At 35.4% G+C, this 60,948-nt stretch overlaps 1 protein-coding gene across 1 annotated transcript; it reads right to left on the reverse strand.

Moving 5' to 3' along the window:
* Nucleotides 1–40,113: 40,113 nt before the first annotated feature.
* smyd5 (SMYD family member 5) lies at nt 40,114–60,370 on the reverse strand. Its single transcript, XM_059345865.1, has 13 exons — nt 60,246–60,370; nt 57,920–58,028; nt 56,296–56,435; nt 53,585–53,706; nt 52,923–52,992; nt 51,814–51,918; nt 51,533–51,595; nt 50,515–50,585; nt 48,354–48,460; nt 48,106–48,162; nt 46,591–46,685; nt 43,013–43,083; nt 40,114–41,181 (listed from the first exon to the last, which is right to left on the reverse strand). The coding sequence occupies exons 1-13, from the start codon at nt 60,336–60,338 to the stop codon at nt 41,031–41,033; spliced, it is 1,254 nt and encodes a 417-aa protein (XP_059201848.1). The 5' UTR covers nt 60,339–60,370; the 3' UTR covers nt 40,114–41,030.
* Nucleotides 60,371–60,948: the final 578 nt, after the last annotated feature.

Raw genomic sequence — 60,948 nt, forward strand, 5'->3', positions numbered from 1 at the left:
TAAATTCAATTCAATTCAATTCAACTTTATTTATAGAGCGCATTTCATGCACAAGGCAGACTCAATGTGCTTCACAATGTATACTCATAATTACAGTTAAAAAAAAACCCAACAAAAAACACAGAAAAACAAACAAAAATCAATTACAAATTAATTGAAGGGTGCAGGTAGACAAGCTATTCCATATTCACCACATATACACTTACTTACTCACACATGCGCACCCATTCCCACAAAAAAGTTAAAGTTGCTGTGTTGCATTCAGAATATTAGTATAGCAGTAAACAACGATTTATTATGTAAAGATATAGTGGAGTAATGGAGTCCTGAGCAGATGTAATCAGAGTTTCTCTGTTCTTTGTTTTTGTTGGTCTGAGTTGTCGTCCATTAATTTTAGTGGCTCCATTTAAAACTGTTGGTCCTCCTCGCCCTTCTGTCTCTGTCTTATTGGATAGTTCTGAACTGTGCGCTACCTGGAGCGGGCCTGTGCAGGTAATACTGCTAATGCTACTGCTAATGAGTTCCACAATGAAGCTGTTGTGCGTGGGGCTAGCTGCTGCCTTCAGACGGGGTGGTGTTGACATGAAGAGAGCACATAGACATCTTCCTCTGGTGCTGTTAACCACCACCAGTCACACATTTTCTGAATTCTCCAAGTGTGTGAGTTGTGTCATGTTCGCTAGCATTACAGCAACGGCTGTGGAATCTTTTTTCTCTAACACATAGAAGTGGTGGCGGGAACACATTACTCCGATCCTTGCGTCTTTGCACTGGCTTCCTGTTAATTTTCGGATTGATTTGAAGATTTTATTGTTGGTTTTTAAAGCTTTGAATGGACTGGCCCCACAGTACATCAAGGACCTCATCCAAATGTATACTCCAGCGCGTGAATTGAGGTCCGAGGGCTCCAGCTCCAGCTCGTGGTCCCTAGAGCGAGACTTAAAACCAGGGGGGACAGGGCTTTCTCTGTGGTGGGCCCCAGACTCTGGAAGGCCCTCCCCCTCCAGGTCCCAACAGCCCCCACAGTGGAATGTTTTAAGTCTCGTCTCAAGACCCATTTTTATTCCTTGGCTTTTTAACACTGCGTGAGTTTTGTGGTCCTCTGTGTCTTTTCTTTCTTTTATTTATTTTACTACTTTTAACTACGTCTTTTATTTTATCTTACTATGTTTATCTGTTTGATTGTATTGTTTTATTTATGGCATCATTTTAGATTTATACACTTATTATTTATTGCTGATTGGTATATGGAATTGTTTGTTTTATTGTTGATTTTATGTACAGCACTTTGGAGACGTTTGTGTTGTTTAAATGTGCGAAACAAATAAAGGGGATTGGATTGGATTGGATTGGTGGACGTCATCTGAAAGCTGTGAACCTGGAGATTAATTTGAGAAAGTTTCATGTGGCTGTGATGATCCTGGAGGTAACAGCAGCTCACTGCAATGAGCTGGCTACTACTGATGATTACCATCATCCAGCATGAAGAGAACTGTTCTCATTGGATCCACAAGAGTCTCAGCTTTACACTGATACCCCACTGCAAGAAAGCCAACTTGTATTTTTTGGCCTAAAACAGTGATTTAAGTTGGTAAAACTTGGAAATATAAATTATTGACATTTAGGGCAATAATGTAAGTTAGCACAACAAAGGAAGCCAGTTGTCTGCTCAAAAACAAGTTGGTGAGTTGTTGTTACTTATATCTTTAAGTTGGGGTTCACAACAAGGGACAATAGTTCTGATAACTCTTATTTCTTTGTTGGGAAATGCAGGAAAGTGGTGAAATTCATTAGCGAAAGCTAGCGGCTAACTGATGCTAGCGGCGCTGCTTGTTACAGCTACAAGAGTAGCCATTAGCGTATCAATGCTAACTCAAAATTGTGGTCGCAACATTAGCTGACATTTCATAGCGGCGTTACGCCGCCATACTGGGGACCCCAGTATGCACACATATTCAAATACAATAGGCGGTAAAAGCTCATTTTAATGCATGAGAAAAACGATGTGGTTTTTGCATGATACAGCCCACAGAAGAAAAGATGGACGCCGCCTGGGGGATGATAGGTAATTAACTAATTAACATCATACTTGTGGTGTAAATGACTTCCCATATCCAGAGGCTGGTGTGTTCCTGAAGGAGGCAGCTGGTGTCATTTACAGAAGCAGGTTGCAGAGGTGAGCGTTTAGCACTGTCTTCTATGAAAATAGGAAATTATATTAAGTTGAACTCAAGTATGTTATAACATCTGCATTGAACTTCATGGTAAAATTTATGCTTACATCGTACACTCTTCTATAATCATGTAACTCTTTTTATAATCATGCCTTGTACTACTTAATATATATTATAATCATGTTAATATACATTATAATCATGTTAGGATGAATGACTTCATGTTATTCTCTGTATAAATGCTGTAATGATGTAGTTGTGTAATAATTGTTTGATTTAATGTGCACCCCAGGAAGAATAGTAGAAAAGTATCTTTTAATTATTACTTGAGAATGCACTATTTAAATTTGTGAGTAGTGAATTAACATATTTACTGTATGAAAGTGAGAATTAATGTAATAGATATGAATGTAATAAGTTATTCGGAATGATTTCTGATGACGTATATAATAATGTCTACAATGTTTAATTGTTAAGTGATTTTTGTTTTGTCTTGTGGACCCCAGGAAGACTAGCTCCTCCCACTTTTGGTGACAGATAATGGGGATCTTTTTAACAATAAACAATAAACAATAGTCTTCATCTCTATGAAGACTAATGGGGATCCAAAGAATACAATAAACAATAAACTGTTAGCACCAACATTTAGCCTAGCCTCCTCCACGTTTGCTCCTGAAATCAGTGGTGGTGAGTGAATTTTATTGTACAATACCTTCAAATATAATAAATAGTGTCCTGGGTTAGCACTTGAATAAAAGTGATGGTGTCAGGAAGGAAGTGTAGCAGTCTGTACACACCTACACAAACCTAAAGGGAAGGATAATTACATGAAACTTGTTAAAACATCTCTTTAAATACTTCCTTTACACTTCCTCAAATGAACTATTTGGTTTTTAATTTGTTTTCTTAATTGTTTCTCTGTTTTATTTGTTAGCCTAACTTGAGATATTGGAGCTCTGAAGACGTTAGCTGCCATTCATTCTTCTGCTTCATGGTAAACAAGTTTCACAGACATTTCCCAGGATGGATAATCCATCACAGTAAACAGAAAGCCTCCATTTGAATGCTGTTACTACATTGCCCCAGTTGAGAAACGTTGTGAAACATTATGATCCTCTCCCACTGCTGTCAATCATCTGACATTCAGAGGAAGAGACAGAAAGTCTGCAGCAAGAATCTTTACAAAGTTATACATTTTATTCTTTTATATATACACTACTGGTCAAAAGTTTTAGAACACCCCAATTCTTCCAGTTTTTTTATTGAAATTCAAGCAGTTCAAGTCAAATGAACAGCTTGAAAGGGTCCAAAGGTAAGTGGTGAACTGCCAGAGGTAAATAAAAAAAGGTAAGCTTAACCAAAACTGGAAAATAATGTACATTTCAGAATTATACAAGTAGGCCTTTTTCAGGGAACAAGAAATGGGTTAACAACTTAACTCTATGGAGTCTTGGGCTATTTTGTCCATTTTTGAATTCTTTTCATGTCTTTGTAAGTCATTTTGTGTCTTTTTGTGTCTATTTTGGTAATTTTGTGTCTTTTTTTGGTAATTTTGTGTCTTTTTTTAGTCCTTTAGTCCAGCATAAAATGTGATTTTGAATCTTTTTTTTATTTTCAAAACACTATCATGCTCAATAAAGAATTTTAAATGTTGCAAATGTGCATTAATTTCAGAGTAGACTGAAACATTAAACTGCATCATTTTCAATTCAATTCTGGAAAAGTTGGTGTGTTCTAAAACTTTTGACCGGTAGTGTATATGTTTTAGACAGTTTATACTTTAAAACACAACACAAAGATACTCATTAGCCAAGGCAACATGCTGAGAGTTAAAGCACCCAGCACATTATCTATATCTTTAAGTTTGCATTGTAACAAGTATTTCATGTGCCATAAATTGTTCTGATTTCACAAACTTTTATGGGATCTGTTTACGTGACTCAACAAGACATTTAGCTGGTGAGCATTTCAACAGTGAAACAAAACAAATGATCATGATTTGAGCATTCAGAGTCCCAAGTTCTAAAAGTCTAAAAGTGTTTCAACTCTGAGCAGAATGCACTTCAAACCAGCTTTCAATAACAGCATCACTTCCCACGAACATCTGCTGCTCCGTGCTTCTCGCTTAAAAAGACGTGAACGCTGAGCAGCACAGATTCTCATGGAAGAGTCAGAGAACGAGACCAAGTCGCCATTTATAAACACACTAAAACCTGCACACGCTCTTGCTCTCACCCACACATATTCCGCCGTGTGCACTCGCATTCACAAATCACAGGAGGATGAGTTATGGATCTGAAAACACAGAGCTGTTGATCCAGGTGCCATCTGATTATTTTTGGCCACCAGCACTGTCAGGAAATCAGTGATAGATGTTCCTGGATAACCTTATCACCCCTTAAACCCACCACGAGATAGATCGCCCTGCTGGGGAAAAAAGAAGAGTGTCATGAATTTAACATCTGTCCCAGCCAGTGTAACCCGATCTTTTTGCTCTTCATATAAGTTTCTACTTATCTTTAATTACATGAGTGCTAATAGCTGAACCCTGAGGTGAAAGAAAGAGGAAGGTGTTTTAAAAAAAAGACGACATAGTGAAGCTAGACACTAGCAGAGGCTTGTGTCCTATATTCAGAGAGACAGGAGAAAAAAACCAAACAACCCACACCTTAGTGACTGTGTTGGTGTTGCAGCATGTGCTGCTAATCTTCCTGCACTTAGTAGCAGAAAAATATGACATTTTTTCAACACGTTCTCTTAATTAAATCAGTAGCTTTTCCAGATTGAAACTATTACAATTTAAATGGATTATGCACACATACATCACTCCTGCCCTATTACATCGCTTTGATAACAATAATCCTGATTTCTGTATTACATGCAGCCAAGAAGAAGGAACATTATTACACTGCCTATGGAGTTGCCCCAAAATTAAAAAATTCTGGGAAAAGGTCATACAAACTACATCTGATATTATCTCTATCAAACTGCCTGTCTGCCCTCTTTATTATATTTATCCTAGGACTACTTTCAGCGGAGTTAGGAGTGTCAGGTGCAAATAAAAAGATTGTTATTTTGTGCTCACTTCAGGCTAAACACTGTATAGCAACTTCCTGGAAGAGCAGTGAATCTCCCACAGTTAAACATTAGTTTAACAGTCTTTCCAATGTTCTATGGAGAAGTTAACCTATGCCACCAAGGGAAAAATACAGAGCTTTTTTAAGCTATGGGGACAATTTATTGAATATCCTGAAAGTCACCGATCAAGATGTTGAACACTTGAAAAGGACAATGTGTAGTGTATAAAGAGAATGTAATATTCAACACAGCAGCTACATAGGAAATACAGGGCTGTACATTTTTATTTTTACTATTATTATTATTTTTTGTATCTATTGTTTTTTTTGTTTTACCTTGTTTTGTTTTTTGTTTTAGTGGTAATTTGTCTTGTCTGGTTTTTTTTATTTTTATCTAAGAATGTGGGCATGTAAACCCTCATTAATGTATGTGTCATGTTAATTCTAAAAACCCAATAAATATAATTAAAAAATAAAAAATGATTAGCTTTTCTTCCTCATGTATGTTTCCTGCAGATTTGCATGTATGTGTGTCTGTTTGTGTGGTCCAAATGAGGTTTAAGACACAACGAGGCATCCTCAGAGAAGTAACATAACCTTCCTCACAGTATGCATGAGACGCACCATCTGTTGTAGTGAGAGGTAACGGAGTCACCGTCTGTGCAAATGCCCGCCATGCAGTCTGGCACTGCTTGAGCACTGCTCTATTTGGCGTGGCGCTGGCTGTGAAACACCTCCTCACATCGCCATGACTGCATGCGACCAAACTCCCCTCCATGTCTGACAAACACCGGAGGAGTCCGTCTTTGTCAGACATTGCAGATGAGAAGGTAGATTTCCTCCCGTGACATTCAAAATGGCCAGCAGGAATGAAAGCTTTATTAAATCACATTAAGTGTAACTGTCTCTCACTATAATTCTAATTTTAAGTTATTGGCTGTCCATTTTTTGTTTGTTATATGAAGAAAAACTAATGTTCGCTAATAAGTTCCCACAATAATAGAACACCGCAGCGCTAAAAGAGATTAGATCAAACAGGTGCATGCTAACACATATAAATTTCAAGAATCAAAAAGAAGAAACAGAAAATTGAAGATGATGGAAGATTAAGCCCCTTTAATTACAAGCAGCCTACGAGGTATGTTTTGTATTTCCTTTTCTAGCTTTCTGCTGTGATTTAGACTTCCTCGCTTAAATGAATGAACTGTAATGCAATTTGCACCCTAATTACTATGTGAATGAAACGATGTGTTTTTGCTATGCTGTTTTGTATGCATCCTGTTTTTAATACATATATATATATATAAGTAACATTTACAGTATTTTGTGATGTTTGTGTAGCTTGGAGATTGCATTGTGATGACAGCCATTTTATCAATTATTGTTTATTTATTTCTCCTTTCTTTACTTAGTTCTCACGGGTTGGATAAGAATAAAGTACCCAGTATTCAATTAAGAACTCATGACTCTTGCCGTAATTGAGGGAGCTACATTAAGCCTCTTCAAATATTCAAGAACGAGACAATGACACTTCTGGTGTGAAGAAAGAAAAAGTTGTTTCAAGTCTGTCCTGTATTGGCCGACTGAGCTGGGAAGAAAGAGGAAGAGGAAGAGGAAGAGGAAGAGTCCCAGGGGTTCACACAGAACAGCAACCACTCTGTTCGCAATCAAGTGTAGACATGACGTCACTATCCTGGGACTAGTATGCTTCTTAGTGGACTGTGTGAATGATTGAAGGTGTAGAATGACGTCCTGAAACACATGTCACCAGTTATTTCTCACTGCAACATGAACTCTTGTCTCCAACTCTAACCCACGTACCTTTCTTCCTTAAAAGGAGAGTTTTATTGCATTCATTTTAGGCCAACACAGATGTCTCAAATATTATGACGTAGATAAAATAAAAGTATATATATATACACTACTGGTCAAAAGTTTTAGAACACACCAACTTTTCCAGAATTAAATTGAAAATGATGCAGTTTAATGTCTCAGTGTACTCTGAAATTAATGCACATTTGCAACATTTAAAATTCTTTATTGAGCATGATAGTGTTTTGAAAGTAAAAAAAAAAAGATTCAAAATCACATTTTATGTTGGACTAAAGGACTAAAAAAAGACACAAAATGACCAAAAAAAAGACACAAAATGACAAAAAAGACACCAAAAGACACAAAATGACTTAAAAAAGACACAAAATGACCAAAAAAGACACAAAAAGACACAAAATGACCAAAGAAAATACACAAAATGACAAAAAAAAAAGACACAAAATGACTTACAAAGACATGAAAAGAATTCAAAAATGGACAAAATAGCCCAAGACTCCATAGAGTTAAGTTGTTAACCCATTTCTTGTTCCCTGAAAAAGGCCTACTTGTATAATTCTGAAATGTACATTATTTTTCAGTTTTGGTTAAGCTTACCTTTTTTTATTTACCTCTGGCAGTTCACCACTTACCTTTGGACCCTTTCAAGCTGTTCATTTGACTTGAACTGCTTGAATTTCAATAAAAAACTGGAAAAATTGGGGGTGGTGTGTAGTTCTTCAGACCTGATGTGAACCTCAGTGTGTTTGCTTCGTCTATTGATTGAGTCTGACTCTAACTCTCACTGCTAACACCTCGCTAGCCCAAAAATGTGCAAAAAAGGGAAATGTGTGTGAGCCGAGGTGGGCTGAATGAAGAATGAATGAAGCCTAAATCCCTCAAAGCATCCATACCCTTAATTATGCGTTCCTGTGATTATAGTTTAAACTAGTCACTTATACAAAAATTCTGCCAATAAACATGTTTATTTTTGGAATAGAATAGAATAGAATGCCTTTATTGTCACTATACACATGTACAATGAGATTTAAGAGCTGACTCCAGAAAGCAGTGCGACAATAAATAAAATACATAAAAGATATACAATATAAACATAAACATACACCTACTTAGGCAAGTAAATGTAGATATAATGTAAAACATAGGCAAGAAAGGGAGGTAAGGTGCACAGTCTTCAATTCAATTTGCCATGATGCTATTTAGTGTTCATGAATATATTGCACATTGAAGGACAATTTATTGCACAAATTATTGCACATTACATTTGCTTTGAAGATTTGCATTTTTACATGGAAGTTTATGGGGATTGACTCGCTCTCTGCAGTTCCTTGAGTGGCCACTTGAGGCTGACTAAGTTTGGGGAACTTCAATATTGGCTTCATTTTTTGTGTTTGAGGACCTGCACCTCAAATACAACTTTAAATGGGATACTTTTTTTAAATGGAACACAAAATCGTCTTTTACAAATGAGACAATGTAAAGAAAACAATGAGACTAAACACAAGAACGGTTTCGACCCATATCAGCCAAGATAATTCTTCAGAATGAATAAAAAAGTCTGTAATCACATAAACATCTAAGCATATTAACCCTTTATCAGGCGAAGAACTATATTTGGTAACTTCAGTGGATATCAAAATAGGGTTTCCATGTCTCTCTGTGAGGTCGTAGAACCAAATGGATTTGTAATATTTAGAGAAAAGAGTTGCAAATTTACTAGATTAAAGTGGGAAAATCTACAAGAAAAAAAGTCGCAGATTTAAGAGATTTAAAGTGAAAAAAACAACTTTTTTTTCTTGCAGATTCACCACTTTAAATCTCATAAATCTGCACATTTTTTCTCGTAGATTTGCCACTTTAACCTCGTAAACTTTTTTCTCAAAATATTACCCCCCTCCCCAGGGTCCGTATGTTTTTTTTACATATTCTGGCAGTATGTAATATCCTCCAATATTCTCTAGGGTTGAAATTTGGAATTTGCAAGTATTTTAATGCATTCGATCCAGTTGGAGTAACAGATTAATGTGTTTAAAAGTTAATCAGACAGCATGATTTTAGAGCTCTGGAAAGTTACGACCTTTGCAGACTGGTTTCCTTAAATGAATGAGCAGGGTGCTCCTTTTTTTCCGCAGTGACTCCTATGATGTTAGGAGAAAAAAAGAACTGCAAGCCTGTTGTATTGTTGGACTGCATAAAGGCATTTTACAACTGTTAGTGTTGAACCATGCTGCACCCTAATGTCTATTAGGGTTAGTTGTGGGGTTGTATTTTGGACCCAGTGGCAACAAAATGTTAAATGCATATTGGTGAATAAAGGAAATACCAAAAATATGTTGGGTGTACTAAATTCATTTGTGTGGAACCTGTTGACAAACTAGAATTAGCTCACACTAATTAGTATAAAATAAATTGGATGAAAACCTATTTTAATAAATTGAACTCAAATGTATTATTTCACTTCTACTAATAAGATACATGTTTAAAGGACAAATGTAAAGTATGTAGACTTTAAATATATTATTTATGTCCATGTAACATAACTGAATTAGATTGGGAAGATTAGAAATATCTTTTGTTGATCATAAGTTATTTTATCTACACTGTAAAAAAAACCTGTTGTTTTTACGGTAAAAAGCCGGCAGCTGTGGTTGCCAGAACTTTACCATAATAAATACGGTAGAACTTTTTTTTTATATTACGGTAAAATGATATTAGCACTGTTGATTTCACGTTTAAGATTGCCATTTTATTACATTTTTTATTGTATAAATAAAAAAGTTTTTCCTTTAAAAGAAACGCTGTTCTGCCATATAATTGACAAGAAAATACTTTATAAATGCTGCATAAATTAAAGATTTTACCATTAAATATTACAGTATATTTCTGTGGGTGTTTAGTACATTTAACAGTTAGGAAAAGTATTTTTTACAAAAGATAAATGCAAAAATTACAGTGATGACTTATAATATTATTATAAAAATACTGTTTTGGCTGATATATACATTTAAGGTGTTTCATTGTTACTGAAACTGAATTTATCATTTTACGGACTTTTACTGTCATGGTTTAGCAGTTTTTCACCGTAAAATCTACAGACATTTTTTAGAGTGTAGTTGGGTCAATTCACATTGTGTTAATGTAATACAAGTTCATGAAGTTAGATGAACTTAACATTTTCGCTTTTAACTAACATAATACACTTTCGTGGAACCTGTTGACAAAATAATTTTAATTAAAGTCAATGTTTCATTATTACAAATGGTCAAAAAGCTTGAAGAAACCAGGCTGATTCAAAGCCAGAATAAAGTGGTTTTAACGGACAACTCCACCAATATCTCCTCTGACTGTATCTCTCAGGCAGTGTGTATATTTGGATGAACTGACAAATGAAAGAGTGATAATATAAAAGGCTTTTCAGGAGCTGTAGTGCCTACAGAGCCGTGCTGGCAGCAGTGAAAATAAAGTTTCTCTGAGTGATATGTAGACAGCTTCTCTTCCTTCTCCCTTAAGAGCTCCATGTTGTTATGAAAACTCTACAAAAAGCAGTTTGTAGTCAACATGCAGCTTAATAACATAATGCTGGTGTGACAGTGAGAGATGGAGCTCATTGAGGCTCATGTCTCTGTGTTCAGGCTGACCTGAGCTGACTCCAGATCATTGATGTCGTCCATGTCGGTGGTTTGTGTTCGTCCCCCGGGAAACCAGACAATTAGCCAAACTAGAAGGCAAAACCTGGAGAGGTTAGAGGTGAAAAGGGGAACCAGGCTGTTCTCCATGCTGCTTGTAAAGCAAACAGCTCAGCAGCAGAGTTATTTCTAGAAGTGGAAACCTATTACTATGGCTGTTATCTCACAAGCTACCCCGCTTTATTATTTTCACTTTATGTCTCGCTTGTTAACCCATAGGAACCTATGGTGACACGGGTGTCACAAACATTTTAAATGTTCTAGTAATGTTCATGTATGTTTTCTCAAGTACATAAGTGTGTTTTTCAGTGTTCTACAGCTACAGTAGCTTGTTGGGAAGCTGTCAAATGAGGCAGTGTTATTTATATTTATTATTTATTTATTTATTTATTATTATTTTGTTACTTAAAACAAATCTGAAATGGAAATTGTTGTCTAACAGCACTAGTAATGTCACAATTTTTATATATGTTGTGGAGATGCAAAGAAAAAGGCAAATTTGTGATTTTTTAAGCAGAAAGGGTGTCTAGTTTATTCATTCAAGAATAAGAAATATCATAAACATAAATTCCATAAACGCCCAATGTAACGTATATGTCATATCACAGATCTTTGACATTTAGGGGTAGTATTTTTTTTTTTTTTAAACATCATAAATGTGTTCTATGTAGTCAAATTGGTCTGTGGTATATCCGCCATAATTTTCCTTTAAGGATTACTGGGTCTGGGTTCTAATGGGTTAAAGAGCGACACAAAAGTGCAAAAGTGCATGCATCTGGTTTATTGCAGTGTATTTCACATCATTTCCAGAATGAACTCAATCTGAAGCTCTTTGAAGTCATCATCGCTTTCATTAATCCTCAAACAAGCTGATGTTGCAATTTACCTTGTGTCTTTATTTAACAGGCTGCAGAGTGGTCCGAGTCTGTCTGCAGCAGCAAAATGAATTTGCAGTTTGTAATGAGCCCCACTTCCATCCAAGTAGTTATTCATGAAATTAGCTGTTTGGCAGTGCGGATGAATGCAACTGTTGAAATTCACAAGGCTGTTTACAAGCTGCTGTTTCTGTTTCTGTCCTGTTGGTATGATTATGCTACTTGTCGAAAATGATAAACAGAGGATTTAGCAGCTGGGAGCTGAAGGAGGAGCTGTGAAGGTTTTTGTTGCGAGGTGAAAGTACCAAGAGGCTGATTATTTGATGCTCTCCATATGTGATCATTCATTTTCAGTAGTTTGAGCCATGTGTAGGATATATATATATATATATATATATATATATGTTCACCAGCTTCTGCATCAAGTGGAGAGTCAGTCTTTGGGCCCCCGAGGCAGACCTTCACCTCATGCACTATTCAGCTCTGGAGGCTGTTCTCATCGCCTTGTGCTGCTTATACCGGCCGGAGGTTCCCATGAATATTGCACTGTACCATGCTCTATGATGAACTCCATGTTGTGTGCTGTGTATCGCATTACATTATGAATTAGAGATGAAGGTTATGGCAGAGGGATGCCTCGCTCGCTGTGGTTCAGGTTAACCATTCACTCATCACTTCTTTTTTTTTTCGTAACCTCATTTTGGGTAAACTACTGAGCATCAATCAGCTCAGTTACAAAAATAGGTGTAAATATATTCAAATAATTGTACAGTATATAGTAAATACATCATAAAGGTCAGCTATCCAAATTGGTGATCTCAAGCAAACTATAATTAAGACAGACAGCTTTTGGTTTCGTCTCATGGGTCATTGCATTAAAAATTATACATTCTGTTAGGTGTTATGACCTTACATATCATTAATAACTGATCATATTTTGTCCTCATAGTTCACTGACATGGTCTCTGCTGTAAATATGCTCAACTATTAAATCTGGGATATTTCTGAGAGTGCATATCTATGTGAAAAACACACACAGATTAATTATTTTGCGGTTACTTATTGAAAATTTTAAACTGAAATCAAAGCATCGCTTGAAATAAAAATGTCACAAAGTAGAGATCATTTTCTCTAAAACAGTAGAAAAGAAATGAGTCAAATGTAAACTGTAAATGTGCTGCAAGAAACGTGATTTCTTTTTGTTTGGTGTCGTCTTCCCTAAAGACAAACTGTCCAAATGTCGGACGTGGCATTTTTTTTATGTGGGAACAAGCTCAAGTTGCTGAGTCGGCTCAGTGTTTGAGTTCTCCTCCATGTTGTGGATTGCCGAAGGTTCAGAATATAGGTTTTAATTACTTTTGGATTCATTGCCCAGCCCTACATTCTGTATGTTATTATGCATAAATTTGCTGTCTTGTAATCCTGTTTTGACCCCCATATCCTACAGAGAACCTGGTCTCACAGAAATCCGTGGAATAGCCACGGAATCGCTCAAATTTCCGTGAAACTGACACGGATTTGGCTACAATACAAGTTAATGACAGTCATATCCCGTGGCTATTCCATGGATATTTGTTCCTATTGGTTTGTTCCAAGTCACGTGACTTTCAAGGTTCAGAACAAAAAACATGGCGACCAGTTCTCTCATTTTTAGTGAAAAAAATCAATATTTTGACTTAGTTTCTGCATAAAAATGGATTTTGATCACATTTCTAGCGAGAAATATATGTTTTATTTTCTAAATATTCACTCAGTGAATGTACATAATCACTTTGTATGTTGGAATAGCCACGGGATATGACTGGCATTAACTTGCATTGTAGCCAAATCCGTGTCAGTTTCACGGAAATTTGAGTGATTCCGTGGCTATTTCACGGATTTTGAGTTCAGCAAATCCGTGGCTATTTCACAGATTCCTGTGAGACTAGGTTGCCTACAGCTCTTGATTGAGTTTATTGCAGTCTTGGTAACATTTTTAGTGGCTTTATAAATGAAGATGTTTCTGATCACAGGGTTAATTTATTATATTTTACCTCAAAATACATGAATCATGTATCTCTGATAATAAATACATGGACTGCACATACAGATGAACCTGCAGACATTATCCTAAATACTCCAAACGGATACAGAGCCTAAATAAATGCCCCGTCAATGAATGTGTCATGATTTTAACTTGCCTGTCTTCACCGTGGTGCTCTCATAAGCTGTCATTGTAAAACCTCTCACATAATGTGCAGCGAGCATTATAAATAATAAGGCAATCTGCTGTAGGTGTCATCCCTCCTGCTTTAATAAATAACTGACTCACACATCTCACAGTGCTTCACTTCATGGTTGAGCTGGAAATCACTGCAATATAACACGCTTTACTATTTGTCTTTCCACTAAGAGGATGTTTTAAAACTTTTTTCACAACGACTGAGATTTATGCACATTGTTCTCATTCATAGTTTTGCCTATGAAAAGTTTGAGAGAGGAGGCAGAAATTATTGCAACCCATACTGACATTTGTTGCCTGGCGGCAAGCTCTAGTGTCCGTATTATTTATGACGGGACTGAAGGAAAACAAGAAATTAGGTGGCACAATATAAAGGCCTGGCAGTAGAGTTTAACCCTTTATCAGGTAAAAGAACTATAATTGGTAACTTCAGGTAATATTTCGAGAAAAAAGTTGCAAATTTACTAGATTAAAGTGGCAAATCTACAAGAAAAAAAGTCACAGATTTAAGAGATTTAAAGTGGCAAATCTGTGCAAAAAAAGTTGCAGATTTACGAGAAAAAAGTGGGAAAAAAGCAACTTTTTTCTCCCAGATTCACCACTTTAAATCTCATAAATCTGCACATTTTCTTCTAGTAGATTTGCCACTTTAATCTCGTAAACTTTTTTCTCAACGTGTTATTTTCGTATGTTTTTTTTTTCACATTCTGGCAGTATGTAATATCCTCCAATATTCTCTAGGGTTGAAATTTGGAATTTGCAAGTATTTCAATGAGTGTCCTATTAAGGGTTAAAGTGGTGAATCTGGGAGAAAAAAAAAGAAAAAAAGCTTTTTTCCCACTTTTTTCTCGTAAATCTGCGACTTTGTTTGCGTAGATTTGCCACTTTAATCTAGTAAATTTGCAACTTTTTTCTGGAAATATTACCTGAAGTTACCAAATATAGTTCTTTGCCTGATAAAGGGTTAATATCAACTCACATAAAAGCAACTAAGATATTATTTAATGAGTTCTTCCAGTCATTTGAATGAAAATCAGTGAATTGTTTTTAAAGACAAGAATATAATGGTGGAATTTCAAAGTAAAAGCATATCTTAAAGACGACCATATGTATCGGTTTTCACTTTGCATCGATGCTGTTGGATAGTTTAGCTCTGAATCAATACATTCATACAGATCCATATATCGTCACACCCCTATTCACTTCTTCTGTTATTGTGAAGGTTTTTGTTAACCCTTAATTGGACACTCATTAAAATACTTGCAAATTCCAAATTTCAACCCTAGAGAATATTGGAGGATATTACATACAGCCAGAATGTGTAAAAACATACGAAAATAATATTTTGAGAAAGAAGTTTATGAGATTAGAGTGTTGAATCTGTGAGAAAAAGTTGCTTTTTTCCCACTTTTTTCTTGTAAACCTGCAACTTTTTTCCTGCAGATATGCCACTTTAAATCTCTTAAATCTGCAACTTTTTTTCTTGTAGATTTGCCATTTATTGCTCATTTTAGATATCCGCTGAAGTTACCAAATATAGTTATTCGCCTGATAAAGGGTTAAACGCATTAGAGCTGGTGATATGAAGAAAAATATTTTCTAAAACGATTTAAACATCTAAATTTTCTATATAAATTACAACATATTGCAATCTTGAAAACCAGCATTCAGATTTATGCAATTTGTTGCTATTTTGCTAACATAGACTATGGAGTATACAATGGCTTTATAATGTGTTTATTGAATTATCAGAAAGCATGCTTTATGAGAAAATGTTTATTATTGTGGACATATACCTATATCCAGAAGATTCTGCCCTACCATAGTTCAAATTAAGTAATCTACTAAGAATGTACGCCTGCACGTATTTAATTTGCCGATGCAGGAACCTCATTAGATTAAAACATTGGGACCATCCATCCTCCATGAAGGATGACACTTTGTGACTGACACCATTTAGATTTCTTTTGTTTGAAGTATTCTCATTAATCTAAAAGCCGAGTCCTGTCTCTCTGCAGCTGCTTCACATGATATCCAATAATCAAAATGGCAAAAAAAATCATTACGTCATTACATTAAAGAGGCAATGTAATAAAAGCTGATTTTACTTTGGGCTGGTAGACATCACCATGGTTAAACATACATGTACATTAAGCTGATTAGATCTTTCAAAATTGCTGTTTTACGCATCAGGAGTCACATTTCTAAAACTGCGTAAATTCACGATTTCAATTGCACAAAAAAAAAAAAACAGAAATACACATTATTTCTGTCCGTTTATCAGGCAAAGAACTTTATTTGGTAACTTCAGGTAATATTTCCAGAAAAAAGTTGCAAATTTACTAGATTAAAGTGGCAAATCTACACGAAAAAAGTCGCAGATTTACGAGAAAAAGTGGAAAAAAAGCAACTTTTTTCTCCCAGATTCACCACTTTAACCCTTAATAGGACACTCATTGAAATACTTGCAAATTCCAAATTTTAACCCTAGAGAATATTGGAGGATATTACATACAGCCAGAATGTGTAAAAAAACATATGAAAATAATATTTTGAGAAAAAAGTTTACGAGATTAAAGTGGCAAATCTACGAGAAAAAAAATTGGAGATTTATGAGATTTAAAGTGGTGAATCTGGGATAAAAAAGTTGCTTTTTTCCCACTTTTTTCTCATAAATCTGCAACTTTTTTTGCGCAGATTTGCCACTTTAAATCTCTTAAATCTGCAACTTTTTTTCTTGTAGGTTTGCCACTTTAATCGAGTAAATTTGCAACTTTTTTCTCTAAATAATACCTGAAGTTACCAAATATAGTTCTTTGCCTGATAAAGGGTTAATGTAACTGATTTTAAATGGGCATACACTGTAACGGCCCCTGATTCGAACTGAATCATATCTTGGCAAACATTGTTATATCAGCAAATATTGTATTGTTGTCCAAAGAATCATTATAATATAATATCGTGATGCAACGTGTGATTCACTCCTCTAGACACCTTTAAATAAACCCTGCAGCTGCAACTATGGAAGCTGAGTTCTTAATGAAGGATGAGAGTAAATATTGTATGGTGTTTGTTAAAAAAAAGCTCAAGGAGCACCTACGGGGAAATCATAAAGCAATAATAACATCATCCAGCAGATAAATAGACAACAGACGGAGAGTTTTAGTGCCCAGCTGAACCGGAGTTCATTTCACTATTTACTTTATTTGTTTCCTCGGTAGGATTTGACCACTTAGTGGTTCCATAAGTCTTCAGAAGACTGGAGGCTTTTAAAAACCAGCAGCAGAATAAATAAAGATTAGACTTCCACGTTTCTTTCCACCTTTACATCAGAGAGCTGCAGATGCTTGATAGAAGTGTTGATGAAGTGGATGTACAATCAAAGATAATTGATACAATTATGTAATATCCATTAGTTTAGGTGGTAATTGGTCTCATTATGCTGTTGAGGTTTGAAAGAAGGTTGCATGGTAAAAATAAATGTCATGTGAGAAAATCATTGTGATCCTTTCTGTTATATAAGCCAGTTTCATAAGCAAAATCAAAACAGTTTGGTAACACTTTACAATAACCATCTAAGTGATGTTTATAGATGGTTTATAAAGCAATTATTATTAACCATTTGCAAAATTCAATACATATTTAATCTTTAAATGTTTTCAAGCAATTTCTTAAAAGGTATAAGAATCATTTTGAAATAATTTACATACTTAATATGGTGTTAAAAAATGTTATAATGTGTGTAAAGCTATTAATAAACTAATAATTATGCTTGATTATGGTAAAGTAATCTATTTGGCATTTATAAATCAGAGTTCAACATTATTACATTTTCTATTCACCATTCTAAATGGTTTATAAATAATGATTAAACATTAATAAACTATCTGTTTACCATTTATAAATGATGGTTATTGTAAAGTGTTACCAACATTTTTAACATGACCCTTTCACCACATTGTTTTATTCGGTAACACTTTACAATAACCATCATTTATAAATGGTAAACCGATAGTTTGTTAATGTTTAATCATCATTTATAAACCGTATATAGACAATTTAGAATTGTAAATATATAATTTATTAATGTTTAACTAACTAAATCATTTATAAATGACAAACAGATGGGATATTAATGTAAGTTTATAGTTACTTTACTATTAACAAACAATTAAATCACAATTAATAGTTTATTAATAGTTTTAGTTGCACTAATTTTAACATTTTTAACACCATATTAAGTAGGTTAATGATTTTTGAAATTATTCATATACCTTTAAGATATTGGTTGACATTTTTTTAAGATTAAATATGTGTAGCACTTTGTAAATGTTAATAATTGGTTTATAAACCATCTATAAACATTTTTTAGTTGGTTATTGTAAAGTGTTACCTTTTATTCTATGTTACTGTATGTGGTCATTACCTTGCTTGACGTATTAAGTGGATTTATTTAAATGTGCTTTATTAAATCTCACATTGTAATTGGGTTAATTTCCCAGAACACCTCTTTGTTTATTTCTGCGTATGCCGTATGGTTATTCCCTGGTGAGTTGCTCATCTCAGAATTGCATTGACGTAATCAGGGAAATATGAACAAGGGAAATCAATGTGAAATCCCAGTTAAAAGCAGAAAATTGCAGCATTTTGTTTGATCTGAGCTCGGATCTATTTCCCTGCTGTGCGCGACATGTGAAGAGCTGTTAAGAAAAGCTTTCCACTCTAGATTTGTTTGTTTTTTTTCACCAAAGATCATACTTTAACATCTCAAGAAATGTATGCACGCCTAATAATGATGCAAGGTCATCTGAGCCGTGAGCTTTACTTTATGGAACAATCGTCCTGCGATACATTTCGTATATAGCATGCAGAGTTATTCAGCTCCATGGGAAATGTGCCTCCATGTCCTCTGGGGAGCCGGAGTGAATGGGAAGATTCAGGATCCGCTCGGCTGGAGAGGGATTACATCCCACAGAGTCTCGTGGGGAGAAAGACACAGATGCTGCATTGATCCTGCTGATAAACAGTGAATGGCTGGAAGCTGGAGGAGTAAAGTGTCAGGTTCCCCAACGGAAACGCCAAGACGGCCCAGAAAGTTTGGAGCAGAGCGTGGAAGAATTGCAATCCAGCAATATGTGTAATTAGCAGAACTAATGTGTGCTATTTGCCAATAATTTGCATAATTTTTCCATTGCAATGTAATTGATGGAAACATGTACTCATTCAGAGAGTGAAATTATTTCCTGTGCAGAGTTTAGTCTTGTCTCATGGAGGATAATGTTGGTGGACATTTATTGTTCATGCAAAGTTTTGATAAACATTTAAACAACATTATATATTCACAACAATGTATAAAATGACACTTACAAAGAATTATCTGCATATAAGGTTCAATATCCAGAATAATTAATCATAATTAGAGATAAACTGTTGTCTATTGATCAATTGTTTGATTAAATTAATTGGCAATTGATAAAAACTATTTTGATAACCTGAATCTTTATCTTGGTTCAGCTCCTCAAACGTGTTTTTAATATTATAAATTAAATGTGTAGTCTTGTCTCATGGAGGATAATGTTGGTGGACATTTATTGTTCATGCAAAGTTTTAATAAACATTTAGGCAACATCATATATTCATAACAATGTATAAAATGACACTTGTTGTAATGAACCTACAAAGAATTATCTGCATATAATGAGTAAGGTTCAATATCCAGAATAATTAATCATCATCAGAGCTAAACTGTTGGCTATTAATTAATTGATTAAATTAATTGGCAATTGATAAAAACAATTCTGATAACCTGAATCTTTATCTGGGTTTCAGCTCCTCAAACGTGTTTTTTAATATTATAAATTAAATGTGTGGTTTTGACGGTCACGTTACGTAATTATTAGTTTAATTGAGAAAATAAATATTTTCTTCATAATTAAAAGTTTTTAAAAATGCATATCTTATTCCACAATTTCATGGTTGGATAACATGATTTGTCAATTTATTTTCTAATGAATTAATGAAAACATTTTTTTTATTATTGACTCCTTACAGTCTCCAATAAAAGCAGCAAATCTTCTCATGTGATAAGCTTAAACTGGCAAACATAAGCACTTTTCCCTGCTAAATTGCTCAAATGCTTAATTAGTAGTTGATACCTTAAACAAATCGATTAATTGTGTCAGCACATATTGATTTAAAACAACAGAGGTTTTATCTTTAACTCCATTCCGGCTTTAATAATCATCAACATAATATATCCTGGTAATTTCAGCCAAGATAATCACACCATCAGTTGTTTTTATATCTGCCCTCGCCTTGAAGCAGCTCTATAAAAGACTAAACCCGCCCAGAGGACACAGAGGGACCTTCACAGTGGTCACAGAGTGGAACAGGACCACCAGGAGACCAGCTTTAATGTGGACAAGAAGACAGGAAGCTGCACAGCAGAGGAAACAAAACCATCTCACCCCGACCGACCGCTCTCTGATTTGCACAGCGTGAAATGACTGTCCTGTTTGTATGAGCCACCCATCAGGTAGGGGCTGTGGAGAGAGGGGCCAAGAGGCCCTCATGAATTAAGGGAACATTCAGAGAGTCTCCGGGGAGGTCCGCTGATTGCCTGCAGCACTACTAATTGATTTAGTGCAAGGTCGGAGTCTGAGTGACAGAGGGGAGAGGGAGGAATTTCCTGTTTCTGCATCTATAATTCAGTGGCTTCCTGCGAGAGAGAGACAGACTGTGGGCTTGAATGGAAAAAATGGAGTGTACACATTTATTAATTCACTTGTGCTCTTTATAAATATCTGTCTTATGCTGTACAGTACATATGTGATGTGCTACTTCAAACTATTTAATTATATTGATGATGTACCTATTGTTTGAATAGTTTTCACACATTTAAAATATGAATGAAATTTGCATTCCAGCAACAATGACTTATTACTTTCTTCTAACTATCTTAACTCTTTCAATCATGTATCTATTATTCCAGCTAAATATTTCAACCATTTATCCACTACTTTTAGCTAACTCTTTGTTCAACCATTTATCAGCTACTTTTACCTTTTTCACTATGTATTCAATGTGTCAATTGTTTGCCCTACAAAGTCTAACCCATAGACAGTATATAAATAATGGAGCTAGTCACCGTGACGTCACCAGTTGGTTTGTGGCCCGTTGGAAGCCTCGAGTTCAGCGTTACACTTGTCGCCATCTTGCATCTCCATCTTGTTTCCGATACGGGGAGCAGACCATTTCTGGACTGTGCAGGGGCATTAACTGGGATGTTAGTTTTGGCTAGCAAAAAAACAAAAACAAAATGCATGTTAGTGTCTGTTAGTCCAACCAAACACTGAACAAGACATTTAATGAACAAAACGTTCAAATAAACTGTCATTAAGTGGAAATACAGTGAAAGGGTCAAAGTTATGAGACCAAACCGCTAAACGTCCTCTTTTCTATCTATATAACGTTATATATAACTTTATTGACTCGTTGCCGTGGATACGCATTGTTCTGCTTCACTCCTGATGACGGCTCGCCTTGTCAGTGACCTGTCAATCAAAGGTAGCCCCGCCCTAAATCATACGATTCTTTATCTTCTATTTTCTTCTAAATGGGACCATTATTAGAACTATTGACATCAAATTGTCTTGAAGATGATTTTTTACCAGCGATTGAGACCATAGTGTTGTCCTGAAAAAATGTTCTGAGGTAATAAATCAAGTGAGAAGTTTTCAAATTTTACACTGAAATGAATGGGCAGATTTCTTTTGCAGCCAAACTTAGCGCCCCCTGCTGGAATTTTCGGTGGATTGCAGGCTTAAGGCACTTCCTGGTGGCCTCCATGTGCTATGTTTTATTCATAAAACGAAACATAAAAATCTCTGAATCTTTTGTTAACCTCAGACTTTGTTTAAGCCATCTAACCAAAAAACAGCGCCAAAATGTTGACTGTTTCTGAGTTTTGTGACTCTTTCCTGCAAAACTCTATATAACTGCTGTTTTTAGCCTTTTCACTAAAGAAATACTCAGACGAACCAACCCTTTATCAGCTATTTTGAGATGTTTAACCATGTATTGATACATTTAGTTCACAATTTCAACCATTTTTCTATTTTTTCACTTTTTTTCACTATTTATTTAATACTTTTTAGCAAACCAGTTCAAGCATCTCTGTATTTGGCTACTTTTAGACATTTCTTCCTTCTTGCTAACTAGTTTCACACACTTTTAATCACAACCACTCACCAAATGGCGACTGCTAAGGTAACCCCGGGAGTATAAGGACCTTTGGTTGTGAATGAAGGCTGTAAATGTGTGAATATGTGCTCTGCTCCTCCATGATAGTGGGTGATGCTGTGTTCCTGTGCTAGACAGTTAGCTGGGCTGTGTTGTAAGGTATGCAAGCTGTCCAAACCAGCCGGCTGCCAACACGCCCCGCTGCGCCGGCCCTTTGAAGGTCTGGTGGATTTCCCTCTGGTGTCTCAAGACTCTTCAACCAGCCACACAAATAGAGCGCCAGCTCCATGAGAGAGGCCTTTGTTTTTACTTCTCTTCCTCTACAATGTGTGAGCCATCCCCATTACAATTGAACAAACACTGCAGTGTTGCAAAATCTGTGATTCAATTCAGTGCAGCCAGCAGATGAAGATGGAGAATCATCTGAGACCTGGAGCTATTTTCATTTAGGACAGTTTAATAGCATTTTTGCAAGTTTAAGCAGAAATTATTAACCCTCTATGGTACGCATTATGATACCAGTTAGGAAAAAAATGTTTGGAGTGTTTCTTTGTCTTAAAACAGACTAAATAAACCAACCTGGTCTCACAGGAATCCGTGGAATAGCCACGGAATCCCTCAAATTTCCGTGAAACTGACACGGATTTGGCTACAATGCAAGTTAATGCCAGTCATATCCCGTGGCTATTCCAACATACAAAGTGATTATGTACATTCACTGAGTGAATATTTAGAAAATAAAACATATATTTCTCGCTAGAAATGTGATCAAAATCCATTTTTATGCAGAAACTAAGTCAAAATATTGATTTTTTTCACTAAAAATGAGAGAACTGTCCGCCATGTTTTTTGTTCTTGAAAGTCACGTGACTTGGAACAAACCAATAGGAACAAATATCCATGGAATAGCCACGGGATATGACTGTCATTAACTTGCATTGTAGCCAAATCCGTGTCAGTTTCACGGAAATTTGAGTGATTCCGTGGCTATTCCACGGATTCCTGTGAGACCAGGTTCCAAATTTTATATACGAATAAATAATTATCTGACTTTATTGCACCTCCTAGGCCGTGTGCTACAGGCTGGGCCTCTTTTATTGGAGCAGATATTGTCAGTCATCAATATCTCCTCAGGACATCATCTAATTACTAAGCAATGTCAAGGCTGGAACGCACAATAAGCATATTATCTAACACCGCGGCTTCCTATTACAGCTAACGTCTGTTCACCAAATGAACAGATAAAACATTTAAATGGAAGCGTTTTCACAGCACACAACAAGAACACCTGTGTGCCATGAATTTCCCTCATGACTCAGTTTCACACACACAATCCTCCAGAGAAGAAGAAGAAGTGTATCGTGGATGAATCAATGCATCAGGTGCTTCAATGCACTGTAAAAAAAAAACCTGTTGTTTTTACGGTAAAAAACCAGCAGCTGTGGTTGCCAGAATTTTACCGTAATAAATACGCTGCAACTTTTTAAAAATATTATGGTAAAAAGATATTAGCACAGTTGATTTTACATTCAAGATTGCCAGTTTATTACATTTTTTACTGTATGAATAAAGTATTTTACAGTGGAGTAATGTATGTTTCAAAAAACGAAACTATAAAAAATACTGTTTTGGCTGATATATACATTTATGGTGTTTCATTGTTAGTGAAACTGAATTAACCCATTCATCATTTTACGGTCTTTTACTGTCGTGGTTTAGCAGTTTTTCACCGTAAAATCTACAGACATTTTTGACAGTGTGAAGCGGTGAATGTCTCGTTCTCTAGACCAGCAGTTCTCAACCTTGGGGTCGGGACCCCAATTGGGGTCGCGAGATGATTTCTGGGGGTCACCAAATCATTTTGGAAGTCAGCTCTGTCTCCACTGTGTTAAAGTGTTCATGTGTTTTAGTCTTTTTGGTCACTTAATGTCTTTTTTTTTGGTCATTTTGTGGGTTTTTTTAGTCATTTTGTATCTTTTTTTTTTGTCGTTTTGTGTATTTTCTGGTAATTTTGTGGTCAATTTGTGTCTTTTTTGGTCATTTTCTTTCCTTTTTTTGGTCATTTTGTGTCTTTTTTTGGTATTTTGTGTCTTTTTTGGGTTATTTTGTGTCTTTTTTTGGTCATTTTGTGTGTTTTTTTTGGTCATTTTGTGTCTTTTCTGGTCATTTTGTGTCTTTTTTGGTCATTTTGTTTCTTTTTTGGGTGATCTGAACTGTGCGTGTGAGATTCTGTTCAGTGAGCGGGGGTCGCGGACAACATGCATGTTAAATTGGGGGTCGCAACTAAAAAAAAGGTTGAGAATAGCTGCTCTAGACGGATGAGCCTCTGAAGGCCTCCGTTGTCTGAAACTGAGCCGTTCCAAAAAGTTTCATGATTGCGCTTAGAGGTGCAAAATCCGCCAAGACGGCAGGTTGGATGTGAGCACAGGCTGGAAATGTGATTAAGGTCTGAAGCTCTGTGGTGGGATCCTCCCAACAAATCCCAGACCCAACGCCATAATTCTGCTCTGGTTCCTCAGGAGACATTTAGCATTTTGTTTACATAAACCTGTTTAGTGTGACGTTGGATGAAGGCCCCTGAAGTGACAGATGTTTCTCTTTAATGTGATGGGAAATATATTTTTTATTTCTATAACAAGGGAGGGGGTGATACTTTGTGGGGCTGAGAGAGAGAGAGAGAGAGAGAGAGGTGCTCAGGTCGCTTCGGGCTTTTTGAAATCCTGCTGATCCAGTCTCTCTTTTTGACTTTGTGAAAGTTTTGCATGTTGATTTGGACCATCTCTGTTTCAGAAAGGCAATTTCTCCATCTCTTCTTCTTCTTTCCTCTCTTCCTTCAGCACGACAGAGTCCACAAGTCATGGATATGGTGACTTTGGGTTGAGTCCATGTAATACTCAGGAGTTAATGGCCATTGTAGCCTGAAGCAAGGTGCTCTCAAAATGAAGTGTTTTCATACGAAGTAAAAGAGGGAACACTTTCTGTCTTTGCACAAAAGAACTCTAATATCCAGGTTAACCCTCTATGGTACAGTGTTGCCCTCAGGCAACATCCCCATTTTTGGCCTGTCAAATTTCTACAATGCATCTTTTTGAGCAATGCAATACTTTAAAAAAGAGGGAAGAGTCTAGGGAACCAATAGCAATGCTTTAATTTGTCACATGACCTCCAGGAGGCCATATTGAAACCTTGTTTTGCAGACTTTTCCAAAGGAAACAGCTATGCCATAGCTATGCATAATTTCCTGGCCCTTTTCCATCTGGAAAAAATATATTCCTACTGATAGGTGAGTAAACCTTCATTTTCAATAGTTTCATGCAATTTATTTTCTAATTAAATAATGTTAAAATCAATCAATGGGTCGTTGGTTCAATGGTACAATGTTGCCTACAGGCAACATTCAGACAAGAAACTGGTTAAAAACATTTTGAAGCTACTGAATCTTTTACACGTTTATTAAATAAATAATGTTCAAATTATGTATAAATTATGTTTAAAAAAAAAACACTTTTTCAATTATTGTGGACCATTATGGTACAATGTTGCCTTTGGGCAACAAACCCCAAAAACATCCCCCCAAAAAATTGAAAATTTCTTCAAATCATGTTTATTTGAACCTGGTCTCACAGGAATCCGTGAAATAGCCACGGAATCACTCAAATTTCCGTGAAACTGACACGGATTTGGCTACAATGCAAGTTAATGCCAGTCATATCCCGTGGCTATTCCATGGATATTTGTTCCTATTGGTTTGTTCCAAGTCACGTGACTTTCAAGGACCCGGAGAACAAAAAACATGGCGGACAGTTCTCTCATTTTTTGTGAAAAAAATCAATATTTTGACTTAGTTTCTGCATAAAAATGGATTTTGATCACATTTCTAGCAAGAAATATATGTTTTATATGTACATAATCACTTTGTATGTTGGAATAGCCACGGGATATGACTGGCATTAACTTGCATTGTAGCCAAATCCGTGTCAGTTTCACGGAAATTTGAGTGAATTTTGTGTCTTCTGGTCATTCTGTGTCTTTTTTGGTCATTTTGTGTCTTTTTTTGATCATTTTGTGGGATTGTTTAGTCATTTAGTGTCTTTTTTGGTAATTTTGTGTCTTTTTTTGTATTTTTGTGTCTTTTCTGGTCATTCTGTGTCTTTTTTGGTCATTTTGTTTCCTTTTTTTGGTCATTTTGTGTCTTTTTTTAGTCATTTGGTGTCTTTTTTTGGTCATTTTGTGTCTTTTTGGGGGGGAAACTTTAGGAAATATGCTGCTGCGTTGAATTATGGGAATGAAGGATCCAGCACTTTTTTGGAACTTCCTATTGGTTTGTTCCAAGTCACGTGACCTTTAAGGTCCCGGCGGTCAGAACAAAAAAAACATGGCGGACAGTTCTCTCATTTTTTGTGAAAAAAATCAATATTTTGACCTAGTTTCTGCATAAAAATGGATTTTGATCACATTTCTAGCAAGAAATATATGTTTTATTTTCTAAATATTCACTCAGTGAATGTACATAATCACTTTGTATGTTGGAATAGCCACGGGATATGACTGGCATTAACTTGCATTGTAGCCAAATCCGTGTCCGTGTCAATTTTGTGTCTTCTGGTCATTCTGTGTCTTTTTTAGTCATTTTGTGTCTTTTTGGTCATTTTGTGTCTTTTTTTTTTTATTTTTGTGTCTTTTTTGGTCATTTTGTGTCTTTTTTTTATCATTTTGTGGTCAATTTGTGTCTTTTTTGGTCATTTTGTTTCCTTTTTTTGGTCATTTTGTGTCTTTTTTCTGTTCATTTTGTCTTTTTTGGTCATTTTGTGTCTTTTTTGATAATTTTGTGTCTTTTTTAGTCACTTTGTGTATTTTTATGTCTTTTTTTGGGGTCATGTTGTGTCTTTTTTTAGTCATTTTGTCCTTTTTTTGTTATTTTTGTGTCTTTTTTTGGTCTTTTTGTGTCTTTTTTGGTCATTTTGTGTCATTTTTGATCATTTTGTGGTCAATTTGTGTCTTTTTTGGTCATTTGGTTTCCTTTTTCTGGTCATTTTGTGTCTTTTTTTTGGTCATTTTGTGTCAATGTACATAATCACTTTGTATTTTGGAATAGCCATGGGATATGACTGTCATTAACTTGCATTGTAGCCAAATCCGTGTCAGTTTCACGGAAATTTGAGTGATTCGGTGGCTATTCCACGGATTTAGAGTTAAGCAAAATCCGTGGCTATTCCACGGATTTCTGTGAGACCAGGTTGAAAATTTGATAACAAACTACACTGAAAATGATCAAAAGGTCAACCTTTGCATACCAAATGTGGTTTTTGTGTGCATGAAGGTTTTTTTTTTTAGGAGTCAGACATTACAAACTTGGATATAACTCGTCATGTGTGAAGAAAATGCTCGCTGGGTTATCTCACCCTGAAAGCATAATGAAAGGGCCTTGTGGGACCAGGTCCTCCGTGGTCTTTTTATGTGTAATCAATGGAAATTGTGAGGAACTCAAATAACTACACAAAGCATTAGGCATGGGCTTCCTGTCCTCCCCACGCTGGTCAGAGCGTGTCCTGAGGGGACGTGGTGATGAAGGACGGGGGGGAGGGGTTTCACTTTCACACGCAGAGCATTTCATTGCAGTGAAATCTGCAGATGAAGAATCTTTTCTTTTGAATTCAAATGTGGAGACCATAAATATTGAACAGAGGCTTCAGACACCAGCAGGCATTTTCCTTTTGAGATTGATTGGAAGACAAAATTCTCACAGGCGCCACAAACCAGGAGCCAATAGAGTGATCAATAAGTGACAGCTGGAAGGAAAACATGCTCAAGACTTTACAACTGAAACGACTAGACAATTAATCATCACAATTAATTGTCAGCTATTTATTACAACCGCTTATTTGTTTGTTTTTTATTAGACAAGGAAAATTGCTAAACATTTAAAAGTCCAGCTTCCCAAGTGTTGATGATTTAATAATTCAGATACTTATTTCTTGATCTTCCGCCACATGAAATTTCATTTCACTACTTTTTGAGAATAAAAACCTTAGTGCTACTTGTGTCTTAACAGATCAACAGGACAAGGCTGTCCTTCAAAGTAAAAGCCACACAAAGCAACAATATTTTTATAGATTAAGTTTAAATACACAAGAAAACTTTAATCACAGGAAGAGTTGGAATCTGTTTCAGTAGACTGCCAAAACCTGAAAGGTGCTAATAAAAGTCTTCATTCTTATACATTTACATATACATTTTTTATACTTGCCTGTTATAATATTGAGACTGCATTTCAACAGTAAAATAAAGAAAAAGTCCCATAAGAGAGTCCTTATTGGCGGTCAGGTTTTTTTATTTTGCAACTTGCATGCATGCACATAATTGGTCTTTATACTGTAAAACCCAATGTTGCTTGTTTTTATTATAACTATTTTTTCCTTTTCAATACAACAAATATTTGTGCAAAAAGTAATTTTAACTTAAAATTTTAGGTCAAATAGCAAGATTCATTTGAGTTAACTACATTGTCTTTGTTGTCTCGACATAAAATTATTTCGCAGCATGGAAACTCAAATATTTAAGTTGAAACAAAAGTTGGGTTTTACAGTGTAGGAACTTACGGCTGTATTTTGAAACTCGAGCACACTGTCAAAATTTCTGCTAAAATGTTCTAGTTTTATGTTTTAATAGTGCATATATGTTGGTTTTTGATTGTTGATTGAAAAAAAACATTTTAAATATGTCATCTTGGCCTCTGGGAAACTATGATGAGCATTTTTCCAGTTTTCTGATATTTGTAAACTTAATAGACAATCCTCCATTTTACCGTAACACGATCATTGTTTAATATATATCTAATACTATTATATACTATTATATTAGGGACCTGCTTAAGTGATGAGACAAGATTATTGCTCAATACGATATTGATTGGCAACATATTTCACATTCAGTTGAATACGTTTGTTGACACAGATGGCACAAATTTAAACTACAACTTGAGTAGTTATGGGAGGCATACATCCATACATCCGTGAGGCAGCAATTATAGTTTTAATGTACATAATATCCTCATACAATTCTCAGCTCCGTGTCACACTAAGATGTGTTAATTAAAGACAGATTTTTTTATTAAAGAAGAGATAGAGTAGATAGAGTACCCTTTTTTCGATAAATTGTCAATGGAACTTCATATTTTGCCACTTTAATCTTTAAAAGTGGCTTTAAAATATGAATAATTATTTTGTATATTGTAATTTGTCTTCTTGTGAATGCAGCAGCCTTCATCTCATGAAACTAAATGAAAAATAAAAAATCTGTCTGAATATCCGAATTGTCTCATCTCATTTGTGTCTTTTTTTCTTTGAAAAGATTCCTTTTGTAATTGCTTCATGAATGTGACCTTTAGCATGATGAACAGTCCATCAACCAGCTGCCCACAGGGTGTGAGAGCAGCTCTTCATATTGAAAAGTGTCTTATCTAGCAACGCTATCTTGCTAGCATGCTTATGAATCTGACTAGCAAGAATAAGCTTCACATAATTGGATTCAGTCCCGTCCTTCGCATCCCGGACTTTGAAATGCCACAGCCAAAAGAAAGCATTAGCCTCACCCTGTAAGGATGTGTTGAATGTCCTGCAAGAGATGTGAAAGTGAGATAGTGAAAGATAAAGCTGAATAGCCAAAGTGTTTCAAATGCCTCATTTGCACTACATGAGTCACACCATGTTTGGTCTCAGTGGGAATGTCTGGCTTGACCTTAGAGGAAGAATTCATCCAGGCATTCACAGTTGATCACAGTTGACCTCTTTCACATATAGCACAATGCTCTGTTTTAATTGTCCGAGCCTCAAACTGGGAGGTTTTTTTGTGAAAATTAAATGCACACATGTTCTAGGGACCTCCAACCAGGAAGGGAAAGTAAAGGACAGAAATTATACCCTTGCAAGAACACAAAGACCCTTATTAGCTCCTTCACTGTTCTTGGAAAAATGTTCAGAAAAGGAGAATTTGACGGCTTAGTATTTCTAATCAAAAATGATGTTTGCTCCCCAGTCCATCAGTTGTTGGTCAGTTTTCTATTCTACAGCCACAATAGTGTTTGGAGAGATTGATCACAAATCACTTTGCTGATTCAAATGACTCAGTTCAGTTCAGTAGATAGTCCCTGTACATCAGAAAGAACACACCACTGTATGTAATATCCTCCAATATTCTCTAGGGTTGAAATTTGGAATTTGCAAGTATTTCAATGAGTGTCCTATTAAGGGTTAAAGTGGTGAATCTGGGAGAGAAAAGTTGCTTTTTTCCCACTTTTTTCTCCTAAATCTGCAACTTTTTTCGTGCAGATTTGCCACTTTAGATCTCTTAAATCTGCGAAATTTTTTCTTGTAGATTTGACACTTTAATCTAGTCAATTTACAACTTTTTTCTCAAAATATTACCTGAAGTTACCAAATATAGTTCTTTGCCTGATAAAGGGTTAAGGCAGCAGACTGTTTTCTTTCATTATTTATTTATTTATTTATTTTTTAAAGAAAAATGACTTTCCTGTATGACTTTTTTTTTAAAGGTAGTTGACACACCATCTCTTCAGATTATGATTTTTTTCTCTCTTTTTCTCAGTGTTTTATACTGTCACTGACTGCACACTCCCCTCTCTCAAGTCTGCTTCAGTTACTGTACATAGCAAAACCATTTTCAATTTCTGGCAATCAGCTCCATTAAAAACAAGCCCAACATGTCTGTTGCAGGTCACTGTTTAATCATGCATCGCTGTATATTGTTGAACCTTGTGCTTTTCATTTCAGCACCCAGTAAAAATGACCACAGTTTGTGTATATTCATGTTACTGCTGCTGTGCAACATGACTAAACATGTAAAAAACTGCTTCCATGAAGGTAACTTCTGTCAACAACCGATATAACTATTCTTGCTGCTACATACCTGTTTTGTGAGTCCCAGATATGTAACAAACAAAACCAAACACCATCATGCCTAATATCACCTGCAGGTACACAAAGCTCTGAAAAGCAAACAACTTTTAAAATGTTTATTTTCAGAACGAAATTCAGGGTGATCAGGACTAAGCTGCTGATACAGCAGAATGGACCCAAAATAAATGTTGCTCTGATTTCAATGCAATAGTCTGATCAAAACAATGCCGGAATAAATACATCAAGATACAGATGTATTAAACGTCTGATTTCATGCTTTATCCAGCCTGTCAGCAAGACGGCGAGCAAAATACTTGTTTTCTGAGTGGAACTTGGATCAACCAGAGCTAGCTATGAAGGAGATTCTCAAACTGCGGCATTATTAATAATAATGATGACTCCATTGACCTCGATTTGCAATATAAAAATGAAACGTTTTGCAAAAAGTCTTGTAATATCCTCTAATAACACTTCAGGCTTGACATTTTCCAGGAGTGCCCTATAAAGGGTTAAATCTTCCAGTTTTCTTGAATTTCGAAAAAGCTGCCCTTCAATAAATATGCATTTGAGATTTGAGAATCTGCAACAATCTGCAGCTGATTTATCTGGCGAGGTGAGGCTGGACTGTGTTGTGATGTCTGCTGGTGTGAAAGTTGTCTAACTGTTTCACATTCTTGCTGGAAGAGGGCAAACTGTGAAATAGAAGCTGGTTTTTAGACCCAAAAAGTGACTCTGGTTGAAAACAGGCCCCATATGGAAACAATCTGCCACCTACATTAGTGCTGTCCGGATCGGTTACTGCTACGGAGAGCAGCGCTCCGACACAGCTACATGATGAATGACTGCTCCGTATGAAATGAGCCAACCTGGAGAAGGTTACTGCACTTAAGCTCACTGTGCATAAAAATAAACACCAGAGAGAAATACAGTTAGAGAACACAAACATGGCTGCTGAGTGACCTGCTGCTTTTGATCAATGTTTGAGATTTCTGTGGTTCAGTTCTGCTGAAATCATTTCTTCTGGAAAAATCCAAATGGTTCAAATTGTCAACAGAACCGAGCAGAAACACTGAAAGCTGCCCAGCAACGTCACTTTCATCTGCAGGGAGAAATGTTCAAGACCTCAACGCCGTCAAATAAATCCTGCAGCGCGGCCGGAGCCAGTGGGACGGAACATGAAGAACTGAGCTGTGAATCGTTTCAAACGGAGGATTTAGTATCAAAATAAAGAACTATATTTGGTAACTTCAGGTAATATTTCGAGAAAAAAGTTTTAAATTTACTAGATTAAAGTGGCAAACCTACAAGAAAAAAAGTTGCAGATTTAAGAGATTTAAAGTGGCAAATCTGCCTGAAAAAAGTCGCAGATTTACAAGAAAAAAGTGGGAAAAAAGCAACTTTTTTCTCCCAGATTCACCACTTTAAATCTCATAAATCTGCGCATATTTTTCTCGTAGATTTGCCACTTTAATCTTGTAAACTTTTTTCTCAAAATATTATTTTCGTATGTTTTTTTTTTACACATTCTGGCAGTATGTAATATCCTCCAATATTCTCTAGGGTTGAAATTTGGAATTTGCAAGTATTTCAATGAGTGTCCTATTAAGGGTTAAAGTGGTGAATCTGGGAGAAAAAAGTTGCTTTTTTCCCACTTTTTTCTCGTAAATCTGCAACTTTTTTCGTGCAGATTTGCCACTTTAAATCTCTTAAATCTGCAATATTTTTTCTTGTAGATTTGCCACTTTAATCTAGTAAATTTGCAACTTTTTTCTTGAAATATTACCTGAAGTTACCAAATATAGTTCTTTACCTGATAAAGGGTTAAGGCAGCAGACTGTTTTCTTTCATTAGTTTTTTTTTTTTTTTTTTTTTAAAGAAAAATGACTTTCCGCTATGAGTTTTTTTTTTTTAAAAGGTAGTTGACAGAAATGTTATTTTTGCTAATTAACTAAGTCAAGAATGATTTTTGGTTTCAGCTTCTCTAATGTGAACATTTGCCTTTTTTGTCTTATGTGAAAATAAACATAATAATAATAAAAAAAAAGACCTTGAACACACCATCCTCGTCTTTGGGAGATTGTCACAGGTATGTTTTAATATTCTCTGCCATTGTATAGATCAACAATGAATTAAAACAGTTCAAATGAATGTAAGTGAATGAATGTTATCATTTTAGTTATTTCACTGGTTCTCAACCATTATAAAAACATTCTTCTTGTCCAGCTCTGACGAACTTTTGGCAAATTTACTTCAACACCATGTCTCAGGTATTCTCTAGAACTATTCACACTTCGCCACACATTGGCATTTTTGGTCATCCGGAAGATTATACCCTATATTCTACTAAAGAATTGGAAGTGATAGACACCAATGGACCCTGATGTAGGTATGTCCCTCTGGGTTTTTTTTGTATACACATCAATAAAAATATGAAGCACAAAAACATTCCTCAAACCCGTGTTCAAATCCGTGTTATGTCTGTTATGTTGAATCTGTAACATGTAACTGTGAAGGCAGCTATCTAGTTCACAAGGTGATAATGATCATTATCACCTCATGTAACTTCACACTTCATGTGATTTGAGGTCTCTGTGGACATTTACAGATATCATAATCCAAATACTGATGTCAGATATATATATAGAAGGGAGCCCAATGTGTGTAATAGTCATAAGACTGACTTTTCACAGCTGTCAACTATAAAATTCTGATCTTAATCATATCTAACAACCAAAATCCTTTCAGATGGAGGTCCCTCGAGCGAAATCGTATCAAATGGAGGTCCGTGACTTAATCTATATCAATTTAGGGGCCTTGACATAAAAAAAGAACCACTGAGCTATTCCACATCTTACAGACCCTGACTGTAAAATCATATTTTATTGTACTTTATCGATTTACGGAGCAAGACTTCATGAGCATCTCAGGCTTAAAAAAAAAACAAGCTTTTGATAAAGCAATGTGTCGTCCAGCCCGACATATCAAGGGTCACATATCTCCTGCACATAACGTTAACATGGTAGAAAAATATGCCAATCTTTTATCGGTAACGCTTTATAATAAGGTCCTTAATAACCATTAATTAACAAGTAATAAGGCATTGTTCTCGCTTTAGATCCGGTAGTTGCAAAAAGCATAGTTAACTTATAGTTAACTTATAATAGATGAGCAATAAAGTATATTTTAATATCAACTAGAAAATTTCCTCTGGGGAAATTCTGAAAGGGCCACGGGGGCTACTGCCAGTGTGTGTACACTATGATGAGATTCTTCAGAGATTTCAAACTATGGCCTTTAACCTCAAAATGTGTGTGTGTGTGTGTGTGTGTGTGTGTGTGTGTGTGTGTGTGTGTGTGTGTGTGTGTGTGTGTGTGTGTGTGTGTGTGTGTGTGTGTGTGTGCGCGCGCGCGCGCGCGTGTGTTTGAAGCATATGTATGCATGTGTGAGGAGTGTGCACACTTACAGCATAAGCTGTAAAAAATAGCTTTGTTAGAGCGATCTAAAAAAAACTGTTCCATCTCCCTTTTTCAGAAATCTTCCTGCGTTCTTAATATGGGAGCCAATGAGGCTGTTGGTGGTGTTGGTGGATCATCTGTGCGTCCTACGCCCAAACTATAACTCTGACAGCTTTACCAGAGGATTGTGAGTGAGAAGACTAATTTTCCTACGTTTCTATGTATAAATTATTTCTGTAGAGTGGAATTTGCGGCCTGGAGCGCAGTTTTAAAATTTATTTTTTGACAGTTTTTTCTCTCCCTCTACACTCTGGTGATGATGTCACACACTGTGACACGAACATTCCGTGCAATACACACCCATTATAATCTCAGAATTTCTCCAAAAATGATCATGGTCATTGAACAGGGATTGATAAAAAACTATATGACCTATCGAAACGTGGATTAATACACCGATACACAAGACTTGTGTCTACTGTTTAAAGTTTAAATGGAGTCTCTAGGTGAAATTATGCCGGAGAAGTAGACGTTTAAAAATCTCCAATTATTGTTCTTTTTCGGCCGTCCCATTCATTTCAATGCAAAATTTTGGGCAGTTTTTCGCGACTTACATCGAAAAATTCGTATTCTGTAGAGAAAAGTAATAGCACACCGATCCCGATCAAACCGCACGTTTTGATATATAATTTGTCCTGCAACTCTTCAAGTTGTAGGACTAGTAGCGGGACGAAATTGCGTCCACAAGAGGAAGAAGAAGAAATCCACAGTATAACAGTAGTGCAGCACTGGTCCCTACAGATATTGCTGTAGGGACCAGTGCTGGGGAGATTGCCCCGAGGCCCTAATAAGCAAACAAAATAAGATTAATAAAGGCATGGCAAAGACATAATGGGTGGGTCATGGGTGTTTGTAATGCCATTATTAACACTTATATAAGCTTATAAACACACAATAATGTTAATAAGCATCTTGTAAGGACTTACAAGGGCCTTATTACTTGTTAATTAATGGTTATTACAAGGACCTTAATATAAAGCGTTTCCTTTTTATCTCTTTAAATAGAGTCAAGTCTCTCTCCACATCAGCCTGATGTGATGGTGACAGTAATACGCCACTTTTAGATCGCTGTGGTCTTTGAAATGTATATGAAGTGTTTTGCACTGTTAGTGAGAATAAAGGACTCTTTCTCTGCATAGTAATTAAAGCCCTCCCTCCCCTCCACTTCCTTCTTCTTTTCCTCAAACACTTCCCTCATCTCCTCCCCCTCAGTCCTCAGATGAGCCTCTATCTAGCCCCCTCCTCTCAGGGCCGACTGACTCTCTGACCTCTGACCTCTCCTGCTTCTCCTCTACTTGAAACGGGCCGAGCCGTGTGGCGCTGAGGCCCGAACATGAGCCCGGCCCGGCTCCACCCCTGCAGCACCAAAGACCACGCTCCAAAGTTACCCAGAGCTCCTGCAGCGCTGCTGGCAGGGCTTCAGAGGAGGACAGCTTCACCTGGAGGGGACGTCCAGAGGTCCGGCCTCCCGCCATGCAGCGTCCCAGGTGTGCTTCCTTTCATCAACATCATGTGTTCTTTTTTTTTTTACACACTTCTCTTTTGTGCATCCTGGGTGAATTAGCATGTGATTCAAGTGTTTCTACGGCTGGGGACCGGAGTAAACTGAGAAAAAGGTTAATAGAGAAATGTCAAGCGTACAGTAGATGGCTGTTCAGACAGCAGGGCTTAATGCTCAATTCGGATTTTTTTGCAAGGTTTTCTGCACATTTCCAATTACATGCGACTTGTATGTGATCTCCAGTGTGAACTTTAAACGTACCAAAAGTGTCCCGCATGCACATTGGAGGACACGACGACGTCACACGACGTTTAAAGTGGCAAATCTGCGCGAAAAAAGTCGCAGATTTACGAGAAAAAAGTGGAAAAAAGTGGGAAAAAAGCAACTTTTTTCTCCCAGATTAACCACTTTAACCCTTAATAGGACACTCATTTTCAACCCTAGAGAATATTGGAGGATATTACATACTGCTAGAATGTGTAAAAAAAACATGAAATATTTTGAGAAAAAAAGTTTAAAAGCTAAAAGCGGCAAATCTACGAGAAGAAAATGTGCAGATTTATGAGATTTAAAGTGGTGAATCTGGGAGAAAAAAGTTGCTTTTTTCTCACTTTTTTCTCATAAATCTGCGACTTTTTTCGCACAGATTTGCCACTTTAAATCTCTTAAATCTGCTACTTTTTTTCTTGTAGATTTGCCACTTTAATCTAGTAAATTTGCAACTTTTTTCTCTAAATATTCCCTGAAGTTACCAAATATAGTTCTTTGCCTGATAAAGAGTTAAGAGTTGGTAGGAACGTGCTCAGTGTTTACGGAAGTAGTGGAAAACATGGCCGCCAGCAGGAAGCCTATGTATGATGAATGCGACCTGGCCGTTCAGTCTGGAGTCGCATGTCAAAAGATCAGGTATGTATCGGTTTCAGGACCACAGATCCAAGTGGCCTGGATCGCATTTGAAAAAATCGGATCTGTGTCGTTCAGACTGTCATTAAAAGATCAGATGCAGGACGCAGAGGGGAGAAAAAATCTGATTTGGGTCTTCAGGCTGCAGTCTGACCGAAGCCTTTTACTGTAGACTGTAAAAAAAAATGTTTTTACGGTAAAAAACTGGCAGCTGTGGTTGCCAGAACTTTACCGTAATAAATACGGTGCAACTTTTTGTAATATTGTGGAAAAATGATATTAGCACTGTTGATTTCCCATTTAAGATGGCCATTTTATTCCATATTCTACCATAAAAAGAAATGCTGTTCTGCCATATAATTGATAAGAAAATACTTTATAAATGATGCATGAATTAAGGATTTTACCATTAAATATTACATTATATTTCTGTTAGAGATATGGTGTTTAGTACATTTAACAGTGAGAAAAAGTACTTTAAAATATAAATGCAAAAATGATGGCTTGTAAATATGTAATGTATTTTAAAAAAAAAAATATATATATATATATTTACGGTGTTTCATTGTTACTGAAACTGAATTAACCCATTTATCATTTTACAGTCTTTTACTGTCATGGTTTAGCAGTTTTTCACCGTAAAATCTACAGACATTTTTTACAGTGTAGACAGGATCTGCTTGCACCAATTAGACTGCACTTAATGTCAGTGTGAGTAGTGATTGAGTGGTATAATACTTCAATTAATCCATTTGCTAATTAACGATATGAAATGAGATCTGTAGATGTATATGTGTCATGTTTAAAGGCTGTCTGGAGAGAAAGAGCCATAAAAAGCAATGATTAGTGCAGAAACAAACACTCTTTGGCAGACAATTTGACTAAGGATGTGTATTTAATATGCAAAGACTGAACAAATATCTCCCCAGTACAGTGTTCTGTAGCAAAGGCAGGAGGTGTGTAAACCAGATGAATGACTCAACAGACATCCAATTTCAATGGTTTATGTCCAAGTAGTAAAAATGACAACTGCCAGGCTCCTGTTTGCTGCTGTTAGAATATTTAAATCACACTCGTGTGACTTACAAATAAAAGCCTTGTTCTGCCGTGCCACGCTGCTGAATGCCAACTGAGAAAATTGGGATAACTCATTCAATATTTCCAATCTTTGTGGAGTAACTGAAAATATTGGGATTTGTGATTACAGTCGTTGTAATATTGATTCATGTGTGGGCGGCCGCTGCAGTTTCCTTCATGTGGAACGGCAGTTTGAAATACAGTTTCAACAAAGGGCACACACACTTACTGACAAAGCAATTTTCCACTCAAGGTCTCCATAATGCATTAAGTAAGGTTTAACTTAACCCACAGATCACTGCAGGAACATCAAACTATGTTTCTCTGGCTGGATGCCTCCTATATGACAAGACTGTAATTACACCAGAATATAAATAAAAAGCCTCTTCAGTACAGTAATGCATAGTCATGTAAGAAACTTCTAAAGTGGAGAAAAACACCTGAGAACCAGCTGACCTTTGCTTAATCACACTCATTTAACCCTTTAATCGGGCACAGAACTATATTTGGTAACTTCAGGTTATATTTAGAGAAAAAAGGTGCAAATTTACTAGATTAAAGTGGCAAATCTGCACGAAAAAATGTGCAGATTTACGAGAAAAAAGTGGGGAAAAGCAACTTTTTTCTCGCAGATTCACCACTTTAAATCTCATAAATCTGCGCATTTTTTTCTTGTAGATTTGCCACTTTTATCTCGTAAACTTTTCTCAAAATATTATTTTCGTATGTTGCAGATTTATGAGAAAAAAGTGGGAAAAAAGCAACTTTTTTCTCCCAGATTCACCACTTTAACCCTTAATAGGACACTCATTGAAATACTTGCAAATTCCAAATTTCAACCCTAGAGAATATTGGAGGATATTACATACAGCCAGAATGTGTAAAAAAAAAAACATCTGAAAATAATATTTTGAGAAAAAAGTTTACGAGATTAAAGTGGCAAATCCACAAGAAAATTTTTTGCAGATTTATGAGATTTAAAGTGGTGAATCTGTGAGAAAAAAGCTGTTTTTTCCCACTTTTTTCTCATAAATCTGCAACTTTTTTCGCACAGATTTGCCACTTTAAATCTTTTAAATCTGACTTTTTTTCTTGTAGATTTGCCACTTTAACTTAATAAATTTGCAACTTTTTTCTCGAAATATTACCTGAAGTTACCAAATATAGTTATTTACCTGATAAAGAGTTAAGAGTTGGAACAAGAAATGATTTTTATCATAAAGTTTAGTGGAGCTGGAGGTCAGACACAGAGCAGTTTGGTTTTGGCTCTACTTCCACACATTGGTTTTAACTAATCTAATGTTAAGTTTTGCTCTATTTTTCAGGTTTTAAACTGTTGGTGGGACAATAAAAGAAGCTTTAAAACTTCATCTTGGTATATAGATACAGGTATGTTTGACTATTTGTTGTCATTTTATTGACAAATTGATTTAGCAATTACTCAAAAAAGTTGATAGATTAAAATCAAATTAAAAATGACTTTAAGTTGCCGTTCTAAAATGTAAATCTTCCCCCATTGAGTCAGCATTAGGGAGAGTTAAATGATAATATCAGGCAAAATGTGACTTATTCCAGTGGTTGTGAACCAGGGGGCCCTGAGGGGATCCCCAGAAAAATGGGGAGTAAAAGTTTATTTTCACAATTTAATTAATTACAAAAACTTTCTTCAAAACCCAATATTTAAAAAGGTTTTTTTATTTTAAAATGTGTCTCACGTGTGAGGGTAAAGTAGTGACTTTCAGCTTTGATGAAGCTGCAGCTCTGCTGAACTTTTTACAGTTTTTTAAGCCATTGTTTGTTTTCCAGCCTTCAGTTTAACCGTTTAGTTAAAGTTCTCAAGCTGTGGGTCGGGATGTTTAAATGGGCTGTATGAGCTTTAGGATGGGGAGCCAAATCCACAGTAAAAATCTAATTTCCTGATCTTTGCAGTGCAAAAAAACTGACTGTGTTGTCTTATTTCACAGTCTGTGGGCTGGCAGGCTCTTCACATTCCCAAATGTGTGTGCAGAAGCATTGAAAATGGGAAATTTTCACAAAACGTCCCTTTTTAAAAAGGTGTTTACATCCACATTTGATAAGCGGTTTAGAAATTTCAGCATTAAACACCTGGTAGCAGATCCTAAGGGAGTGGAAGTCTGCTTCTCCTCCCTGCTTCAAAAGGTGGCTGAATGATCTGGTTTCCTGTTTACACCTCGAGGAGGTTCGATTTTCTTTGTCTAATTCTCATGATAGGTGAAAAAAGATCTGGGGCCCTTTTATTGAATACATTAGAAAAGATAAACCTCAAACTGGTACCTGAACGCACTGCTTTCTTTTTATTTTATTAAGTAATTATTATTTTTTTTATTATATTATATTGTATATAAATATACGTTATATATATATATATATTGTATATTTTTTCTTGATATGTATCTGGGTTATGAGACTTTGCTGTTCCCCTCTGGCTCGGGCCTTTTCATTTCATGCGAGTGGACAATTGGGGACATTTTGTTGGACCGACATGTTTTTTTATGCACATTTTCTTTTTACGTTAATGATTGAAGTGGTGGCTGGCTGTCTGTTGCTTCTGTTTTGTTTTATCTGTTTGTTTACTTTTATCTTAATTATTTTTTTCTCGGTTGGGTTTTTTCTATGTTTATTGTACTGTATGTGTCTGTATATATATATATATGTGCCAAAACTTTGCATAAATAAAATTTACAAAAAAGAAAACACCTGGTAGCAGTGTAAAAAGGCCTAGCAGAGCTTTGTTGTTGACTCTGTTTTATTTAAACTCAATGTGCTGAAGCAGAGTGAAACCTGTCACCGTTCTGTGGCCGAACTCTAAAACCAGACAAAGAATGAGTGAAATGTGGTGATTTGAGACATTTTTCCACACGTTTGGACAGTTGTGGTGAAATGCAGCAGCTCATAGTCTGAACTGGTGTTTTTTTATTCCTCAGGGCTTCATGATGCTTAGCGTGGTGGCAGGACAGGGAATGGCTGAGAACAATATGGGCTTTAAGTCTTTCATCAGACATCTGTCATTTCATCTTCCATCTCATCCCCTTCTGTTTCCCCTTCTGCCTCGCCTTCCTCCTCCTCTTCCTCCTCTGATGTCACGTCCAGCTCGTCCATCTGGGAGACGCACTTTGGACACGAGCAGACAAACAGGTAGTTCTCCCTGGGAAGAAAACGCTCCATCTGTCACATTGTTGCACCTCTAACAAGGGCTGAAATTAATCACAAGCATTTTACACGTCGCTGTTCTGAGAATGTGTCGCTGCACGCTGGAATGTGTTTAACGCTCAGGGTTCAATTAATGCTTAGAGTGTGTTTATTACACCACCAACCTGGAGTGCAACCACACCTTCTCAGGGCTGAGAGTTAGCACATGGAGCTGCAAAAACTCTGACAGAGACATGCAGAATAGACTTACCTACTCCACCAAACACTGGGGTGGAAGAGAAAGATGGAGTGATATACACTACCGGTCAAAAGTTTTAGAACACCCCAATTTTTCCAGTTTTTTATTGAAATTCAAGCAGTTCAAGTCAAATGAACAGCTTGAAAGGGTCCAAAGGTAAGTGGTGAACTGCCAGAGGTAAATAAAAAAAGGTAAGCTTAACCAAAACTGGAAAATAGTGTACATTTCAGAATTATACAAGTAGGCCTTTTTCAGGGAACAAGAAATGGGTTAACAACTTAACTCTATGGAGTCTTGGGCTATTTTGTCCATTTCTGAATTCTTTTTCATGTCTTTGTAAGTCATTTTGTGTCTTTTTTTGGTCATTTTGTGTCTTTTGGTGTCTTTTTGTCTTTTTGTGTCTTTTTTTGGTCATTTTGTGTCTTTTGGTGTCTTTTTTTGGTCATTTTGTGTCTTTTTTTGGTCATTTTGTGTCTTTTTTTGGTCATTTTGTGTCTTTTGGTGTCTTTTTTTGGTCATTTTGTGTCTTTTTTTTTAGTCATTTTGTGTCTTTTGGTGTCTTTTTTTGGTCATTTTGTGTCTTTTTTTGGTCATTTTGTGTCTTTTTTGGTCATTTTGTGTCTTTTTTTAGTCATTTTGTGTCTTTTGGAGTTTTTTTTGTCATTTTGTGTCTTTTTTTGGTCATTTTGTGTCTTTTAGTCCTTTAGTCCAACATAAAATGTGATTTTGAATCTTTTTTTTAACTTTCAAAACACTATCATGCTCAATAAAGAATTTTAAATGTTGCAAATGTGCATTAATTTCAGAGTACACTGAGACATTAAACTGCATCATTTTCAATTAAATTCTGGAAAAGTTGGTGTGTTCTAAAACTTTTGACCAGTAGTGTAGATCAATGAGGAGTAACCATCAGACCTAAGACCAGGGGTGTCAAACTCTGGCCCGCGGGCCAATACCAAATTATTATCTTATTATTGTACTATAAAAGCTGACCCGCCGGTATTACACGGCGCATTTACCGCTAATACTACAAATCCCACAATGCCCTGCTGTTGTTTTGGCGCGTCAATCAGGACAGGACCCAGAAACGCTCCTCTGTGACAGTCGTCATAGCAACCTCAAGCTAGAGCTGTCTCCCAGCTACCCCTTCCCAAAAATGGAGGAAAGAAAGGCAGAATTTATTAACCTGCTGAAAAAGTTTATTTTGATATTTAAATCAGAAGGATGCAAATAGAAAAGAGGCATACGATTTTTATTTAATAAATTAATGACATTGATGTGTTTTTTATTTGAAATTTGATTTTGCATGTCTGCACTATTTAGTTATATATTGTATGTTTATAAGCGTTGCTGGTTCCATATTTAATGTTAAAGCAAAACATGTTTGGTAAATATTAAAAGGTTTATTTGTTCAATGTTGGCCCGCGATTTTATTCAAGTTTTAAATTTTGGCCCATTATGTATTTGAGTTTGACACCCCTGCTGTAGACCAAGACTCCCTATTATTGGCTGAAAGGCTTTTTATTGATCCAGATAGAATTAGTAGCAGTATGATATGAATCATTGAGGGATTATTACAGATGTTTACCTCAGAGTTTTGTGTCTGCTGTGACGGCTTCGGTCCCTCTGACAACAGTCCAGGTAACTGATGCAGATCTCCTGAAAAAAATGGAGAAAACAAACTAGATGAAGTGTCTGAAGGAGCAGAACTGAGCTTGAAAAGAACACAATTGATTGATTGTCTTTATTTCGAACATGCAAGCAAGTAAAAAAAAAAAACAAGTTTAAATATTAATAGATGAATTACGGAAGCCCTGAACCGCAAGTGAAGAAATTTTTTTTTGAGATGTTATCTTGTTATTTCGAGATCATATCTCGTTATTTCAAGATAATATCTCATTATTTCGAGATAATACACATATGTAAAAAAAGTATTAAAAAAAAAAAAATCTTCCAAATTTTTTTTTCTTCAGATATTATCTCATTATTTCGAGATAATATCTCGTTATTTCGAGATAACACACCTATGTAAAAAAAAAAAAAAAATGTAAAAATTTACATATGTGTATTATCTCGAAATAATGAGATATTATCTTGAAATAACGAGATATGATCTCGAAATAACAAGATAACATCTCAAAAAAAAAATTCTTCACTTGCGGTTCAGGGCTTCCGTAATGAATAAATAAAAAACAAAACAAAAAAAAGCAAAAAAAAAAAAAAATTGAGAAAACAGACACTTTCTGCAAGCTGGAAAGGGAGTAGGAAGAAGTAAAAAAACTTATCAAGTCCTACCCCTTAACAGGTCTCTATATCTATATACATATATGAATTACATATTACTGACCTAATTACAAATAATTACCTAAGTTCTTGACAATATTGAATAAAATAAAAGTATTAAGTTCACATAGGCATATACAAAAATGTGGCTTTTTCATATGTTTGTCACTATTTATTAAATGTCATGTTTTATGTCTTAAAACATAATTTAAAAATGCTGCATCACTTGGTTAGTTTGTGTGTGACTTCAGTGAATCTGGACTAATCCTTGAAGTCACACAATACATACAATATTGATTGTAAATATTGCTTTCTTTTATTGTTATTAGTTTTTCTTTTCTTTTAAAATTAATAATAGACTAGAATATGGTCTAAATGGACTGGGTATGTTGATCATATAGGCCTAAAATCAGGTTTTGTTTGAGTATTTTTTGTTTTTGTCTTGTTGTAATTATCTATGTGTATGCATGTCCCTTTTTCTTTATTTATTTTATTTCAGAGAATTAAAGTGAAACTCCCTCTAATGTTCGAACTGTTCATAATGTTAATACATAAAAATGTTAAAAAATTGGGCCTGGGAAGAAAACGAATGAAAATCCTGATGGTTATCCTTTCTATGATTTAGTTTTCTTTTCCTTTCTTTGCTTTTCCTATGTATCAGGAACCTGTACATAGAAGAGAAATTATGTTTTGTTTTTTTAAGAAGGAAAAATATCCTATGTTGTATGTAACCTGTTGGCCTCAATAAAGATAAAAAAAAAAGAAAAAAGAAAAAAAGAAAGAATAATAGAATTATAATAATTTATTGTAAATATTGCTTTCCTTATCTTGTTATCTTTTTTTCTGATGCTTGCTTTGGCAATATATACATTGTTACGTCATGCCAATAAAGCCAATTGAATTGAATTGAATCAATAACACTAACTGATCGATTGAATCAGCTCCAGTATTCTGTGAGGTAAAATGACTGTTTTCATCAATAGACTCTGCTGGCTATAATTAGCCGCCCCGAGCAACATGCTCCAAGATTCAAAGAAAATAAAGAAATAAAAAAATGGATTCAATTGTCAAATTCTCTCATTTTGACCAAAATCAACATACTATAGTGTGGCTTTTTTTATTTTTTCTGGAGAGTTCTTTTTTGGACATACCATAATATGGTGTTTTTTTCTGTCATTTCTGCCAAATTATTCTGTAATAAGTTTCAACAGACTATCATTGTTTTTTTTGGAGGGTAATTTCTGGACATACCATAATATGGTCAAAAGTTACTAAATTGTCAAAACTCTCAAATATAAATATGACATAACAAAAAGTTATAGTATGTCCAATATTTGAAAAACAAAAAAAACAAATGCTGTATGTCGAAAAAAAGCTTTTTTAAAAATGGCCTTTTAACAGAAGTGCCAAAAAAAACATTATAGAATAGCACGTTGATGGTGGTAATAGGAAAGTATTTTGAAGAGGTAAAATGACTGTTTTCATCAATGGACTGTGGTGGCTTTGAAGAAAACATATACAAAGTGCATGTGTGCTAAAGGTTTCCTACAACTCCATTAGCTATAAACAAGGAACATTTCAGATGACATTTATATTAAAAATGATTCAAGAAGTAGGGCAATATTTAGAGGAAAAACAACCCACATAAAAATCTGAAAACTGTTAGCTGACAGCTCGTTGTTAAGCTGCTAGAATTAGCAACATGCTCCAAGATTCAAAGAAAATAAAGAAATAAAAAAAATGCATTAGTGGTCAACAGTTGCTAAATTGTAAAATTCTCTCATTTTGACCAAAATCAACATACTATAGTATGGCTTTTTTATTTTTTCTGGAGAGTTCTTTTTTGGACATACCATAATATGGTGTTTTTTCTGTAATTTCTGCCAAATTATTCTGTAATACGTTTCAACAGACTATAATTGTTTTTTTGGAGGGTAATTTTTGGACATACCATAATATGGTCAAAAGTTACTAAATTGTCAAAACTCTCAAATATAAATATGACATAACAAAAAGCCATAGTATGTCAAATATTTGAAAAAATAAAAATAAAAAAAATGCTGTATGTCGAAAAAAAGCTTTTTTAAAAATGGCCTTTTCACAGAAGTGCCAAAAAAACATTATAGAATAGAAGTTGATGGTGGTAATAGGAAAGGATTTTGAAGAGGTAAAATGATTTTTCATCAATGGACTCTGGTGGCTTTAAAGAAAGCACATACAACTGCTTCAGAGCTGTTTCAGAGCTGTCTGATGGCGAGGTCAAGCAGTGAAAATATTTTAAAATGGCATAAAACTGATATAATCTTTTCTTAGGTGGCTGCAGTAAGTTTTGCAGGATGTTCTTTACTCCTGCCTGCTTCTCCAAACCACAGCCAGATAAACTGACCGTGGCGGAGGATAAAAGAAAAATTCAAACCATCCCTGCAACTATTACAGTGTGGTCCAGATAGCATGCTACTGGTATTCTTCAAAAGGCAGAAAGAATTCAGGTTTTTGTCATGTTTTTTCTCCTCTCATGCAGGACGTGGCTCTATCCTTCTACTCTTCTATCCTTCTACCCTTCTATCCTTCTACCCTTCTATCCTTCTACCCTTCTACCCTTCTATCCTTCTCCTGGAGAAATCTCATACAAAGCGCTGCTGTCTTAGCGAGCATTGAAAGGAGAGCTTTGCTGTGAAAGTAGCGCGGCTGCTGTGACATTACTGTGCCACGCAGATGCAAGGCTTCTCAATCTTTGTGACAGCTTGACAAACCAACTCCAATCCTCAAAGTCTCAGCCTCCTAATACCGTCTGACAAGGGAGCACACAAAGCTAGAGAGGATGTTCTGTCCCGTCTATCCGGGCCAGAATTTATCACTCCAACCCCAGACGTGTCAGCTGACCTCTCCTGGGGTGATGTCACTAAGGGCGCTGAGCTGGAGCAGGAAATTGTTGTCGGGGAAGGACGCCTCTGCATTTGGTATGCAGCTGTGGTTACCTGCAAGACAAAGCGAAGGGTCAGAACACCAAACAGCCTTTTGACCAGCTATACTGCCCTACAAAGCCTAACTGCAGTAACTACATTTTTGGTCGAAATTGAGTTATAGCTAAAAATGAACTCCTTTATGTCTGTTTTATCTTGTGACAAAGTTTTAGATTTAAATTTTGTAAGTAATTGCACTTTCCAAGGTGTGCTTTGGATATATTTACGCATTTTAATATAAAACAAAAGCAGTGTAGCCTTGTATTTCTTCATTGTGTTGAATAGTGAAAACAACAATATTAGAAATTATAATTTTATTTGATAGGGAAATTATAATCTACATAGTAATTAAGTAGAAAAGTGAGATAAAATTAGTGACTAAAATATAACATTACCTTATAATATTAAGTCTAAAATACAAAAATATTTGAATAGAGTTGTTAAACACTTTTAAATACACTTACAACAAAATTCATTTTTAAATGTTTATTCACTGAAAACAAAATATAAAAGCTGAAAGTACACTGTTTTTGCATTACTATTAGTACCTTTAACAGCAAAACCAGGGTGCACTTACTACATGTTTGGGGTCAAATTAATCATCATGATTTTTGAGCATAAAAATGACGTCATCAATACATGTAGAAATAAGTGTCATATCACTGACCTACCTATAACTAATTTGGCTGGCCAGTTAAAAAACGTTAAAAAAACTTTAAAGCAGTTTTTATCAGTTTTACTCTTTACGTAGTTACTGCAGTTAGACTTTGTAGGGCAGTATACTTATGCCACATTTCTATCCGTTTTAGATTACGGTGATATTATTTATATGTATGCTTGTCCCTCGGTCCTAAAACCACTTGATACAATTTATCATTCTGTTATTAGATTTATTCCTGGCGATGGGTTCATGACCCATCACTGCCACCTCTATCATAATGTTGGTTGGACTTCCCTGGCTCTAAGAAGGGAGCAACACTGTATATTGTTTATTTATAAGGCACTACTAAAAAAACTACCATTCTACTTATTGAGCCTAGTGAGCTTCAGATCTTTTAACTTTCCAACTCGTTCATATAACCCACTGGCTCTTAGATATAATAATATAATATCATATAACCCACTGGCTCTAAATATCCCTGCTGTTAAAACGGAGGTTTTGTTTATTTCGCTCCTTTTAAATGGAATAATTTACTGTCACAGCTTCAGTTGGATACACTGATTCCTTTTAATCATTTTAAAGACATTCTTATTAATCTTATGATTTCTGAATGTGTATGTACTCATTGAATTTATTGTGCTTCTGTTGATTATATATTATTATGGATATGTAGTGTGATGTGTTAAAATTGTATTTGTACTGTAATCAGGGCACCACTGGAAATGAGAGCTTGCTTTCAATTGGCCCTCCCTGAATAAATAAATCTATACTTACATGAGCTCTGGAGCAGAAACAGTCCAGAGCCTTCACAGTTTAGAAAGTCTCCCGTTTCTGCAGAAGAAGAAGAGACAAACGATGATAATTTCTGGCATTTGTTGAGATCTGAACACAGGTTACATAATAATAATCACAGCAATGTCATTCAGACAATAAAACAAACACTCATACATTTGCAAATCTGCTCAAATGAGAAAAAATAATTCACTCCATAAAATACTGCAGGACTGAGATAAAACTGTGACCTTTCTCTATGTCCTTGTACAGCTGGTCGATAAAAGAGTCCAACTGCTCCTTCTGCTGGCCGGGAAGCTCTAGTGCATCACAGGCATGAACCCACTGACTCAACGAGCTGAGAGGAAAGAAATGCACAAACAGAGAGAGAAGTGTCTGAGCCAGAGAACATCCAGAGGTTTTAACCCTCTATGGCAGCTATTCTCAACCTGGGGGTCGGGACCCCAATTGGGGTCGCGAGATGATTTCTGGGGGTCGCCAAATCATTTTGGAAGTCAGCTCTGTCTCCACTGTGTTAAAGTGTTTAACAATTTGTGTCTTTTTGGTCATTGTGTGTGTTATTTGGTCATTTTGTGTCTTTTTTTGATCATTTTGTGGTCAATTTGTGTCTTTTTTTGGTAATTTTGTGTCTTTTTTGGTAATTTTGTGTCTTTTTTGATCATTTTGTGTCTTTTTTGGTAATTTTGTGTCTTTTTTGATCATTTTGTGTCTTTTTTGGTTATTTTGTGTCTTTTTTGATCATTTTGTGGTCAATTTGTGTCTTTTTTGGTAATTTTGTGTCTTTTTTGATCATTTTGTGTCTTTTTTGGTAATTTTGTGTCTTTTTTTAGTCATTGTGTCTTTTTTTAGTCATTGTGTCTTTTTTAGTCATTGTGTCTTTTTGGTAATTTTGTTTCTTTTTTTGATCAATTTGTGTCTTTTTTGGTAATTTTGTGTCTTTTTGATCATTTTGTGGTCAATTTGTGTCTTTTTTTGGTAATTTTGTGTCTTTTTTGGTAATTTTGTGTCTTTTTTGATCATTTTGTGTCTTTTTTGGTTATTTTGTGTCTTTTTTTGATCATTTTGTGATCAATTTGTGTCTTTTTTGGTAATTTTGTGTCTTTTTTGATCATTTTGTGTCTTTTTTGGTAATTTTGTGTCTTTTTTTAGTCATTGTGTCTTTTTTTAGTCATTGTGTCTTTTTTTGATCATTTTGTGTCTTTTTTGGTAATTTTGTGTCTTTTTTTGATCATTTTGTGTCTTTTTTGGTAATTTTGTGTCTTTTTTGATCATTTTGTGTCTTTTGTGGTCAATTTGTGTCTTTTTTGGTAATTTTGTGTCTTTTTTGATCATTTTGTGTCTTTTGTGGTCAATTTGTGTCTTTTTTGATCATTTTGTGTCTTTTTTGATCATTTTGTGTCTTTTTTGGTAATTTTGTGTCTTTTTTTAGTCATTGTGTCTTTTTGGTAATTTTGTTTCTTTTTTTGGTCATTTTGTGTCTCTTTTGGTCATTTCGTGTCTTTTTTGGTCATTTTGTTTCCTTTTTTTGGTCATTTTGTTTCTTTTTTGGGTGATCTGAACTGTGCGTGTGAGATTGTGTTCAGTGAGCGGGGGTCACGGACAACATGCATGTTAAATTGGGGGTCGCGACTCAAAAAGGTTGAGAACTACTGCTCTATGGTACGGTGTTGCCCTCAGACAACATACCCATTTTTGGCCTGTCAAATGTCTACAATGCATGTTTTTGAGTGATGTGATACTTTAAAAAAGAGGGAAGAGTATAGGGAACCAATAGCAATGCTTTAATTTGTCACATGACCTCCAGGAGGCCATATAGAAACACTATTTTGCAGACTTTTCCAAAGGAAACAGCTTTGCAATTTTGCACCACAAAAAAAAAAAAATCACTCAAAACATAATTTCCTGGCCCTTTTCCATCTGGAAAAAATATATTCCTACTGATAGGGGAGTAAACCTTAATTTTTGATAGTTTCATACACTTAGACTGTTCAAGACATTCATTTCAATGGGTCATTGGTTCAATGGTACAATCTTTCCTACAGGCAACATTCAGACAAGAAAACGGTTAAAAAAGTTCCTTTTGCAATGTTTTAAAATTTAAAATGTTGTGTATTGTACCTTGTTGAAGCTACTGGATCTTTACACATGTTTATTAAATAAATTATCGTAAAATTAATTTTAAAAACTCTTTTTTATATACTTGTGTATCGCAAACACCCAAAATTAAAAAAACAAAAACTAAAAAAAAAAAAGAATTACACAATTTCTTCAGATTATGTTTATTTAGTCTATTATAAGACAAAAAAACACTCCAAATATTTTATATTTTTTCCTAACTGGCATCATAATGCGTACCATAGAGGGTTAAAGATGAAGGAGAGGAGAGTTTACCTGGTGCCGATGCCTTGTCCGTTAGTTCCCACGAGAGCAAACAGAGAACGAAAACCTTCAGGGACGAACCACTGAAACACAGAATCATTCATTTAATAATTAATACTAGAGAGGTCAGAGGTCATCAGCTGCAGCATCTCCAGTTATAATTAAGTATCTGGGCATCAGCATGTAGATATTAATCTAGATGTCACAAAAACATTTTCTCAAAAATTACCTTCATCATTCCTGTAACAAAGTGCATGTGTGCTAAAGGTTTCCTACAACTCCATTAGCTATAAACAAGGAACATTTCAGATGACATTTATATTAAAAATGATTCAAGAAGCAGGGCAAAAAACAACCCACATAAAAATCAGAAACCTGTTAGCTGACAGCTCGTTGTTAAGCTGCTAGAATTAGCCGCCCCGAGCAACACGCTTCAAGATTCAAAGAAAATAAAGAAATAAAAAAAATGGAATAGATTGTCAAATTCTGTCATTTTGACCAAAATCAACATACTATAGTATGGATTTTTTATTTTTTCTGGAGAGTTCTTTTTTGGCCATACCATAATATTCTGTTTTTTTCTGTCATTTCTGCCAAATTATTCTGTAATATGTTTCACTAAAAGACTATAATTGTTTTTTTTGGAGGGTAATTTTTGGACATACCAAAATATGGTCAAAAGTTACTAAATTGTCAAAAACTCTCAAATACTGTTGTTGTAAATACTAATGTTCAGAAATGTAAAATGCCATAGTATAATAGTGTGTCGCAAACTGATGAAAGTGTTAAAAATCAGTCCAAATATGCCGAAAACACTGTTGACCAGCACCACTGAGCATGGTAACAGTATATTTTGTCCTAGAATCATATCAAAATTAATTTAAAAAGTAAATAAGACAGCGTTAACTATGTAAGAAAACAAAACTAAGGTGTCAATCCTCTTATCAACTCTCTGTTCCCCAAAATATTAATATACTCTTCATGCAATCAAGAAACATGCAATGGTTTTATTAAAATTATCGTTTCTTACCCGAGTCAGGTGATCATCATAAAGTGCTGCTTTAAATAGGCTGTGTAACAAGGCCAGCTGCCCCTACACAAACAATGTTGGAGAAAAAAAAACAACATTAAATGTCACATAGCAGGAAACAGATTGTCGTAGTGGGAGTTAAACCTTCCGTCATATTTTGCTTATTGAGCCGAAAACAACCGCGATTAGCATTAAAGCATGATATTGTCTCTGAACTGTCCGACTTTATACATTTTGCACTTCAACAGTTTTGCATTTCTAGCAGAAATAACATGACTTACTCTGAACTTTTCTCCCAGGAGCTTATGGGCGATTTCTTCCTCCTCGTTACCCGTCCGGCTGCAGAAGTGGGAGAACAGCTTCTGCCAGTGAGCTTTGTCTTTGGCCTGGACCACAATAAAACAAAAAAATACTGAGCCTTTTAGTTATTACAGTGCATTTTAGTGTTGTCTGTTGTAGGATGTTGAAAACTAAACCCCCGGTGGTGTTTACATCAAGATAGGAAGCAATCTGTAGCCTCTAACTTTGTGCAGCATTCTTGACTTTATTACAAAATACTTAAAAAGATACAGAAAAGATGATTTTTTTAGTCTGTATAAATAAATAAAAATCTAAAATGTAGTGTGAAGTGCAAATCTCAACAGTTGCCAAATACAAAAATAATACTCTTGACTCTTGAGTATGAGCAAATAATAAAAATAAGTCATATTTTAATGACATTTTATAAAGGAGAATAAAGGTTCTTGTATGTTTTATTAAAGGCATCTTATTTTGACAGTCTTCTTGTAAGTTCTATGGTGGATTCTGTTATCACACTGTGCTCTTATTTTGAAAAATGCATGTGTTAAACGACAGAGAGTAAGGAGCTTTTTGTGATTAAAACAACTTTAATTGTTAGCTAATATTAACCTTACGCCACTACATCAAGAAGTAGGAATGTTGCCAATATCATGATATGCATTCTTTTTAACCATAAAAAAAATACCGATATTATCGTGAACGATACGATATGGCACACCCCTGTGCAGCATTAACTCAAGCTTTGTTTTTATCTCCGTCTTTCAGATAAAAGGGTAAAAAGAGTTGCTGGTTCTGCTCTCCACAACCACAAAGAGACGAAGAACTGCAAATAGTGGCTGAACACATCCAGCGTTCTTATTTAGGACTTCTGTATTTGTCAAAGAAAAGTTAATTTCCAGCTAGGTTTAACAGCCATCTAAAAATGACGAGTACGATAAAAATGTGAATTTCATGCAGCATGTCAGGTCCTTTTCTACAGCGAGGTGTTTGGATTGTGTTCCTCATATCATTAGTACACACAGCAGAATGAATTGAAGCCCAAATTATTTATAACAGCTGATTGAGGAGCTGAAAGTAATCAGAGATTCACCTGTTTGACCGCAGCGACCATCCTGGCCATCAGCATGATGCTGGAGGTCTCTGGGGGGTAATGCATACTCCTGCAGAGGAGACAGAGAATATTCATTAAAGTTAAATCATGTTTGAATTGATTCAAAGGTTAAAACACAGCATTCTATAAAATATATTGATTTATTGTCGTTGCTTGAACTTTCCAATAGTCCTTGAATGCATCATAGGTTAAGAAAGCTTCCATTAGAAAACAAACAACCAAAACAAAGCTAAAAAAAATTGGTATTTCTGTCTTTATGTCATTTAAAACATCGCCAAAAATAAACCATTTGGAATAACTTGATCCTGTTAAAAACATTAAATTCTGAATTCCTCAGCGACGCTGTGAAGCCGTGATTAATTCTGCTGAGACAAACGTATTCACTGAAAATAAGACAGAACCGCAGGATATATTTCATTCCAACTTTTCCAAATAATTTATCAGAGAAATTAAACTTTTTTTTTTTTTTTTTTAATGATTCATGTCATCATAACTGTGTTATTGTGGAGAAAAGGCATGTTTGAGCCATTATTGAGGTGATTCCACAGAGGTGCAGGACTTGTATACTGCAGTAGAACACAAGGCAACAGTGAATTAAACATCTTGGGGTTCACAATGAAAACGTGTGAAGATGCTCTGACCTCCAGGCGTCTTTGAGCTTGTTGATGGGGTGGTCGGGGTCGTCCTGAGAGGAACCCAGACACAGAACCCGATGGTACTGATCCGCTGCAGCCTGACGGCACTCGCTGCTACAGTACATCACCTGAAGTATTAAACATATTAAAACATGTATTAAACATATTAAAACATGCATTAAACATATTAAAACATGTATTAAACATATTAAACATATTAAAACATGTATTAAACATATTAAAACACGTATTAAACATATTAAAACATGTATTAAACATATTAAAACATGTATTAAACATATTAAAACATGTATTAAACATATTAAAACATGTATTAAACATACTCTCAGTCTCTCTGGAATCTCTAATTAGTGGTACGGTTTATCATTTACTTCAGATATTAATTTGTAGCAACAATAGTGGCGGCTGTTTCACATCATCGTCCAGCTGAAGTAAATCACAAATTAACAAACAAAAACAAGATATATATGTATTGTGAGTATACTATATTTGTGTATTTGTATAATCAAGAGCTACTGCATGACATATAAATAAAATAAGACTTTATTTATCCTGCAGTGGGGAAATTTACTTTAATTTCTTAAGACATATAGACATAAAAACAAAATAATAAGACATATGTTTGCTTTTTACTCTTCCTGTAAGTCGCTTTGGATAAAAGCGTCTGCTAAATGACTAAATGTAATGACTAAATGTAAATGTAACATATACATACATTATATACACAAACTACTTACATGGCTGCTATTTGGCAAGTATTATTAATATATATGTGGTTTTTTTTTATTAGTTTGTTAGGGTTATTTCACAGATATTGCACATATATTGTACCATGTTAAATATGTTGTTGTATATAGTAATATGAACAGCAATCAATGAATAAATATATATATAGTGTGCTATTTAGTATGATTATAAGTGAAATACCTCACTTATTGATATGCAATAAACATTTCTGTTCTGACCAATCAGTATGATAATAATATAATAATATTAACTTTATTGGCCTTGACCTCCAATGTAAAAATGAAAAATTTAGAAAGAAAATCTGCAAGAAACAGTCGTGTTATTCTTCAATGACTTGTACGAGGAGAACATTTAAAAATAAAAATGCAAAATCTACGAGAAAAAATGTGCAGATTTAAGAGATTTAAAGTGGGCGAAGAAAGTCACAATTTACGAGAAAAAAGTAGGTTTTTTTCACTTTTTTCTCGTAAATCTGTGACTTTTTGCGCACAGATTCAGCACTTTAAATCTCATAAATCTGCACATTTTTTCTCGTAGATTTGCCACTTTAATCTCGTAAATTTATTTCTCAAAATATTACCCTCCTCCCCCGGGTCCTTAAAAAAGTTGCAAATTTACTAGATTAAAGTGGCAAATCTACAAGAAAAAAAGTAGCAGATTTAAGAGATTTAAAGTAGCAAATCTGTGCAAAAAAAGTCGCAGATTTATGAGAAAAAAGTGGGAAAAAAGCAACTTTTTTCTCCCAGATTCACCACTTTAAATCTCATAAATCTGCAAAAAATTTTCTCGTAGATTTGACACTTTAATCTCGTAAACTTTTTTCTCAAAATATTATTTTCGTATGTTTTTACACATTCTGGCAGTATGTAATATCCTCCAATATTCTCTAGGGTTGAAATTTGGAATTTGCAAGTATTTCAATGAGTGCCCTATTAAGGGTTAAATAAACTTATTACCATTATAAATAGTTTAAACCAAGCCTATTTACATGGTGTGGCCTGTACAGATATGTTATACTGCAACCAGCAAGCATACACACTTGTCTCAGGTTTTCACTTTGTTTTATATAAAAAAATACAGATTTTGTTCCTGATGCATCGTCTATACTTCTCTAAGAATCCATCAGCTGGTCAGTGACTCGGTGGACGCTCCTCTCTGACGGCAGCTGACTTTAAATCAATACGTCATATTGATCTGAGCACTTCTTCACAAAATGTACTTTTATAACAGACAAATATCATCTACAGAAGAAGTTAAAATAGTCAGGCAGCTTAGGACCAGATTTAAGAATAATGGGGACGCGTCAGGCAAAAGCACCACATTTTTTCCACGTGCTCTCTATCACCATAGGTTTCAATTTTTGGCAGGAGCCACTTCATCAAGATTGTGGATCAGAGATGGCAGCCATATAAAGTCTATGAGAACCAGTATATCTTCCAAGCCACTTAGAAGGTCAATCTTCGTGTCAAAATATACATTTTCTCTTGGGAAAAATGTATATACAAGATCTGACATGAGATGAAAGCGTTCCCTTGATTCCCGTGAACATAGATTCCAAACATTTTCAGCTCAGGATTCTCTGCTGCAGCACTTGAAGCAAGTTGCCAGTCTGGGTAAAAATGAACACATCTATTGGACCAAATAATCATCTAGTGATATTCTCAATAGCTTTAAATTATTTTTTGACCCAGAAAATGTAGATTTTGACACCAAGATTGTCCTTCTAAGTGGCTTGTAAGATGTATTGGTTCTCATAGACTTTATATGGGTGCCATCTCCGATCTGCAATCTTGATGAAGTGGCTCCTACCAAAAATTGAAACCTATGGTGATAGAGAGCATGTGGAAAAAAGTTGGTGCTTTTGTCCGGCGTGTCCCCTTTATTTAGCTAAGACACCTGACTAAAAGGTTTTAAAGAACATCATGGAGTCAGTAGAGGAACCTACTGACCTGGCACTGGGGGCAGGCCTGGTGCAGCTCGGGGCGGACGCGGCAGAGCTCGGGGTGAGGCAGGCTGAGGCCCGGCACGCCGCTCAGCCTCCTGGCGTTCTCCTCCGCCGTCTCCAGGGCACGTAAGCAGAACTCACAGGCTGCAGGAGGAGCAGAGGAGCAGAGGAGCAGAGGAAACATTAGGATCAGAAACAAACAGTCAAGTTTTATCCCAAATCAAACTCAACTTACTAAAACTCAAATATGCTACACATGCTTATGCTTACAAAACGTGTGTTCAAAGCATAAAGTCAAGCAAAAACATATAAACAAATGCCAGAATATTAAGCTAAAGATAATAAACGTCATCTTGATACATTGCTGGTTAAGTTAATTAATGCGTCTCAGTCGCTAAAGTTATTGTTAATTAATTTATATTCAGATGATGATGTACTATGTGCAAAGTATACATAGCTATGCCATTCACAAAGTTATACATTTCTTTATTGAGTTTACAGGGACCGAAAGTCCGCTATTATCTGTTATTGTTATTTATAAATAACTGCGCGGCTGCTTTTATGAAACCAAGTAGCGGCCAAGTTCAGCCAGGATCAGTGAAATATTCAGGTTTAATCCACCACAAATATAATAATAATATATAATATGTGTCAGAGTGCTGATGCCAAAGACACATCCATGTCGAGAACTGATTTTGAAATCGCGGCGCTGAAGGACGTAGGAAGGATCCTACCAAGGAAGGATCCTTGACTTTGGGACACAGCCTATGACACTATTTTTCGTCCTACTATAGTATTATCATTATCAATGTACTATTCTACTGCCATGTTGGACAAACTTCAAAATGACCCTTTTTTGACTTTCTACATTCTATACTATGACTTTTTTTTTTCAATGTTTGGGCATACTATAATATGGTGTTTTCTTGATTATTTTAGACAAACTATACTTTTACCATGACCAATGTACTATTCTAAGGCATTTTTAGGCATTTTCTGACAATATATAATATACGGGATGTCCAAAAATGAAAAAAAAAAGTCATACGTCATGTCAATTTTTGTCAAAAATGGTCATATTTTTAAATGTCTAAAAAATGCTTAAAATGGGTCAATTATAGTCTGTTGATACATATTAAGAGCATAATATGACCAGAAATGACAGAAAAACACCATATTATGGGATGTCCAAAAATTTGGGGAAACAGTCATACTGCATGTCAATTTGTCCAAAAAAAAAATGTAAATGCCAAGAAATGCTAGACATAAAGTCTTTAGAGTACATTTCATTAATTCATATTTTTGTTCAACCATCTCTGTACATAATTTCACATATTCTCTTCATATTACTGTGAACTTTTGCAGTTTCCTTGGTCAATATTTTGCACAGTCTTGCACCAAACAAAATATTTTTTCATATTTTTATTACTTTCATTGATGCTTCTTGGCTGATGCAGCACTTGCTTGTGTCTTTCATTTTCTCTACTAGATTTATTGGTAAGCACCAGAACCCCAGAGGGAAATTCCTCGTCTGTGAAAACTTGCTTTGCAATAAACCAGTTTCTGATTTTGATATCTTCATTTTGAACATTTTCTGAAGGTTTTGTTTAACACGTCCAACATCTCACCTTTATATTTATACAAAGCATTCCACAGGAACTGGGAGGAGACCAGAGGCCGCTCAAAGAAAATGGTGTCTCCCTTCTTGATGCTCTTTTTGGCGAAGAGACCTTTACCCTGGAACATGAATAACAAACCATCAGTGCTGTGTGCCATTTACACCATTTACACCCATCTTAAACCAACAGCATGCCTCGGCCTCTTTTAACACAATAATCTTTCAGATTATTACAACAAAAAACATATTAAAACAAATATTTCCTCATAAAGTTTAGTGTTTCTTTCACTTCTTTGACTATCACAACTTTCTCACAGAGCTGAAGGTTTTTAATCGGAGCATTCTTGCGACCCTGCAGAGGATAAACTGGCATCCATAATCAATTTCATATCAACAAAAATGACAGCAGACAGCAGTGAATGGAATAATGTGATTTGGCTCCTAAATAAGAAACACCAGCTGCTTTATTTCAGTGTCAAGAATACTTTTATTGGTTTATGTTGACTTGAATCACCTGTCAAACTACATTCTCTCTGCCCTCCAAAAAAAAAACTCAGATTAAAACTGAAGCTAAATGTGATTACTGGGTTTCCTGTTACTTTGTGAGTTCGTGTTAACCTCTACAGCAGAAGTCTGGCGTAAAATGACAAGAATAATCAACATTTATTGAAGTTTTCACATCTTCTACTTAAGTAAAAGTACTAAAACATGACACTCCACTAAAATAACTCAAGTAAAAGTAAGCAAGATGTACTCAAATTAGGGCTGGGCGATATAAAAGATATATCCGTATATTTTAAATTTGATATAGAATAAGACCATATCACACACATCGATATATAGTTCCATTCCCCTTTCTTCATATATAATTGCTGCCCTTACTAGGGTTTGTCATATTTAGTTATTTTGTAATGTTTGTTATTCTTTTCTCATTAAATATATTTATTTCAGAAAAAGATTGGATTATTTCACAGGCTATTTTTTATTTCAGATATTATTTTTATTTAAATGTGCACTTTATGGAGCTTTGATTTGTTTTTTTTGTTGTTGTTTTTTTTAAAAGGTACTCCTGTTATACAGTATTTATGTGCACTAAAATAAACTGTTTCAATAAAACTTCTTGCGACATGTCAGATTTGGCTTTAATATCGGGATATATATTGTATATCAATATTCAGTCTAAATATATCGGGATAAGACTTTTAGACCATATCGTCTAGCCCTAATTAAAAGCATGAAAAGTATAATAATTAATAGTGTAGTAATACAGTCCCGGTTACTTTCTTTTGTATTAGTTTTTAAGACTGTTACTGCTGCATTAATGTGTATGTGGTACTGCTGTAGATGTTTGCATTCTTCCAAATCTCCATTGCTTAATTTGGGTAGATTAATTTACAGCAAAGCATCATATTATTTAAAATCATATGATGTTTGCAGCATGGCTGTCCTGAGACAAACTAAAATGTAATGAAACTAATAGTTTCATGTTGTATTCATGCATATTTTATTTTGTGCGGGCAGTACATTTTACATTTTACATTTTATTTTATTTATTTTTATCCCATTTTTAATTTATTTTATCTTATTGCATCTTACTGATCTATTGTTTACTACATCTTTGTATTGTGTTATGTATTTATTGTTTGTGCAGCACTTTGGAAACCTTGTGTTTGCTAAAATTGTGCTATATAAATAAAGGGGATTGGATTGGATGTTACTCACAAAAAAACCTCCATTATTATTTGAATATATTTCCAAAAGCATTCCAGCATTGTTCTATTAATCCTCTAATGTACAAATGCAGCGAATGGGATTTAAATTGTCCTTTTTTATTCTGTCCTCTCTGATTTATTGTCAAACTAAAGCCCCGCCTCTTAGTTGAGCAGAAGTTTAAAGTAGCAGAAAAAGTAAAGTGCAAGCACCGCAAAATCTCTATTTAAATACTGTCAATGTACTTAATTACACATAACCACAAGATTTGTTCCAGTTTGCATTCAAATTTAACACAATGAAGTAACTTGCTTTATGCATTATCACACTAGAAAACATTAAATGGTGTAAAATAGTGGTAACTTGCTAATTTCTTGTTGAAATTAACACACAAACGGTACAATAATAATAATGTGCAGGTAGTTTTAGTCTCCACCAGGTGTATTATTCCCAGCAGCAGCACCAGCCCGGTGCTCCGGTCCTCAGTGAGCCCAGCAGGCTGCTCTCTGCCCGGCTGGCGGCTTCACTGACAGCCGACATGCGGCACCGCGCCGCGGCTGCGGAGCGCCTTCCCCCCGCAGGTCCGTGTCAGCCGGTTTACCGGGACTAACCGTAAACATGCTTACCTTGGTGTTGTCTATAAACCGGACGTCCACGCAGGTGGAGACTTTGCCGGGGTCCACGCAGAAGGAAAACATGTCATCCAGGGGAGCGGCCATGTTTCTGAGGATGACCTTTCAACTCTGACTCTGACGCTTTATGTGTGCGGAGAGGCAGCAGCGCCCTCTGGCGGCCAGCGGGGGAACTGCAGCTCCTCATGTTTTATTATATACAGTCTATGGTTTTATTAGAGCAGGAGTTCTCAACCTTATTGGGTCGCGACCCCCAATTTAACATGCATGTTGTCTCACTGAACACAATCTCACAGTTCAGATCAGACAAACTCAGTTGATACAACACATTTTGTACAAATAATGAAGCACAAAATGATGCAAAAAAGACATAGAATGACCAAAAAAAAAAGAAACAAAATTTCAAAAAAAAAAAAGACACAAAATGACCAAAAAAAGGAAACAAAATGACAAAAAAAGACACAAATTAACCGCAAAATGATCAAAAAAAAGACACAAAATGACCAGAAAAGAAACAAAATGACCAAAAAAGACACAAAATGACCATATAAGACATAAAATGACCAAAAAAAAGACACAAAATGTCTTAAAAAAGACACAAAATGACCAAAAAAGGAAACAAAATGACCAAAAAAGACATAAATTGACCACAAAATGTCTTAAAAAAGACACAAAATGACCAAAAAAGGAAACAAAA

This window comes from Centropristis striata, chromosome 12 (genome assembly GCF_030273125.1).
Source record: "Centropristis striata isolate RG_2023a ecotype Rhode Island chromosome 12, C.striata_1.0, whole genome shotgun sequence".
Taxonomy (NCBI): domain Eukaryota; kingdom Metazoa; phylum Chordata; class Actinopteri; order Perciformes; family Serranidae; genus Centropristis; species Centropristis striata.

Excerpts from the sequence above, each read along its gene's own strand:
- smyd5 (XM_059345865.1), bottom strand. The coding sequence starts at position 60,338 with ATGGCCGCTCCCCTGGATGACATGTTTTCCTTCTGCGTGGACCCCGGC. Across the intron at positions 51,596-51,813 it reads TCCTGGGAGAAAAGTTCAGA|GGGCAGCTGGCCTTGTTACA; the intron begins GTAAGTCATGTT and ends TTGTTTGTGTAG. Across the intron at positions 48,461-50,514 it reads GGACAAGGCATCGGCACCAG|CTCGTTGAGTCAGTGGGTTC; the intron begins GTAAACTCTCCT and ends CTTTCCTCTCAG.